The following is a 71,107-nucleotide window of genomic DNA, read 5'->3' on the forward strand; positions in this document are numbered from 1 at the left end:
TTTCTTCCCCTTTGGTCTTAAGTAAATGAGTTAAGATTATACCAAAGACGAAGTCCTTTTCTTTGATGCTCATTTCTCCCCCAAAGAATAGAGAGATGCTTGGAGTGATGGCGAAGGATGAGTAGTAGAGTATAGTGGAAGCCTTGTCTTTGCCGGAGACTCCAATTCCCTTTCAATACACCTATGACTTGGTTTGAAATAGACTTGAAAAACACATTAGTCATAGCATATGAAGGAGATATGATCAAAGGTATTCAAATGAGCTATGTGTGCAAGCTAGCAAAAGAAATTTCTAGAATCAAGAATATTGAGCTCATGCCTAAGTCTGGTAAAAGATTGTTCATCAAGTGGCTTGGTAAAGATATCGGCTAATTGATCTTTAGTGTTAATGTAAGAAATCTCGATATCCCCCTTTTGTTGGTGATCCCTAAGAAAATGATACCGAATGGCTATGTGCTTAGTGCGGCTATGCTCGACGGGATTGTCGGCCATTTTGATTGCACTCTCATTATCACATAGCAAAGGGACTTTGGTTAATTTGTAACCGTAGTCCCGCAGGGTTTGCCTCATCCAAAGTAATTGCGCGCAACAATGTCCTGCGGCAATGTACTCGGCTTCGGCGGTGGAAAGAGCGACCGAATTTTGCTTCTTTGAAGCCCAAGACACCAAGGATCTTCCTAAGAACTGGCAAGTCCCCGATGTGCTCTTCCTATTAATTTTGCACCCCGCCCAATCGGCATCCGAATAACCAATCAAATCAAACGTGGATCCCCGAGGGTACCAAAGCCCAAACTTAGGTGTATAAGCCAAATATCTCAAGATTCGTTTTACGGCCGTAAGGTGGGATTCCTTAGGGTCGGATTGGAATCTTGCACACATGCAAACGGAAAGCATAATGTCCGGTCGAGATGCACATAAATAAAGCAATGAACCAATCATCGACCGGTATACCTTTTGATCCACGGACTTACCTCCTGTGTCGAGGTCGAGATGCCCATTGGTTCCCATGGGAGTCTTGATGGGCTTGGCATCCTTCATTCCAAACTTGGTTAGAATGTCTTGAGTGTACTTTGTTTGGCTAATGAAGGTGCCCTCTTGGAGTTGCTTGACTTGGAATCCTAGAAAATACTTCAACTCCCCCATCATCGACATCTCGAATTTCTGTGTCATGATCCTACTAAACTCTTCACATGTAGACTCGTTAGTAGACCCAAATATAATATCATCAACATAAATTTGGCATACAAACAAGTCATTTTCAAGAGTTTTAGTAAAGAGTGTAGGATCAGCCTTGCCGACTTTGAAGCCATTAGCAATAAGGAAATCTCTTAGGCATTCATACCATGCTCTTGGGGCTTGCTTGAGCCCATAAAGCGCCTTAGAGAGCCTATAAACATGGTTAGGATACTCACTGTCTTCAAAGCCGGGAGGTTGCTCAACATAGACCTCTTCCTTGATTGGTCCGTTGAGGAAGGCACTTTTCACGTCCATTTGATAAAGCTTAAAGCCATGGTAAGTAGCATAGGCTAATAATATGCGAATTGACTCAAGCCTAGCTACGGGTGCATAGGTTTCACCGAAATCCAAACCTTCGACTTGTGAGTACCCTTTGGCCACGAGTCGAGCTTTGTTCCTTGTCACCACACCATGCTCATCTTGCTTGTTGCGGAAGACCCATTTGGTTCCTACAACATTTTGGTTAGGACGTGGAACTAAATGCCATACCTCGTTCCTTGTGAAATTGTTGAGCTCCTCTTGCATCGCCACCACCCAATCCGAATCTTGAAGTGCTTCCTCTACCCTGTGTGGCTCAATAGAGGAAACAAAAGAGTAATGTTCACAAAAATGTGCAACACGAGATCGAGTGGTTACCCCCTTATGAATGTCGCCGAGGATGGTGTCGACGGGGTGATCTCGTTGTATTGCTTGGTGGACTCTTGGGTGTGGCGGCCTTGGATCTTCTTCATCCTCTTGATCATTTGCATCTCCCCCTTGATCATTGCCATCATCTTGAGGTGGCTCATCTTCTTGATTTTGCCCTTCATCAACTTGAGCCTCATCCTCATTTTGAGTCGGTGGAGATGCTTGCATTGAGGAGGATGGTTGATCTTGTGCATTTGGAGGCTCTTCGGATTCCTTAGGACACACATCCCCAATGGACATGTTCCTTAGTGCTATGCATGGAGCCTCTTCATTACCTATCTCATCAAGATCAACATGCTCTACTTGAGAGCCGTTAGTTTCATCAAACACAACGTCACATGAGACTTCAACTAGTCCAGTGGACTTGTTAAAGACCCTATATGCCCTTGTGTTTGAGTCATAACCAAGTAAAAAGCCTTCTACAGTTTTAGGAGCAAATTTAGATTTTCTACCTCTTTTAACAAGAATAAAGCATTTGCTACCAAAAACTCTAAAGTATGAAATGTTGGGCTTTTTACCGGTTAGGAGTTCATATGATGTCTTCTTGAGGATTCGGTGAAGATATAACCGGTTGATGGCGTAGCAGGCGGTGTTGACCGCTTCGGCCCAAAACCGGTCCGGTGTCTTGTACTCATCAAGCATGGTTCTTGCCATGTCCAATAGAGTTCGATTCTTCCTCTCCACTACACCATTTTGTTGTGGCGTGTAGGGAGAGGAGAACTCATGCTTGATGCCCTCCTCCTCAAGGAAGCCTTCAATTTGAGAGTTCTTGAACTCTGTCCCGTTGTCGCTTCTTATTTTCTTGATCCTTAAGCCGAACTCATTTTGAGCCCGTCTCAAGAATCCCTTTAAGGTCTCTTGGTTTGAGATTTTTCCTGTAAAAAGAATACCCAAGTGAAGCGAGAATAATCATCCACTATTACAAGACAATACTTACTCCCGCCGATGCTTATGTAAGCAATCGGGCCGAAAAGATCCATGTGGAGTAGCTCAAGCGGCCTGTCGGTCGTCATGATGTTCTTGTGTGGATGATGGATGCCAACTTGCTTCCCGGCTTGGCATGCGCTACAAATCCTGTCTTTCTCAAAATGAACATTGGTTAATCCTAAAATGTGTTCCCCCTTTAGAAGCTTATGAAGATTCTTCATCCCAACATGGGCTAGTCGGCGATGCCAGAGCCAACCCATGTTAGTCTTAGCAATTAAGCATGTGTCGAGTTCAGCTCTATCAAAATCTACCAAATATAGCTGACCCTCTAACACACCCTTAAATGCTATTGCATCATCACTTCTTCTAAAGACAGTGACACCTACATCAGTAAATAGACAGTTGTAGCCCATTTGACATAATTGGGAAACAGAAAGCAAGTTGTAATCTAAAGAATCAACAAGAAAAACATTGGAAATAGAATGGTCAGGAGATATAGCAATTTTACCAAGTCCTTTGACCAAACCTTGATTTCCATCCCCGAATGTGATAGCTCGTTGGGGATCTTTGTTTTTCTCATATGAGGAGAACATCCTTTTCTCCCCGGTCATGTGGTTTGTGCACCCGCTGTCGAGTATCCAACTTGAGCCCCCGGATGCATAAACCTACAAAACAAATTTAGTTCTTGACTTTAGGTACCCAAACTGTTTTGGGTCCTTTGGCATTAGAAACAAGAACTTTGGGTACCCAAACACAAGTCTTGGAGCCCTTGTGTTTGCCCCCAACAAATTTGGCAACTACCTTGCCGGATTTGCTTGTAAGCACATAAGAAGCATCAAAGGTTTTAAATGAAATAACATGATCATTTGATGCAATAGGAGTTTTCTTTCTAGACAACTTGGCACGGGTTGGTTGCCTAGAGCTAGATGTCTCACCCTTATACATAAAAGCATGATTAGGGCCAGAGTGAGACTTCCTAGAATGAATTTTCCTAATTTTCTCCTCGGGATAGCCGACAGGGTATAAAATGTAACCCTCGTTATCCTGAGGCATGGGAGCCTTGCCCTTTACAAAATTTGACAATCTTTTAGGAGGGGCACTAAGTTTGACATTGTCTCCCCTTTGGTAGCCAATGCCATCCTTAATCCCAGGGCGTCTCCCATTATAAAGCATGCTACGAGCAAATTTAAATTTCTCATTTTCTAAGTTGTGCTCGGCAATTTTAGCATCTAGTTTAGCTATATGATCATTTTGTTGCTTAATTAAAATTATGTGATCATGAATAGCATCAACATTAATATCTCTACATCTAGTACAAATAGTAACATGCTCAATGGTAGATGTAGAGGGTTTGCAAGAATTAAGTTCAACGATCTTAGCATGAAGTATGTCATTCTTATCTCTAAGATCGGCAATTGTAACTTTGCAACCATCAAAATCTTTAGCCTTAGCAATCAAATTTTCATTCTCTAATCTAAGGCTAGCAAGAGAAATGTTTAATTCTTCAATCCTAGCAAGCAACTCATCATTATTATCTCTAGGATTGGGAATTGAAACAGTACAAACATGAGAATCAACCTTAGCATTTAAACTAGCATTTTCATTTCTAAGGTTGTCAATCATCTCACGGCAAGTGCTTAGCTCACTAGATAATTTTTCACATTTCTCAACTTCTAGAGCATAAGCCTTTTTCACCTTAACATGTTTCTTGTTTTCTTTAATTAGACAATCCTCTTGGGAATCCAAAAGGTCATCCTTTTCATGAATAGCACTAACTAATTCATTTAATTTTTCCTTTTGAGCTATGTTAAGGTTGGTAAAAAGGGAACGCAAGCTATCCTCCTCATCACTAACATTATCATCACTAGAAGATTCATATTTAGTGGAGGAGTTGGATTTAACCTTCTTTCGTTTGCCGTCCTTTGCCATGAGGCACTTGTGGCCGACGTTGGGGAAGAGGAGTCCCTTGGTGACGGCGATGTTGGCAGCGTCCTCGTCGTCGGAGGAGTCGCTTGAGCTTTCGTCGGAGTCCCACTCCCGACAAACATGGGCATCGCCGCCCTTCTTCTTGTGGTACCTCTTCTTCTCCTTTCTTCTCCCCTTCTTGTCGTCGCCTCGGTCACTGTCACTAGATATAGGACATTTAGCAATAAAATGACCGGGCTTACCACACTTGTAGCAAACCTTCTTGGAGCGGGATTTGTGGTCTTTCCCCCTCCTTTGTTTGAGGATTTGGCGGAAGCTCTTGATGACGAGCGCCATTTCCTCATTGTCAAGCTTGGAGGCGTCGATTGGTTGTCTACTTGGTGTAGACTCCTCCTTCTTCTCCTCCGTTGCCTTGAATGCAACGGGTTGGGCTTCGGATGTGGTGGCATCGTCAAGCTCGTTGATCTTCCTCGAGCCTTCGATCATGCACTCAAAACTTACAAAATTCCCGATAACTTCCTCGGGGGTCATTTTGGTATATCTAGGATTGCCACGGATTAATTGAACTTGAGTAGGGTTAAGGAAAATAAGTGATCTTAGAATAACCTTAACCACCTCGTGGTCATCCCATTTTACGCTCCCGAGGTTGCGCGCTTGGTTCACCAAGGTCTTGAGCCGATTGTACATGTGTTGTGGCTCCTCCCCTTTGCGAAGCCGGAACCGACCGAGCTCCCCCTCAATCGTTTCCCGCTTGGTGATCTTGGTGAGCTCATCACCTTCATGCGCGGTCTTGAGTAGATCCCAAATCTCCTTGGCGCTCTTCAACCCTTGTACTTTGTTATACTCCTCTCTACTTAGAGAAGCGAGGAGTATTGTTGTTGCTTGAGAATTGAAGTGCTCGATTTGGGCCACCTCATCCTCATCATAGTCCTCATCCCCTACGGATGGTACCTGCGCACCAAACTCAACAACATCCCATATGCTTTTGTGGAGCGAGGTTAGATGAAATCGCATTAGATCGCTCCACCTAGCGTAATCTTCACCATCAAAAGTTGGTGGTTTGCCTAATGGGACGGAAAGTAAAGGTGTATGTTTGGAAATGCGAGGGTAGCGTAGGGGGATCTTACTATACTTCTTGCGCTCTTGGCGCTTAGAAGTGACGGAGGGCGCATCGGAGTCGGAGGTAGATGTTGATGAAGTGTCGGTCTCGTAGTAGACCACCTTCCTCATCCTTTTGTGCTTGTCTCCTCTCCGATGCGGCTTGTGAGAAGAAGATTTTTCCTTCTTCTCTTTGTGGTGAGAAGAGGAAGACTTTTTTCTCCTTCCGTTTGGAGGAGTCCTTCTTCTTCTCCTTCCTCTTGGTGCGGGACTCTTCCGATGAAGTGCTCCCGTGGCTTGTAGTGGGCTTTTCGCCGGTCTCCATCTCCTTCTTGGCGTGATCTCCCGACATCACTTCGAGCGGTTAGGCTCTAATGAAGCACCGGGCTCTGATACCAATTGATAGTCGCCTAGAGGGGGGGGGGGGTGAATAGGGCGAAACTGAAATTTACAAATATAAACACAACTACAAGCCGGGTTAGCGTTAGAAATATAATCGAGTCCGAGAGAGGGCGTGAAAACAAATCGCAAGCAAATAATGAAGTGAGACACGCGGATTTGTTTTACCGAGGTTCGGTTCTCTCGAACCTACTCCCCGTTGAGGAGGCCATAAAGGCCGGGTCTCTTTCAACCCTTCCCTCTCTCAAACGGTCCCTCGGACCGAGTGAGCTTCTCTTCTCAAATCAAAGCCGGGAACAAAACTTCCCCGCAAGGGCCACCACACAATTGGTGCCTCTTGCCTTGATTACAATGGAGTTGTGATCTCAAGAACAAGTGAGAAAGAAAAGAAGCAATCCAAGCGCAAGAGCTCAAATGAACACGACAAATCACTCTCACTAGTCACTAGGGCTTTGTGTGGAATTGGAGAGGATTTGATCTCTTTAGTGTGTCTAGAATTGAATGCTAGAGCTCTTGTAGTAGTTGAGAAGTGGAAAACTTGGATGCAATGAATGATGGGGTGGTTGGGGTATTTATAGCCCCAACCACCAAATGTGGCCGTTGGGAGGCTGTCTGCTCGATGGCGCACTGGACAGTCCGGTGCACACCGGACAGTCCGGTGCCCCCTGCCACGTCATCACTGCCGTTGGATTCTGACCGTTGGAGCTTCTGACTTGTGGGCCCGCCTGGGTGTCCGGTGCACACCGGACAGGTACTGTTTGATGTCCGGTGTGCCAGCATGGGCGATTCTGACTTCTGCGCGCGCAGAGCGCGCATTAAATGCGCGGCAGAGAGCCGTTGGCGCGGAGATGACCGTTGCTTCGGAGTCGCACCGGACAGTCCGGTGCACACCGGACAGTCCGGTGAATTATAGCGGACTAGCCGTTGGAGTTTCCCGAAGCTGGCGAGTTCCTGAGGCCGACCTCCCTTGGCGCACCGGACACTGTCCGGTGTACACCGGACAGTCCGATGAATTATAGCCGAGTCGCCTCTGGGAATTCCCGAAGGTAGCGAGTTTGAGTCTGAGTCCCCTGGTGCACCGGACAGGTACTGTTCACTGTCCGGTGGCACACCGGACAGTCCGGTGCGCCAGACCAGGGGTGCCTTCGGTTGCCCCTTTGCTCCTTTGTTGAATCCAAAACTTGGTCTGTTTATTGGCTGAGTGTGAACCTTTTTACACCTGTATAAACTACATACTTGGGCAAACTAGTTAGTCCAAAGATTTGTGTTGGGCAATTCAACCACCAAAATTATATAGGAACTAGGTGTAAGCCTAATTCCCTTTCAATAACGACTCACGATTGGTTGCTAAATCTATCGTACAACAACTCACGGTTGGTCGCTAAATATATAATATTAGCAACAGACGGTCGGTCGCTAAAAAGATGTCGGTCGCTAAAGCCTTTAGCGACGGCACTTACAGCGACCATCCTTATAGGTCGCTAAAAGTTTTTAGCGACCAACCGTAGGTCGCTGAAGGTCGTTTTAGCAACCAACCGTAGGTCGCTGTAAGTGAACCGTCGTGTAGTGAATATTTTATGCAGGGTTGTTTTGTAAAACATTTTGTATTTTTCAAAGCGCATCCTCTCTCAAAGGAGCAGGAAGTTTTTCAATATAAGAACAAAATCCCCTGGACTAAACCATCCAGGTATCTCAGTAGTTTCCCACTGGTTTTCATTTTCAAAAATAACTACTGGACTTCCCGTCCACCATAGCTCACGGCTCAACCGCCGGACCTTTTAAAAAACACTTTTCTCAAACGCACCCTTTTTTGGAAACAAAACACTAATTTCCATACCACACCAGACTCGTCCATTCCTGTGGACACAGACTATTCGAATAGTTTTGTACTCTGCGCAGAGGGGTACACTTTACCCACTAGTCCGGCTCTACGATCCCATGGCCAATGAGATCCGAATCTGAATCTCTTTCTTCCCTCGCACGTCATAACCTTAACGGTTATACCGGAAGGAGTCAGGCCACTACCATGTCCAAACCGGACAAAACATTCCCCCTCCTTATCCTCCCGGTGCTCCCCAGCCTTCATAACCCTAGGGTTGGACCGTACGAGTTCAGATTGAGTGACTGCCCACACAGTCTCGAGTGGTTGTACTTATCATGAGTACAGGTAGTGAAAGATGATAAACCAGTCCTTATATGAGGGGATAATCCTTCTGCTCACGTCTAAACCAGCTGAGCCATCACCTTAGGCCCTCCCCTAAACCAGGGAGTCCCTGATCATCCCACTCACAAGGTGATAAGGGTGAAAACCCTTCATCATACACATTTTGAAAAGCATTTTCTTTTGAAAACTCACACCTTTTCTCAAATCATTTGTAACAAATATATCAAGGATTGATTGCGGCAAGCGGCTGGGTGCCCATAATAACTTGTCTCAAAATCATATCATGCATAAAATAACAGGCTGAGGGTTGTGGTTAAAAAATCATAGGTAATTTATGCATCAAAGGGATCCAGTGAGCTTGCCGTGCTTATCCGGCGAAGGGGAAGGAGAGCTCGCGGAACTGGCTTCTGGCTCCACCACCTGACGTAGACTTGCAGATCTGGCCTCCAAGAGTCGGCACGAACGCTCCGATAACTATGCAACATGAACCAACAAACATACAAACCAGCAAGTATACCAACACATATTTAGTATAGTGGTCAGAATAGCGATATATGGATGGGTAGAGTCTTGAGTAGAATCTGTGTCATGTGGTGTTGTGATATTACTGGTGGTGGAGTGGAGGTGCTTACCAGGAGGGTGGACTGGAGGCGAAGCGACACTATGCGTGTAGCCGGCAGAGCGGAGTAACTGAGTGGGTGGGGTGTTTGCCTTGGCTAAGGGTGTTGAGTGTGTGTGGAGAGGGAGAGGGTAGCTGGGTGTATTTATAGCTGAGTCCATGTGGTGTAGCACAGTGAAGTTCACTGTTGGTGAGAATAGTGACGAATGAATCGTCTGACTTAGTATGAACAGGAGAGTTATAGGCAAAATATGGGACAAGAGTATTTTGGGAGTTTTCTGGAATATGGACCATGCTTAAGGGATGACATGGTTGGATAGGGAATAGTTTGATAAGAATTTAGAAACAAGAATTATTGGAATCAGAGTTTAGAAGCCTGGTTCGAAGGAATCTCAAAGTTAAGCGTGCTCAACTTGGAGAAACCTGGGATGGGTGACCAGATGGGAAGTTCCCACTGGAAGGAAAATCACAGTCACTGGAGTTCGTATGACTGAAATATTGGTCTGGCTGGTCTTAGGTGGACTGGACAACATGACGGATGAGTAGTTGAAATTTGGGGTGATCGGATGATCGGTGAATAGTAATGATGAATAATGACGACGAAAAGGTTGCCACAGATATCATCGATGAATAGTAACGGTGAATATTAACGATGAATAGTAATGGTGAATAGTGATGGTGAATAGTTCGTATGAACGAACGATGAGTAGTGACGATGAACGAACGATGAACGATGAATAGGAACTATGAACGAACGGACGAACGATCGAATGATTGGACGAACGAACGATCGAAATTTCGGCAGCATAACGGCAGAACAAAGATTATCTGGAAGAACGATGAATAGGGACTATGAACGAACGATAAACAATGAATAGGAACTATGAACGAACGATGAATGATCGAACGAACGAACGATCGGAATTTCGGCAGCATAACGACAGGGAAAAGATTATTTGGACGAATGAACGGACGAACGATCGAATGCTCGGACGAACGAACGATCGGAATTTCGGCAGCATAACAGCAGGACAAAGATTATCTGGAAGAACGATGAATAGGGACTATGAACGAACGATGAACGATAAATAGGAACTATGAATAGGCTTGGCAATGGGGCGGGTTCGGGTCGGGTCCCCGCGGTTTTAGACCCGACGGTGTTCGGGGCGGGTTTAAATTTTTACCCGCGGGGCCACGGTTTCGGGGACCCGAATTAATTCGGTTTCGGGGCGGTTCTGTATTTTCACCCGTGGTTTTTTTGCGGGGACCCGAAACCCGTAATAAACCGAGTCAGCCCACTAATTGAAACTAGCGAGCCCAGCCCAATATTGAAAACCCTAGCACCCAGGCGTCTAGTGCGGTACTGCGGTAGTGCCCACCGCCAGCCGCCACCAACCCACGCTGCCGCAGTGCCGCCTGCCGCGCACAAGCACAAACGCTAAGACGCAGCCACGCAGGAGCAGGACGTAGCGCTCGCCTTCACCTCGCGGCCTCGCCGTCGCCGGCCGCCGCCCTCGCGTCACTCCGCGTGTCACCTGCTGCGCGTCACCGACTCACCGGCCCTGCGCGTCATCGGCGTTGCGCGTCACGCCGTCAGCCCGTCACTCGGTCACCGGCTCTGCAGGTCCTGAAGCTCCGGTCGTCTTCAACGTCGTAAGTATCTGACGAATCCCATTCCCATCCCTCAGCAAGCAAGCAAGCAATTTTCACTTGATCGACATGTGTGAATATGGAGCGTGTCTGACGATCCTTCCGGTGCGCGTCCGTCCGTTACGTACGTGGTGCCGAGCAGGTCGTGGAGATCACCAAGGAGAGCAAGGTGAAGTACGAGCTGGACAAGAAGACGGGGCTCATCAAGGTGGACCGGATCCTCTACTCGTGCGGTCGTGCCTCACCCAGTCACCTCTACTCGTGACAGGTAAGTATAGCAGTATAGATTAGTATGGATTAGTTCTCATGCTAGTAGTTCTTAGGGTCCCTTTAACGTTTTGCATTTTTCAGAATATTAGGGTGAAGTGAAATGTCGACTCCAAGTACTAGTAGTTCTCATGCTCCTACAACCGGAGCAGCTATTGGATCTCAAGTGGAAACAGAAGCAGCAGCGGGTCCTCGAACCCGTGCACGTGCAGCAGCAGCAGCGCCTCCATCTGATTTAGCAACTGCAGCAGGTGATGTGTTAGAATTAGATGATGATGTTGCTGTTGGTAGTAAGAGGAAACCAGGACCAAAATTAAAATCTAAAGTTTGGTTAGAGTTTGATAGAATTGAGTTAAATGGGGTTTGGAAAGCAAAATGCAAATGGTGTAAGAAGCATCTAGGAGGGGACACAAGAAATGGTACAAGTCACTTGAGTGGCCATCTTGAGATTTGTCCAGATAGGGCTGTTAGAAAAGGTATAAAATAGTCGTCTCTTAAATTGACTGCAAATCCACATGATGGGACTGTGATTTTGGAGAAATATGTTTTTGATCAAGAAATAGCTAGAAAAGAGCTTGCATTAATGACTATTATCCATGAGTACCCTTTGTCTATGGTGGACCATGTTGGATTTCGCAAGTTTTGTGCAGCATTGCAACCATTATTCAAAGTAGTGTCTAGGAATACACTTAGGAAGGATATCCTTGATATGTATGAAGTGCAAAAACAATCCATGTTGAAGTATTTTCGGAAGTTGAGTTCTCGAGTTGCTATTACTTCTGATTTATGGACAGCAAACCACCAAAAGAAAGGCTACATGGCCGTGACAGCACACTTTATAGATGATGATTGGAAGCTAAAGAGTTTTCTTATTAGGTAATAACCTTACTGTTCTTTATGCCCTAACTTCTTCAATTAATATCCTTATATTATATAATGTTGAACTTATTTTGTGTAGGTTCCTATATGTTCCAGCTCCACATACAGCTGAGGTTATTGCTGATCTTCTTCATGATGTTCTCCTTGACTGGCATATCGAGAGGAATTTGTCTACTATAACTCTTGATAATTGTAGCACAAATGATAGTGTTATGAGAAATATGGTTGGGACCTCCAATGAGAACCTCAGACAAATGATGGATGCTTGCACCGTAGTAAGCTTGCACCGTCAATGGTGGAAGCACTCATGTGTATGCAGGCTTGGTCCCGTGCTGACATGTTAGGTACGTGGTCAGAATTTTAACAACATTTATATGTTATTTGATTTCATGCACATTATAGGAAACAACCAATGATGGCTGCTTTGTTGCAATGTAGGGTCTCCAACTATGATGGGTGTTTTGATGACTTGTCTTGATGAACAAGATGAAGAGATGGTACTGTTTATTTGTTGCTTTAATGACTTGCATTGAAGAGCCTGACTCGAGCTGTTTTTATTATTTTGCAGGATGAACATGAATCAACAATTGTTGATTAACCATTTGAGATGAACCTGCTTGCTGGCTGCTGCTACAAACTGCTTGCTGTCTGTTGGGTGCTGCTAGCCTGCTACAAACTGTTTGCTAATTGCTATAGACTATCATGTACTCATGTTGTAAGAGACATATATGTATGTTGTATGAAGTATGCAAATGACTAAATGTAATATGTATGCTGCTACAAACTGTTTGATGCTACAAACTGTTTGCTATTGACTATCATGTTGGCCTTGTTTACTTGCTATTGACTAAATGTAATATGTATGATGTAGCCTTTCATCATTTCATGCCCTCTTTTTTTTGATGAAGTATGAATGTATGATCTTGTTTACTTGCTATTGGCCTTGTTTACCTGCTACAAACCGTGTTGCTGGTGCTGCCTGTCTGCTGGAAACCAGCACACCTGTTTCGGGTCTGTGGGTCCCCGACAGGTTGCGGGCCTCCACGGGTTCGGGTCCGGGTGCGTGTTTTCACCCGTATTACAATTCGGGTTCGGGTCGGGTCTGCAATTCGGGTTTCGGGCGCGGGTCCGCGGACATTGCACCCGACCCGAACCCGCCCCATTGCCAACCCTAACTATGAACGAACGATGAACGATCGAATGATCGAACGAACGATCGGAATTTCGGCAGCATAACGGCAGGAAAAAGATTATTTGGACATACGAACGGATGAACGATCGAATGATCGGACGAACGAACGATCGAACCATGAACGATCGGACGAACGAACGAACAAACTAAGAACAGGGGGACGAACGATCGAAGAACGACCGAACGATCCTTGTGCTAGTGTGTGCTTGTGTGGAACATGGAGTTGGTGTGTGGGGGGGAAGAGAGTTGCCATGAAATGGCTTGGGGTGGGATGAGAGGAGGCCCTTGCCCCTCTATTTATAGCCATGGTGGGGGATTAGGGGGAGGGATAAGAGGATTAGTGGGAGGATGAGAGGATTAGTGGGAAATTAGCATGTATTTGTCTTGTATAAGTGAGATTAACTTGTATAGCTCATCGTATGACACTAGAGGCATACGTATACGTATGAGCATGAGGAAAGTTATGAAGAAAATATTTATAGGGACTTGAAAAATGATTCTGAAGGTATTTCTCAAGAGGAAAATACTTGAAGATATATCGGTGGAATATTTGGACAGTATTTCTGGAAAGAACTTGAAGAGGATTACTCGGGAAATATCTAGGCGATATTTCTGGAAGAATTTGAGGGGGATCACTGGAGAAATATCTGGTCAGTATTTCTGAAAAGAATTTGATGGTGATCACTCGGGAAATATTTGTAGGATATTTTGAGGAGGATTTTGGAGAGAATATAGACCACTATATTTTATTTGCTGATATCAACTCGCAAACAAACATTTTGAAATGAAATTTGAAATTTATTTTGAATTTAGAGCGAGTTTGAGAAAATTTCAAGATTTGAATTTTTGGATGCTACAACTGAGCTGACATCCTAGCTCAGTTTGTTAACGAGCCAGCTCGATTTGTTAACGAGCTAGCTCGTGAGCTAAATGAGTTACCACCTTTCAGCAAAACGAAACTATCTACATATCATTTACGTAATAATTAATGAACATGTTATAAACATGTTATATGTATGTGTGGTGTTTATGGTATATGAGTTAAACTAATGATTGACAAACTATGTCTGTGTTAAATTTGTGTATACGAATATAACTATGGGTTAAATTGATGAATATATGTGTGAATTGTGAATTGATGAGTGATAAGTTGTGCTAATTTGGTGTTACATTAATGTGGTATATGGAATTATGAGTATGATTACTATTTTATATTGTTAAATTAATTTAAAATTAACTAGAAATTAATTATTATGTATATATTGTCTCGCGAGCTAAACGAGTCAGCTCGAGCTCATAAATGAGTCGATTCGAGAGTCTGTGACTCGTTAGCTTAACAAGCCGAACCGTCGAGCTGGTTCGATATCTAACCCTACTTATGAATCTTATCGAAAACTCTGAAAAAGGGTCTAGAATTTCCGAAAAATTTTGAAATTGTTTCTAGAAAATTTTAAGACCTAGATTCGGAAAATTCCAAGTAATTTCGATAACGGAGGAAAGTGAGTAGAACGCTACACCGGCTTTGATAGCGGTTCCGATATAAATTCAAATACCGATCCCGTTTCTCGACATTATCGTTGTCGAATGAATCCAATCGAAAAAATCGAAAATGGTTTCTGAAATTTCAAAACCGTCTTCATCCCTATCCGTTACCTTTGTCTCGGCGAAGTTCTCGCGACTCGCGGTAGCCTTTGGAGTCTTTGATATACTTGGTCGCTGTAATCGTGATCGGCCGTATGGACGAGTCTGTTTCCTGTATGGCGCAATCTTCATTGTAGTCTTCGAGTCCTTTGACGAATTCTACATTTACAGAAGTCCAATAACTGATTAAGGCATGTACAATGAGTGTCTTAAGTTGTGTCTTCGAGTGTATCCAGAGGGTAAATATAAAAAACTCAAGACATGTATCTTGACAAAGACACGGTGTCTTAGCTCTCTGTTCGAGACAGAAGACTAGTTGATTGGTCACTTTAATTTATTGAATGCTCTGATTGGTAAAATGAATATGGTAAGGCACATGTTTTAGACATGCCCACTGTATTATATTCTATTTTAGCTGTGTCTTATACTTGGAGTATCGTGCAACAGTGTCTAGGTTGTACATGCCCTTAGACGATATCGACCAGACTAACAATCGGGAATTCGGGATACTGTTGGACATTATCCCAACACCCATTTGAAAGGGTTGGTTTTGTTGGAAAATTAACAGTGACTAAGATTAATTTTATAATGCAGCATAAAATGAAAAACACAGATATACTGGCAGATAATATCCACGACATTAGAACAGAACAGATCTGAAATAACCCAACAAGTAACGCATAAAAGAAGAATCGACAATGGATCTAACTATAAGAACGTCATTGCAATAAACTAAAAATACAGATTTACAGTGATTTCCACGAGCGTTGAAGAACTCGAGCGGACGTGCGCGAAGCACTTTCCAGAAACATGATTCGCCGGCACCCGTGCAGGTCGTCAAAACACCGACGGTGGTTCGGAGACACCGCTCTCCCTTGATCTGTTGCACGGCAGACGGCAGGGCAGAGAAGCGACGATGCAGAGAATTGAGAAGAAGAGGACGAGTCGGTTGCTATTCACCTATTTTCTCCGAATGAAGGACGTCTACCCTTTATAGAAGGGTCGCCGCAACCGCTTGATTCGATCTGCTATATTACAGGAACCGCCCTGTAATATCTCTACGGAACAGCCCGGAGATCTCGCACGTAACGTGTGTGTCCATTACTCCTGGTTGACGTGACAATCTAGGTGGGATATTTGATAACCAAATAAATAAAAGACAAAAAATAAACTATAAACTCGTAACGACGCGATCACGCACAAGTCATGTGATAAATAATGCGAGCAAGCGTGCGTGTGGCAGCCTTAATAGCACTTTATTTATCTCATGTGAAGAGTAGTGAACACTCTCACATATAAGATGGTTCTCTCTTATCTAGATGGACGATATAAGACTAAAGTCTTGTACCATCTCTACACACCACCTTAGCTTGCTTATTAAATTAGGCCACACACAGATGGGTATAATTCCGTATCAGCTTGCCTATGCCTAGCTTGCCCATGCCTAGAAGCTACACTATTTGTTTTTCTGAAGGCAACGCACCAGATGAACTGACCACAAAAGATGCATAAAGCGAATTGATCATCAAAACGTGCTGCCCACCGACAAGACCCTTTGACAAAGCGATGATGCCAAAGGCAACTGGGGAAAAGGGACTCATGGTTCTTGGAGTCATGGGAACGGCCGCCGTCCATTTCAAGAGCAAATAAAAAAAAACGATAGTGCTTTGATGCTTTCTCAAAAGAACATTTTGAGTCTCGAGGAGTATGTTATTATACGCAACATGCGGTCTCTGTAAAAAAAATCACAAATAGTACCATGGAGGCATGGAGCTACAGCTATGCCGTTCTATTGCCGGCGTGTTATGATAGCTGCTGGCTGCTGCTCAAATCGTCGCCAAATCCCCCCGTTTTAGCTGGTACCGTGGAACGGTAAGTGAGACATATATCAAGTAAAGCACGTCCGAACTCCGAAACAAGTGGATCTGCGGAAAGATTAGTTGCATAAACCCTCTGCCTCCATGCGCTCCAATATCCGCCGCGCCTCTTCTTCGGTCGAGGGGACAACATTGCGAATCTTCAACCCGTTCTTCAGCGTGTCACTACAGACCGTGAAGGTGAAATGGAAGGTGTTGGAGACCTGTTCGTTGGGCAACATCGTCAGCGAATCAGCAAGCATTGAATCGGGAGAAGAAAAAGGAGAGACCAGGGTGGAGCTTATGCAAGGCAAACAGTGTAATCCACGGTAAAACTGAGTGGGATTCAGGGATTGTTACCTCACTTTTCCGGAGCTCAGGTCTTGTTACATGAGCAACAACTTCGACGTTGACCAGAGGCTGCTCTGGATTGTCAAGCTGGGTGTACAAGACACATGATTTGAATCGAAGGAAGTCCCCTACGTCCACCTGCGCAACCACAACGATCAGTGGCGGACCCAGCCCAAATATTGAGTGGGGCCCAAATGTGAGTGGGGGCCTAAATGAAGTGCTGTTAATAAATAAACCTTTGTAACTACAGTAAATAAGGTAAAAAAATCCACTACACCAAGAAAATTGAGTGGGGGCCTGTGCCCCCACTCAGCTCAACGTCGGTCCGCCCCTGACAACGACATGTTTATACCTATTGCAGATAGGAAAAATTGAATCGGTGCTTCCAAATATCACATAACGTGCTCATTTGAGGACACTACCAATACATAGGAAAATATGCTATTGCTGAAAAAATATATGCTATTCACTTACTGGTTTCAAGAAGTCAACATGATCGACTTCAAGGAAACAAGGTCTCTGCCCAACAAAAGCATACGCAGTCGAGAAGGCAAGCTCAAATGCTCGGTGCATCAGGAAACCACCGAAAATTCGACCATGCAAGTTCCGTTGTTGGGGCTGGCAGACAAGAGAATTCTCCAGGCGGGTATCCTTCAGCAAGATGCTATCTCTATCGGCCAAAGCAGGCAGGTCAGAGAAAACACGGCCCTCCGCGAGCAACACGTCCAGCCTCTCGGCCTCGGCACGGAGCCTATGTATCCCATTTTCGAGTCCTCCCTTCTGTTCTTCTCTCTTCCTTTTTCTCATCTTATCGCGTGCTTCACTTTCTCCAAATAGCTGCTTCTCTCTTTCGGTTTCAGGTGAAAGGCGGTTAACCGGAGCAGATTTTCCAGTCTTAGAATCGCGTGCGACAAAGGTGAAGTTAGCGGTCAATGCAATGGGATCAGACTGATTATCGCCATCTGCTGCAATATAACCACATTTGAAATGAGTCAGGTAAAGAAAAGCAGAAAACAAAATCTACCATAAGCATCATTTCTGTTCAAATCAATGAAGAGCTAGGTCGACCTTCAACTGAACCAATAATACCTTTATCAACCTGAGTCACTTCAATCTGTATGTCAATTGATGAACGCCCAACATAAGTAACAGCGCCAGCTATCTTCAAATCAGTGTCCACACGAATTGGCTTTTTCAGCTCCATTTTGTCAACGGAAGCAGTCACAACCAAAAGGGGTCTTGTTGTGCTGTCTTCATCTGAACAGTGCTGCATGTAAATCAAGTTTTGTCAAGAAAATCCGATCAAGATGCCAAAAGAGAAGACAAGGACAAAAATACAAAATACAAGTCTGCAATAAAGGATAACACAGAACTTGACGACTCAGTAAGCTAGTCAATGGAATAGTAACACCAGTGTAGCATCTGCTTCAACTACCGTACTGGCACCATTAATTCAACACCGTGACAACTTGTCGAGATCTCATATTGACAAAAAAATGTTTTATTATGGTACTAAAGAGCAAAGAACACAATCACAGCCTCACAGGTTCACATTTCATACTTCCAGTAGCCCATAACTAGGCACAATCAATTTCATCAAACCAATATCTCTTCACGAGAACAAAGCAACAACAAGCTCCCAAAAAATTCTGGCGGCAACTTATAGAGGCCCTTATAAACAATCTGGTGCTGTTGCTCAGTCAATAAGTGTAACACTTTAATGAACCTGCTCCATTTATATTGTTGAGAGAGTCAGGGAGACAATTCCATCTTTTTATCAGTGTCTTATCTATACCACTATATAATCCATCAGTTTAAACTTTGCAAAACCCACCCAACCAAATCACCCCCATAACCTACAGTAAATCCTCCAAACAAATTGCACCAAGACTTAACACACCATTAAACCAACGGTTCAGATCGCTGGATAACCCTCTCTCACTTACTTAATTCCAATGGACAATATTATTTGGACCATCCCTCCGCGATGGACTATATGCTAGTGTCACTAGTAATCGTTCCGGTCTGGTGCCAGAAACCATAAACCATTAACATCTCAACTCAACTCAACCAGCCTCAGAAAGGAAACAGTTAAACTGCGGGGTCTCTAGACTACATTTCTAAGATTTTCATAGGTGCATCTACTTCAAAAACAAGATTCTGTTGGCAATTCATAATCATGAAATTGGCACACGTGCTCCCTAGCATACGCTCATGGGCTTAATTTAACAAATTAAGGCATGGGGCCAGGTGGTGGGCACCAAGTCCTCTGATGATGTCCAATTAAACTTAAACATGACAAAACTATAAGGCTGGTGGCAGTGCGGGCGGCAGTGCGGGCGAGAAGAGGCCGCTGCCGCCCGCGCGCGGGCAAGAGGCGGGCGAGAGGCCGGCGCCGGGCGATGGCGCTCGCGCCCGGCGAGAGCGGGCGGTATCGCCTCGCTCTCGCCCGCGCTGGAGCGCCCGCCCGGGCGAGAGGCGGGCGAGAGGGAGGCGAGGCACTGGCGGGGCGAGAGCGCGGGCGAGAGCGACGTGGCGCGATCTGATTGGTCCACGTGTCGCGATCTGATTGGTCCACGTGTGCTAGTCGTTGCAACTAGCTGTTTTTGACCGTTTGGAGTCCAAAAAATTCGAAAAAAATTGCAAAAAATCACAAATTTCATCCCCAATCCCTCTATATATACCCCTACCCGGATGGAGCTCATTCCACACACCATTCCATCTCATTTTTCTCTTCCAAACTCCCCTTTCTTCGCACAATGTCGGGTTGGTCCCCATATTTGAACACCTTCACGGATCTCTTGCAGTCCGATGGGTCACCTACAACCCTTCCGTTAGATGAGTCTTCTTCACTACATCGTCGCTCCGATGTTTCAGCCTCACTCCCCCGTGCACTATTTCCGGCTGCGCGTCCACCACCATACCCTTATCCCTATCATTTGTATCAATATCCACCGTCTTCATATGGTCAACCTCCAACTTCCCAAGCCGGAATTCAAGCCTCATTCCCGGTACGTCCGTATGCCCCTCCCCCACCTGCTGCGGACGGAAGTCAAGCTTCTTTCCAGATACCTCCATACGCCCCTCCTCCATATGCTCCACCTCCGTATGGAGTACCTCCTTATGCTCCATATGCTCCACCTCCGTATGGAGCACCTCATCCATATGCTCCACCTACGTATGGAGCACCTCCTCCAGTTGCACCTTTATCTGTTGGATCTGAAAACCAAGCTGAGGAAAATCCCGTGCCGAAGGAAAAGCGTCCAAAGAGGCTAGAGTGGACGAAGGAAGACGGGGAAAATCTGGTGAGTGAATCGTTTCTCATTTATTTAATCTTGATTTTTTAGTTTACTTATATTATAGGTTTTATTGTAGGTTAATGCTTGGTTTATGCATTCTAATGATCCCATCTCCGGCAACAATAAGAGCGGATCAAGTTTCTGGGGCCAAATAGCGGCAACATATAACTCCACCTCCGACCCTATCCGTCATCGAACCGCCAAGCAACTTAAAGATCATTGGGTCACCTACAACCGGGAGGTGACCAAGTTCAATGGATTCTACCTCCAAGAAGAAAGGTTGCGTCAGAGCGGAGCTGACGATGCAATGATCAACAAGTGAAGCATTCAAAATGAAGAACTTGTGGGGTGGATTAGTGAAGGCCAAGCTTTTGAAGCAACGGAACATCCTAAAGGGCCGATCAACCAGAGATATGGACCCAGCTGAAAGGCGTACCCATGGCAGGGCCGTAAAGATGGTCGAAAAAGAACTTGGTCTGCTAGATGACGAAGAAGAGGAACCGGAAGCGGAACGTGAAGAGGAGGAAGATGAGGATGAGATCGAGGAGTCCGATTAGAGTTATGTAATTTTATTTTAATTATCATGTCATTTTATTATAATTATTATGTACTTTGTAATTTTTAATTCAATAAAAAATATTATGTTGTGTGTTTTCTGAGCGTTAAAATAAATCCGCGTGAATTACTTAATTTTGAAATAGAAAAGCTGACGTGGCTATAGCCTGAGGCTGTAGCCTGCTGCAGCCTACACTGGAGCAGCAGGGGCGAGAGTGGAGGTGAGAGCTGACGTGGCAGGGGCGAGAGGGAGGCTGTGCACTGGACTCAGTCTAAGAACGCACGGGGAATAGCTAAAGCTCTGAATACTTGCAGCAGTCACACATTTATCTCTCCCTCACCGGATCACACCTGTGCTACTAGAGGGCAGGCAACGGCGCAACGCCAAGAAAGAAGATCGAAATGGATATCGCACTAGGCATTACCTTGACGGCGATGGTGCCGGCGAGGGCGTCAAGATCCTCGAGCAGCTTGCCGATGCGCACCTCGTTCCAGGGGTCCCGGTACTGCTCCCTGAGGATGTCGTCGGTGGCGAACTTGTACACGATGCTGGTCCGGCTCTGCGCGGGCGTCTTGACGAGCAGCTCAGTCTGCGGCCGCTGCTCGGCAGAGGAAGCGCCGTTCCCAGCGTCCATCATCCGCTCGAAGATGCTGGACCGCGCCTCCCAGAGCGCGTTGGTCACCGGGGAGTGGTACATCCCGGGCCACAGGCTGAGCGGCCTCCGTGCCGACTTCCCCGCGTCGATCGCTGCGGCCCCTCCCTCTCCCTCTCCCTCTCCCTCTCCCCCTCCTCCTCCTCGTCCGCCCCCCAGGTGAGAAACCACCTTGATAGGCGAATCCATGGCCGGTGGCGGTTCCTGGCCCCGATCTCCCGAGGCGGTCGAGGAGGCGCGTCTGGACCAGGAGATGGGGATTCCTGCGGATGGTTCGAGACCGAAAGGGCCGAGGGGTGTCGGGGTTCGCGAGGTTACGCGGCGGACGAGGGTTCTGGAGAGCAACAACGTCGCTGTCAGCCTCGTCGTCATGGGTACTTGGCCGCGGATGCGGGGCTCACCTCCGGCCTTGTGGGAAGGTGTGGGTGTGCCGGTGTGGTAGAAAAAAGAGAGGCAGGTGGGCCACAGCTTCCTCGCAACATCGCGTTGAGACTTGAGACCTTGGCAGCGATCAGAGTCAGACTCACACAGTCACACGGTTGGGTCAGTGGGTTGTTGGGCAGGGGGACAGGAGACGGCCATCTCGAGGCACATCACGACCTACAGGCAGGCAGCACCGGCGAGACCCGGTTGGGTGCGTCGGTGGTTCGGCACCGGTATGGTCCATTTACAACGCAAAAATGAAAAGGGCCGCAACGGCCGATAGATTGAAGTGGGGCTGCTGCTGCTAGAGTGAATTTGGTCCACGAAGTTAAAAAGGCCTGGCCTATTATAGGGCCCATGTGGTTGCTAGCCGCTCAGATGCTGGCATGCTGCTGGCACATTGAGAAAAGAAACATCCACACCTCAATAAAGAATATACTAGTAGAATTTTCGAGCGCTGCAACGATATAATATATTAAACTGATAAAAATAAATATTTTAGTTTATCTGATACCTGCAAAAAAATAAATTCAATATCAAAATCAACATATAGTTCATATATATTAAATTGATAAGAATAAATATTACACTTTATTTTAGCCAAATCGCTAAAAAAGATATAAGTTAAAAATGAGTCCGATCTTTTTTTTAAAGATCACTCGGTTGCTCATCCTCCTTTAGCTAGTGAGGTGCTACTATGTGAGACCGCTGCACTGCGTATGATTTCATGTCGTTGTGTTGGGTTTTGATGTTTTCTCATGACCCATCTGTAGTATAACCGCCAATTAGGCCTCTTAAATGGGGGAGAGAAGCAAGACCTACATATTTCACAAGTAACGCACGACACGTGATGCATGGAGTTGGTGCTTTAAAGGAGTATAAAGAATTATGAGTCACATGCAAACTTATCTAATTTAATGCATTGCTAATAATTAAAATGTGTCTATATCTCATATTTTGTAAGAGTGTTGATTGTATTCATGGATGTCAGGATGTGATAAGAGAGAAAAAAAATTAGCACGAATTTATATAGTTTAACGTATCAATACTGGTATTTTAATTATAATCCCTCTTTTTTAAAGAACACTACTACTATGTGCAACTTGCATGCGATTTGGAAGCGAGACAGCCTGCAGATTGCATGCACACGGGTGAAAGGGGCCAAAGGGCTACCCGAACCCGACGCAGATAAAGATAAAGATTTTCAGGATATTTTTTTTTGAAAAAAGAGGGAATTGTGTTGTGATCGATTTTTTTCATGCCTTCGTCATATAGACTTGAAAAACAAGAACAAAGAACACGAATAAATATTGTAGATGCAACAAAGCTTGTAATAATGGCATATGTATGTGTATCTTACTCTCTTATGCATTTCGTTGGGTGAGATGGCTTCCAACTTTTCTGGCTGCAACGGCTGCAGCTCCAAAACTAATTTTTGTTGTTCCTTTGCCTGGTTGCGAATGCTTCTACGCTACTGCTACAGTGACCTTAGACAGAAAAAACTACAATTGCGGTTGTAGTAAAGGCAATCGAACAACTTGTATATTTTGGTGGACAATTCACACGTGTCGCATGCGAGCATTCTTCATCCTACATGACTATAAGTATAATTATTATTTTTATTGTTAAAATAATTTAAAATTCACTATAAATTGTTTATATATATATATATATATATATATATATATATATATATATATATATATATATATATATATATATATATAGAGGTAATGGAAGCCCTGAGCTTCCGTTAGTGGACGAAGCCCCAGCCAGGAGGCCGATCGGGTCGCGTTCGGCCCACTGGACGCCAGCTTGCGTCAGCCATGCATAGGATAGCAACATATCCCGGCTGAGACGCTGCAACCGATATACACACGTATAAAGGTATGTAGAAATGTGCATAACTCATGCATAAATGGAAAAGTTTCTGCCATGAATCACAGGAACGAATATTTGCATGTGCATGACGGTTTACGATTGCATAACGCTGTGAGACATGATAGCGTAAACCATGCAACATTTAAAATCTCCCACCGGTTTGAGATAAGAAAAGACGTGCTCTTCGTGCGCGTAAAATAAAGGCGCAGTTACAGGAGGAAACAAATACAAGGTTACAGCCGCTCGTCCACGTTCGCTCGTCCACGTCTTTATCTGAGGTATTGGCGGCGGTTAGCGGCGGCGGAAGTGACAGGTACGGCCGACGGCGAGAAAATGTCCAGCACCGGAGCTGGCGATGACATGCCACCTGTATCATCTATGCATACGCCAGCAGGTACGTCTATTTCAATGGACATGCATCCTGTAGCGTCTGCGATCGCCCCATACACAGAGGGTGTCTCCGTTACTCCCCCGGCAGCATTGAGGGCACCTGGACATATCGATGAGCACACAAAAACGGCAGATGTGGTCGGCGCAGAGAAGCACATCCCCATGAGACATATTGGGCCGCATGAATAGGACACACCTCATATTCTTCAAAGCCATGTAAGTTCTCCCAAATATGATACTCTTATTTTCTTACATACTTCTTTGTAATGTTGTACATATACCATGTTAAATTTAGACGCTATTGAGTAGTAAATGTTAAATTTCTGTGCGCAGCCAGACAATATTGATATAAGATTGATATCTAAAGTCGGTATGACATTTAGTAACGTGGATGAGGCGTATAATTTTTATAGTCAATATGCATACGAGGTTGGATTTCCGTTGAAGAAATATAGGGAGCGGAAGAATTGTAAATGGTTGAATTGTTCAATGGAAGGAAAGAATGTTGAAAGGGTAGCTGGAAATCCAAGGATACGTAACACATGTTCGAAACGAACACAGTGCAAGGCTGGGATGAAACTTAAAAAAATCTACGATGATGCTAAAGAGAATGTTATTTCGGTTCGGATTGATCTGGTAAACTATGAGCATAATCATGAATTTTTGAAGAAAGATACAGAAAAGGGCAATTGCAATGCAACAAAACACATGATCGTGAATATATGGAGTTCCTTAGTACGATGCAAGAAAGCAGGATTCCACAATATTGCATTATGGATTTTGTTACAGAAATGCATGGTGGCCCAGAAAACGTTCCAATAACCGTGCAGGACATGAGTAACCTGTAAGTGTATTATGCATTGACAATAATTGTATTTTATATTACAGAAACAATCGTAATGTGTTGAGTTAGATATAGTGCATAATCATTACATTTTTTGACAGGAAAAAAGCATGGCAAAGGGAAAGAAATACAAATGATGTGTCAAAGCTGTTATCTTTTTTTTCATTATGCAAGAAAGATAATCCACAATTTTTTTCAGACTTTCAACTGGACAAAAAAGGGGAAATTTTAAGCATATTTTGGTCCCATGCTAGCCAGCAAGCCGAGTACATTGATTTTGGTGATGCAGTTACATTTGATACTACACATAAGACTAATATGTACGACAAGCCATTAGGCATGTTTGTTGGCTCGAACCACCACCTACAATGCACAATATTTGGGTTTGCTTTACTAGGAGACGAGACAGTTGATACATTCGAGTGGGTCTTCAATACGTTCAAAACATGCATGGGATGTGACAGACCACGAGTGATGTTGACAGGTATGTTGCAATAGATGACTCATATTAATTATGGCACGTACTATATGATATCATATTGGCTTGCATAATGTTATGTAAATTTATCTATTTCAGATCAAGACCCTGCTATGCCAATCGCACTAGGCAGAGTATTCCCAAACACAATTCATCGATTGTGTTTGTGGCATGTGCAAATCAGGTATATGCCCCACTTGAATGAATTGTATGCAAGATTTGAGGAGATGGATTTCAAAACAAGGTTCCAATCTATAATACATCATCCATTGAATGAAATGGAGTTCGAGGTTGCCTGGCAAATGATGGTAAATGATTTCCAGCTACACGAGAACAACACCCTTGCCAGATTATATGAAATACGCAAAGATTGGGTACCTGCATTTTTCAAATGAGACTATTGTGGTCTTATGGTCTCCACACAACGAAGCGAGAGCATGAACAAGTTGGTGAAGAGTGCCCACATGGATGCAAACACACTGCTTCATCAATTTACAAAGCAAATGATGAAGCTCCTGCATAGTAGGAAGACGAAAGAGGCCAAAGAGGCACTAGGATGCATGGTAATTGAAAAAAATAATAAACATATGTTTTATGCTATTAAAAACAAAACGGTATTAATACTATATTGTGTAATTTGCAGGGTCAAAAGGATACAACTACATTGTATATGTTTGAAATAAGAGTTGCAAGGGCATACACTAGAGCTGTGATGACAAGGTTCCAGGAGACAGTAAAATATGCAACTGCATACCGAATAGACCGTGATACAGAGGGTGATGAACATGATTGGGTGGTGAGACATACTACAAGATCAAATAAAATTGTTTGGGGTCAACACCAATTCAAAATAAGGGCTGATGTGGATGCCGGAAAGTATTCATGTGAGTGCAAGCATTGGGAGCATACATGTATGTTATACTAAACGATTATTTCTATATAAAATTCTAAATTATTACGAATACATAGCTGTTTGCAATTAATATATGACATAATGTATGTTTAATCAATTATAGGTCTATTTTGTGTTCATCTTGTACGCGCTTTCATGCATCTACAAATTGAAAGGATCCCGAGTGAGTATATTTTGCAACAATACACATACTCTGCGCATCAAGATGTGGCTTTTTCAAGAGACGATAGGAATCTGAAAGGAAAAGATGGAGAAACTAGATCATATAGACAGAAGATGTTGCTTAAAAAAGCAATGAAAGTAGTACACCATGCGAGTCTGTCTAAAGCTGGGAATGATAAAGCCCTAGAGATGATGGACGGATTATTAGGGTTATTGATGCGTGTGGAGCCTGATATAGGTACTGGTGAGAGTTGTGGCACAAGTGCTTGCGATGACATCCAGGTACGCACATCGTGTTGTTATGAATTTTGCATAATTACTTGTCGATAATGATCCATGATTGTAATGATGATATAGGTCGAAGCGTATGAAATAGACGAAATGGCTATAGACAACTTACGCAAATTAGATGATGGGAACGAGGTATGGAACAAATCTTTATAATGTATTACATATGCTGCTCTATAACATTTGTGTCTTCACTGGACTTTGCTTTATTTCACAGGAAATTTTAATGGGGTCTAATACAAATGAATGCAATACTAAGGATGATCAATGTAATATGCCGATATTAACATTGGAACATAACACTGACATTCAGCTGGTTGATAGTAGTTCTACGGATGTGGAAGCTAGAAAGGTAATAACATTGCTACAATATATGATGAAATACGTGAATACAAAAACTGACTTAATATCTTTGTTTTGTAGAAACTGGAATTTCATATGGAAGGTGTAAACTTAGCAAGACCAGATAAGGCCAAGCCTAAGGGAAGAACAATCAAAAGTAGTGAGCAACAAGTTTTTAAATTGGGTGCGAAAGGAGCTAAGAAGATGAGCAGGAAGTGCCAGAAATGTGGCATAGCTGATGGTCACAACAGCCGTACGTGTTTAACTGTCGAGGATAATAGGGTTCGATTGGCTAACCTATCTGGACGTAAGCGAGGACGGCCTCCTAGTTCAAGGAACAAAATCATAGCTGCAGCCCCACAATGGAATGAGACATCAACGTCGAAAAAACGAACGGTGGATGTCGGAGATGATGATTCATCTGGTAGAGAGTAGAAGACCATAAGATAAAAATATATCTGGATGTAAATGTGATTCCTGTGTTTATTTCACAAAGTCCAGAAAGTATCATAAATATACTTGCAAACTGGCATAAACGTATGTGACATTTGTCATAAGCTATTAACAGGTCTGTAGCAAACTGAGTGTACATAGACTTAGCATACATGTATGTGAAAAAAATGCATAACCCTGCGTTGTGTAATGCATAAGATGGTTAGACTATGAACCATGACTGTACAAAAAATGAGCCTGTTTCCAGTATATAACGCTGATATTTGTATCATACACTTGAGACAAAACTAGAATAATGTATGAGCATAGAATGATGACTATTGTATCATAAGTGTATGGGCAAACATGCATAAGACCGGCAATAAGTATATCGTAAACTTCGGACAAAACAGGCATACTTCGAGGTTATTGACAGCACAAAATTGTACAAGAATTTGGCAGAATCAAATGCAAGAAACACACATTACTATCAAACACATTTGGTACAATATTCCAGTTTAGAGGTTAGCTGATCCCCAAAGTTGTCATTGACATAAACTAAGAAACGTCTACGGTCTTTGCCCATATTATACACACATGACTGATCTGAAGTTTAGGGAACCATTGTATACAAAATTTATTACATGTCCAAACTAAACTACATCCATTAGACCTTGAATCTTTGGATGTCTTCGAGCAGCGATAATGCTTTGTTCTTCGGGTGGAATGTGATATAATGCAGCGCAAGAGACTGTATCTCACTAGTGTTGCCTTGAAATACAATAACATTGAGTTAGTTATACCTCTGTTCCATATGTTGCCTTGTGCCAACTATAGAATTAACTGGTAAATTTGTACGTACTGCTTCTATGTCTGACCGCAAAGATCCTTCGTCGCATTGATAAAAGAGAATGTAACCCATAACATAAAACCCACAGTCATTGGATCCTGCTGCCATGTTAGGACAATTTGGGCACAAGTCAATTGTGAAGTTACCAAATTTGGGAAAGCATGTCCTGGGCCGTACATGTTGTGTTGCTTTGTTTAATCTACTCATAATAACCTTAGCCCATGGTAACTTTCTGCCACCTGAGCCCAAATGTGCAAAATGATAGTCCTTCCATGTAGTACCACCAAGTGTTGCCCCATATGGATTGGAATCTAAAATATGAATGCACTTCTTGACCTTATTGACAACATACAATGTCCAATGCCCCCTACTTACCATGGGAACCATGATCTGACCGTGTAAAAAAAACATAAAATGAACAGTGTAAATTACAAAAGCATAACAATGTGATATGTTCCATTTAAAAGAAATTATGTTTGGATTATGAAATACGATTGTTACCGCTTTGCATTGGTCCAATTCATCTGTCTCAGGCAATGAATTGTCTAGAAGTGTGTGGAGTACAGATTCATCAAAAGGTTGAAGGTTGTGACTGTGTCGTTTCTGTTCCTCAAAGTTGAGTAGTGACTGCAACAAACGATATAAATGGAGTGAGTATACTTGGGTTCATCCAATTTGTATATGAATATGGTGTATGTATGTGTTGGGGGCCTTCGGCTTCCGAAGGTCCTCAAAAACATGATTTAACAATGTTTTCCAAGTGAAATGTGTGAGCAGGTATCTTCGGAATTGGATTACGAGTATATAAGATTATGGTCAAGACGAAGCTTGAGTGGGACGGAAGGCGATTGTGACGAAGGAAAAGATCATTACGAAGCTATGCGTAGATAAGCTTCGGCATGACAGTAGAAAAGAGGAACCGACTTAAAGATGAAAAGCCGAATCAGACCCTGAAGAATTACTGTAGAGTTGTTGATAAATATAAAGGGCACTAATGTAATTTTACACGGGCTGCGTCCCGTGCCTATAAATAGATGAACAGTACTCCCGTACTGTTCACGCTGACTTGGCATTCGCTTTTGGCGTCACACTTGTATTTTCACTCCTTCAAGCCCAAGGTACATTTGTAATCTAATATTGTTTGTACAAATAAGATAAATGGAAATAGATTAATAATAATGTTTACAAAAGATTATATTACCTTCTGTACTTTGTACGAATGTTCTTCATCTCTCATCATGGTCATGAAGGCATGTCTTTCATAACCTTCGTCCTAGATTCATTATATCCGAAGGGAAATAATGACCCGAAGGACGAAGGGCTTTGACATTTAACATTTTATGTTGCCTTGTTCTTGATTCATAGCATTTGAGAACAAGTCCCCAACATTGGCGCCCACCTCCGGTGAACTCACTTCCATTTCTTGAGCTTTGAATATCTTCGGCAAGCATCACCTTCGTCATGCCGCCGAAAAAAGTTTCAGCAACAGGGGCTGCCACTCTACAGCCGCTGGACCCCAATCAGGACGTCCTTTCCCTCAGGGAGGCCCGAAGCCAGAAGAGGAAGGCCGCTAGTCCAACGCCTCCGGAGGACGACTTGGACCAGGAGATCCAAAACCTGGAGATCCTTCAGCAGCAGGTGCAGCGAAAAAAGGAGAAGATGGCTCGTCTAGCTGATCTTCAGAGACAGATAGACGAAGCTTCGGAAGAGGTTCGTCATCTTGTTCAAGATGATCAGAACCGAAGGCCTCCGCGCAGAGAGCTTCATCAAGAAGGCTTTTACAATGAGGACGACTGGTATGAAGATTTCCATCATGGAAATTTTGCTTTCGATGATGCTTCTCCTCTCTCAACAGAATTGCAGGCTACACCATGGCCCCAGTCTTATAAGCCACCTCAGCTCCCCATGTACGACGGTCATACAGACCCGAAGCAATTTCTGATGAGCTATGAAGCAACCATATCTTCGTATGGTGGTAATACTGCAGTCATGGCAAAGTCTTTTGTCATGGCCGTCAAGAGTGTCGCTCAGACCTGGTACTCCTCTCTCCAGCCAGGGACAATCACCTCTTGGCAGAAGCTGAAGGATATGTTGATAACTAGCTTCCAAGGATTTCAGACAAAGCCAGTCACCGCTCAGGCTCTCTTCCAGTGTACCCAGGACCATGAAGAATACCTTCAGGCGTATGTCCGAAGGTTTCTGCGCCTGAGGGCACAAGCGCCAACAGTGCCCAATGAAATTGTCATTGAGGCCATGATTAAGGGACTTCGGCCGGGACCCTCAGCACAATACTTTGCCAGGAAGCCACCACAAACTTTGGAGAAGCTACTCCAAAAAATGGACGAGTACATCCGAGCTGACAATGATTTCCGCCAGAGAAGGGAGGAGGCATTCAGGTTCTCTGAGATGACCAGGGGCTTCGGAGGAAGATTTCATCCGAGGCATGTCAGGTCAATTCATAACTCCACTCAAAGTGATGATCGAGGGAGCCAGCAGCAAAGGCCACAATACTCTTCACCAGCTTCGGGGCAGCAGCAAAGTTCTTTTCGGCCGTCAGCGCCAAGGGGCAGAGGCGCCAAGGGCTTCGGGGGAAGGTTTGGAGATCAGCCAAGAAAAATTTACTGCCTATTCTGTGGTGAAGACAAGGGCCATACCACTAGGATGTGCCATGTTACCATCCAGAAGCAGAAGGAGATAGCAGAAGCAGCAGCGCAACAAAGTCAGCCGAAGCAGGTCATGCATACTGCTTCGTATCATTCGCCTTATATTCCAGAATATGTAGGCAACCACCCTGCAGCTTCTGTTGCTTCGGCAAGCCAACCCCAAGCATCTTGGCAGCAGCCTCCACCACCACCGCCGACGCAGCGAGGATAGCAGCCAGAAGGGAGTCAGCACAATAATCTTCAGAGAGACTTCAGAGAGGAGTCCGAAGCTCGCACAGTCAACAGCACTGTGCCAGAGTCAAAGCACATTTATTGATAAATATCCTACCTCAACTGCAGTTTTTTCGCATTTTTACATTCAGTATTACCTTTTTGTTAATAAGGAACAATTATGAGAAGTTTAAGTGTCTTTTATCGTTTTTCAATTTCTTGTAACACTTTCGTCTTTTACCATAATAAAAATATGTCCTTTCCATAGGCTTGAGTTGCCGAAGCATACGAGTTTATGGTGGCATGAAGGACCTTTGTATTATCAAAAATTTGTTTTAACGGACACAGTGCAAATTGTTCAAAACAGTGAAAAGTCGTTCCTAAGGGAGCGCAGTGTAAGTTTTCTGAACCTACAACGAAAAATAAACGCTGGTTCCGCTGAAAGTAAAAGGCGAAGAAGCTCCTAAGGGAGGCTTACAGCGAAAAATAAACGCTGATTCCGCTGAAAGTAAAATGCGAAGAAGCTCCTAAGGGAGGCTTACAACGAAAAATAAACGTTGATTCCGCTGAAAGTAAAAGGCGAAGAAGCTCCTAAGGGAGGCTTACAGCGAAAAGTCAGCGCTGATATAAAAAGTATGTGTGCTCTATTACAGGGACATGTATCTGCGGCACAAATATCATTTTGCATAACATAACATCATCACATCATTTTTGTATAACATAAGCATCATACAACATATTGCATGTGGAACAAGAAGGGGATACAGTGTTGATCTTCGGAGAATATTTTGAAAAAGAGAAAATCGTGCTAAGGCACAAGATAAATCGAGACGAAGTGTAGCTTCATTGGAGAGGCAACACAAAACTTTTTTATAACTTTGGAGAATATTTCATGAAGCTTGGATAGTCTTCATCAGAGAAGTATGCAAAATTTTGTGATATAGAAAAGATTTTCTTCACGAAGCATGAAAAGAAGGGAAGGTGTTTTTTCGCCGAAGGCTCAAAAAATGGTATGTATGCACAATTTCATGCATCGTAAAGAATTAAATTATAAATAGATTATATATTACATTCAAAGTTACAATATATTACACATGTTATGTTCCAAATGTTTCTACAATAGTGTTTAATCCTCCTTGAGAACTATCTCTGCAGCTTCGTTCAGTAGCTGGTCGACAACCTTGTCCATAATGGCTTCGGCCATTTTTCTAATTTCATCGTCCCTCTTCGGGTGGGGGCCCGGAGATGCCTCAGCAGGTTCTGAGGTAAGAGAAGATACAACTATATTACTATTACAAACCGCGAACAAAGTCTGGAATTAAAAATTACAACACAATAAAAACCACTAATTAATACCTATTTGCCCTTCGGGCTATGTACTTTTCTCGGCAGCTTCTGTCACCTTCCTAGCATTGTGGATGCCTTTTCACTCTTTTGAATAATTTCTTGCGCCATTTCTCGGTCGCCGTTGTCCCAGATATCAGTGAAGAATTTTCCGCCAACCATGCTTGCTTTGGCCGAGGGGTCTTTGATGTCTTCGGAGGACAAGGCAGCTTCGGACTGCGCTAAGGATTTCACATGCTCGCAACCTCTCCTCTCCAAAACAGTAGCAATTCCTCTAGCACCCGAAAAAGCGCATATGTCACCACGGCTATTCAGGATTTCCTCGAAGGCCTCTGCTTCGTGACTGATCCATTCCATCGGACCTTCGGGATTGCCCCTTGAGAAATTCTCTTCGCTAGAGAATGCGCCAACGTTGGCGAAGCTGGATTTTATCTTTTTAACGCATTCTATGGATTTAACATAGCATCTTCTCTGGGATGCACGAAGCTCTTTAACATTTATTTCTAAATGATTGGCCCATTGATCACTAAGCTCTCGTTTTGTCTCTTCAAGTATACGTTCCTCTTTAGCTCTAGCTAGCTGCTTCTGAAGATCCTTTATCTCGCGTTTTTGGGCTTCAGCCTGGGCCTTTGAGGCAGCTTCGTCCTCTTTTATCTTGTCCACCAATGTAAGCAGAATTTTATCCTTTTCCAGAGCTTCGTTTCTCAGCTTAATGACCTCTGATCGTAGGTTGTTGAAAGCAATATCATAGCTCTCGTCTTCAGCATTCTTTTGCGCTCTTAACGCGTTGCTTAGTATTAAACCCTATATGTAAAAGAGTTGGTATAAGAATAAAAGAATGATTTACAAATTATAAAATTTCCAAGCACGCAGTTCTCATACCTTCAGGCTATTGTATACAAGGCTATCTGCAAGATCCTCCTTCGTCATAGCGCATAATCCAGCTTCAAGCTTCGGAAACCCCATACTCCTAGCCATCTCCCGGCAGACGGATAATTCTTTGTTGTCAGGAAGGCAGTATAGGAAGTCATCTTCGTCTGTCCCATTGAACACTAGTGCCCCCTTCGGGTATTTCAATTCTCTAGCATAGTGACTAGCTTCATAAATCTCTTCTTCAGATAGTTTTTTCCCCGAAGCATGACGCACAATGTAATCTTGTATATTGGAAGGTGCTTCGGGGGCAGCAGTATCAATTTCTTCAACCGAAATTGGCTCTGACATTTTTATTTTTTCGGCTTCCAATGCTGCCTTTGTAACTTTTGTTTCTCCGGTTTCCAAAGGTTGTTCCTTGGAGGGCTCTGAAGGCCCAGCTTCAGCTTCAAGTTGTTGCTTCGAAGTTTCAGCAACAAAGGCTTCGGTAGACACTTCAGAAGTTCCAATGGTTTTCTTTGGTGTTATGCTTGAAGATTTAATTGTCTCCAAAACATCTAACACATTAACCATCCTTTTTCTTTTTGGGGTCACTGTTGGACCCCTCTGGCTTTTTTCTGACTCAATCTTTGCTAAAGGATTTAAAATTTCTAATATTTCCGCTTCTTCAGTCTTCGCTTTTTCTATTTTTTCTGTTGCTGGCTCTTCGGCCAACTGTTTGATTTCTGGCAGCAGCGTTGATTTTTTAGCTTCGGTGGCCGAAGAGGTCTCACCGGCAAACTCAGGCACTGTGGCCAGTTCAATATAACGTGGCCGGTGTGTGAGAACTTTTACCCTTTTCCTCTTCGGCGCCGGCTCACTAGGAGCGGCTGAAGTAGTTTCCTTCGCAGAGGAAGTATTCTTTCTTTTTTGACCACGCACTGGATAGTGGTAGTCGGGGTACACGAACCCAATGACGTCAAACACTCGGTTCAGTCTCTTCTTTTTTCGGCCTCCGAAGGCTGCTGACAATGCAGTATCTTCGGCCTTTGAATATACCCCAAGTAGTTCATCACTTACAGTTTCAATGCTTTTTAGCTAGTCATCATCTGGCTCAACGAATTTATCTCCGAACTTAAAAGTGTACTTCAGCCTGACTAGTCCACCTTCGTCAGCCTCTTTAATGGTCTCCTGCGGCATTTCCCATTTTTCCACAAGCGGCCATACTCTGAAGGCAATATGTTCCTGGACCAAGTCCCTCGTCCCAATAAAAGAGCAAACAACTCCGAAGGCTCTCTGGCATTCTTCGACTAATTCATTCATTTCCACCTTCGGCCTCCGCAGGCCGAAGCGTTGCCAGATAGGACGCATAATGATCTTCTTTATATCTTCTCATGATATCAAGTCATTCTTCACGTAAAACCATTCCGTCATCCAGTCGCCAGGCCACCTCTTTCGAAAGGTCGGCACTGGGCAGCTTGACCCAGACCGGGAGCCAAAGCTGTAGCACCCAAAATTGTTGTGATACTGTTCCTTACCCCAGGGTTTTGTCTCGTATATCAATTCGTGTATGTTGCAGAAACTTTTCGCATCAGGTTCTAGGCCTTGGCTTCTAACGGCCCACACGAAGATATTCATCCTTATGATTGCTTCGGGGGTAAGTTGGTGAAGGTAGATTTCAAATATCTTCAGCACCTCTACAACAAAGCTGCTCAGGGGAAATCGTAGTCCAGCTTTCAAGAAGCTTCGAAATATTACGACTTCATTTTTCCTCAGGAGTTGGACAAGTCTTCTCTCCTTCGTCGGCCCTCACAACGGACAAGTCCCGGAAATATCTTCCCCTCATGTTGACAAGATGATTTTCTTTAATACTTGATTTGCCAAAAACCGCATGGCTTGGTCGCCAGGGTCGATCTTCGGAGTCTTCACCTCCACTATCCACATCATAGCTGTCACTGTCGCTAGTATCTTCAGATAAACCCTCCAAGATTTCTTTAGTAATCTTCTCTGTATTAGTCTTCGACATTGATTGAAGAAAACCTAGATGCATCTCCTCAGAAAGACTTAGCTTTGAATCACCCGAATCACCAACAACTTTTTTACCTTCAGACATCTTTGCAAACGCTGAAAAGCGCTCTCTAAACCGAAGCTTTAAAATCTAAAAGGCCAAGCAAGGGTTGTTGCGCGTAGGCTAAAGGTTGGGTGAATAAAAACGGTTCGCAAGAGAGCGTACCAAATAACTCGGGATGAGCTCTTATTTATACGCCCAGGGCGTTGAAAACTGGAGGGTCCCGCTTGTCAAAGACTGATTGCTATTCTAGCAAAGGGAAGGTGTTTTTTCGGACCTTCGGCTTAAGGCCTTCGTCCATATCGCAATATGAATTTATCAGTACAGCAAATTAATATTGCGAGGGGCTACTGTTGGGGGCCTTCGGCTTCCGAAGGTCCTCAAAAACATGATTTAACAATGTTTTCCAAGTGAAATGTGTGAGCAGGTATCTTCGGAATTGGATTACGAGTATATAAGATTATGGTCAAGACGAAGCTTGAGTGGGACAGAAGGCGATTGTGATGAAGGAAAAGATCATTACGAAGCTATGCGCAGATAAGCTTCGGCATGACAGTAGAAAAGAGGAACCGACTTAAAGATGAAAAGCCGAATCAGACCCTGAAGAATTACTGTAGAGTTGTTGATAAATATAAAGGGCACTAATGTAATTTTACATGGGCTGCGTCCCGTGCCTATAAATAGATGAACAGTACTCCCGTACTGTTCACGCTGACTTGGCATTCGCTTTTGGCGTCACACTTGTATTTTCACTCCTTCAAGCCCAAGGTACATTTGTAATCTAATATTGTTTGTACAAATAAGATAAATGGAAATAGATTAATAATAATGTTTACAAAAGATTATATTACCTTCTGTACTTTGTACGAATGTTCTTCATCTCTCATCATGGTCATGAAGGCATGTCTTTCATAACCTTCGTCCTAGATTCATTATATCCGAAGGGAAATAATAACCCGAAGGACGAAGGGCTTTGACATTTAACATTTTATGTTGCCTTGTTCTTGATTCATAGCATTTGAGAACAAGTCCCCAACAGTATGTTACGATAATTTACCCCAACATTAACATCAAGAATCAAACTGTTCGAACTCATGGAAGTCTGCTGATTTTTTGCATCATCAAAAACACATTGGATGAAACACTGCATGAATACATTGTTGAGACACTTCCCATCGGCAAAAGATTCATATATATCAGAACATGTCGCTGAATATTCACCATAATCTATTATGGTCCTGGGGAATTTTTGATATCAATTAGAGAGGTCGCGTAAAACTACCAGCATATAAACAGATGTTGGTTTAGTATGTACTTCATACCTGCTGGTGTCAGATTGCAGACCACACAAATATTCGCGTAGAGCTAACACAGTTTGCATCTCCGAATCAAGAGAAGGCTGGCCAACCTGTGGAGTGTTTGTAGCTGGATCGGTTTGAACAGAAACCTAAAAATATATATGAAAATATACATAAAAATCTGTAAACAATTTTGACAACTATAATGAAAATGAAAATTACTGAGCTGACATAAAGTGGAATAAACGTATGTGGAATCAAGTGTCATAAATTGGCATAAAATTAATGAGCTGACATTACTGATACAAATGAAGAGTCATAAATATGCTTGCAAACTGACATAAATGTATGTGTAATTTATCATAAGCAGCTAACAGTTATGTAAAAACTGAATGCACATCTACTTAGCATACATGTATGTGCAAATATGCATAACACTGATTTGTATGATGCATAAACTAGTTAGACTGTGAAGCATGACTATACAAAATCTGCGAACAGTTTTGACAACTACAATGAAAATGAAAATTACTGAGCTGACATGTTCAGATGGAGTCTGATCAAAGCATGGACCACTGTCGGGCAGGTCTGTTTCTGCCGCTTGTTGGACGCCGCCAGTAGACTAACAATCATGGTATAAATGGATTAGAAATTTAGTAAACTACTAATAATAATATAGAAAAACCACGAGGGGGGTGTACTCATACCTTGATTTGCGGAGTCGCATCAAATATCGGCGCGTCAGGTTCCATATGTGGTGTTGCTTTAGGAGTGACGTTTGTGTTGGTCGGCATGTTCTTGCCACCGTCACCATGTTTACCCTGAAAAAATTGTAATGGTTATATGCTATTTAAAGAAAACGATGAATACAACCCTATAATGAAAAATACAATTAATAAGAAAAACATTACCACTGGGGTTGTAGGTGTTTTGTTCTGTTTCGTTATATTTGTATGAACCAGTGGATCAATATCAGCTTCATCGGGGCAACTTTCTAATAGTACACGAATATGCTGTTGCCTTAACAGTAATTCATGTATCTGTGTGTCTGTAAACTGCGTATCCTGCTGGGAAACTGGAGTAGACATATCGGGTACAGTTGGGGGGCCGGACACGTACATCCTTCTGTACGTGTCATGTAAACAAAAAAACATTGTTTAAAATAATGGCATCAAAACGATATCGACAAATGATTGCATAACTTTTTTATATTGACGTAAAGACATTAAACTGACTAACCTGCTGTCTGGGGAAGAATATCATCTGATTTTGAAGTTGTTTTCTGCACATCATAACCATCTTCATTGTCCCCCGACTCAGCACGGAGGACCTCATCAATTAACTCGCCAAAAACATCAGATAGATTGTATTGTTTCTCAACAATCTGCTGAAGAGTCTGTTTAATAACTGAACACGCCTTACCAACCTCCGTATCGAAATGTGACAACTTCTCTATCAAATCCCTGATGAGCGGGAGTTCGATGTGAATTGTGTGCTGTCCAGATGGGTCAGGACGAGGTACATCAAAAGTGTTTGTCCTGGTCTTATGCTGTTGTAAATTGAAAATTATTAAGTAAATATATAGCATATCACTGAATATTATGTTGAAATTCTATGACAAAATATATATAAATAGAATCATGCCTTGAATTGTGCTTCAACGGGTGGTACAGCTGTGTAGCAGGTCTCTGTGGAGCTTCGGAACTAAAAAAAGGCGTGAAAGATGGAGTAAAACTTATACACACATATTAAATTGATAAATGTGATTCATATGTTTAATGGACAATGCAAAAAAGCATCATAAATATGCTTACAAACTGGCATAAAGGTATGTGAACGTTATCATATGCATGTAAAAAATGATTGACACATAAAAAAATACCGAACAATGTCCAAATGGTTCTTCTCCTTTGCGTATCTTGCCATTGTCAGCTCTTGTCAGTGCTTGAATAATATTCCTATCAAAATATTTGATTCGTGGTGTTCCACGTTTGTTCTGAGGTGCCGCTGAGTCATGAAGATGATCCAAATAATACAGCTGCAAAAATCATAACATGAGTCATTGTGAGACATAACAAAAGCATAATCTACGTGTATATGGATTTTGCATACAAGATTATGGCTACATATAACAGACAAAAAAAGGATATGCTTACAAGAATGACGATGGAACATCCGTAAATGGTTGTAGAAACGTTCGTAACGCTCCTAGTATGCCACTTCTTGTCAGCTTGGCATAAATCATTGAAAATAAGCTGGCACCAGTCCATTTGGTGGAAACGATCCATCTCCTCAGTTAAAAGAACCTCATGGTTGGTTATTCCCCAGCTGGCAGTAGGGAACAACAACCTATTGAGCATTATCAGGAAAAAGGATCTGATGCTTAAATCATCGTCAGACCCTTTCCTCAGACGATCTTGAAGAGCTGCAACCCCAAAATCTTCTTTCGATAAACCAAGTTTAGCCCTTAAATTGTTGGCAGCAACAGCTTCATCGACGCCCAATGCCGTTCCTCCACCAGCATTTGGTAACCCCAAAATAAGGTGCACCGTATCCTTTGTAATTTTCAGCTCCTTCCCTGGGCCGGCTCGAATTGTCATGTCATTATGGTCGAGCTTTTCCATCAGCCAAGCTAAATGTGATCTGCTGCCGAGTGCGTCAAGTCCCATATCAAGAATACTGGAAAATCCCCTCCGTGCAATTGCTTGGCGCTGTCTGTCATTTAATATCTGGATGCTTACTAATACATCTTGGGGGTTGCATCTCACGTTAAGCCTCTGCTGAAAAAAAGTATACAATGATTATCGTAAACATTTACATCTGCATAATCGCAACTCAATGTTTAACTCAAACCTCAACACAACATGATTTCACGCATAAAATGATATATTGTCATAGACCATAAATTCTAACCTGTCGGGGGGGTCCACTACTTTCCTCCGCTTTGTGACTATCTTCTTCAAGACTTTCCCAGGACTGTCGTCGAAGTTACGCTTCTTGGATAATGGCATAAAGTCATCGTCCTCATCAGCAGCCTGCCTTGTTTCGTGTCTAACAGTCTTCGCTGGAACACGGGGTATGTCAACACTAAAGCACTCTTGAGTAGACTGAATTATAATCCGTTTTGGATTAGAAGGAGGTCGGTCTACGTTCTTCATGTCTGATGTTCCTGCCAAATCAAACAACACATATACATAAAATACATAAAGGATCAATAAAAAGATAAGCGCAAGTCAATTCAGTTCAGTTCATGACCATGCATTCCATTAGATCCCAAAAAATCATGCAGCAGCACTACTAAATTGTAAATTGCATAATTCTGTCAACAAAGCAGCATAACACAGTATTGTAAATTGCATAAACGTGTGAGACTTAATGCGACATCCAATTAATGTATAACCTGGTTATTTCGTGCGTGCTGACCCAAATTGAACAGCGATATGTTTATGGCATAACATATTGATGTATGTATCATACTTCTGTCAACAAAGCAGCATAACACAGTAATGTAAATTGCATAAACGTGTGAGACATTGAATAGTATAAATTTGTGTCTCCGTTTAACAATAAATTGGCAAAGTATAAATCAAGCAATTGGCAAAATAATAAGGTGAAACCTATTTACAATTCAGATTGTGTAAATATGCAAATGTAAGAGTTAAAGGTTGAGGACTTACCGGAGTGTGGATGTGCCTAGAGGCCAGCCGATTTCGGGAACCCTCTGCAGGGGACAACCCAAGGCGACGTGCGGCTCGGTCAAATGCGTAGGGGACTCGACGTTGGGGACGGAGCTCGCGACGGCGTAGGGGACTCGGCGTTCGGCTGCCGTGGTGGAGAAGATCGAGGTCTCGGTCTCTGCGGAGGAGAAGAACGAAGGGGCGGCACAACCGCCTCCTCGATTCCGGGTCCCTTCCCGGAGAGGAAGAATAAGGCGACAGCGTCTCTGCGGCGGAGAAGGCGAGTCCGGGTCTCTGCGGTGGAGAAGGAGAATGCGATGGCGGTGGAACGATGGGGGGAGAATCTCTATGTATTCGGCGGCCACGGTAGAGAAGAAGCTCACGACGACAATTAGTCTAGGGTTCGACGGGCGCGGAGGAGAAGAAGCAGACGGCGGCGATTTAGCTAGGGTTCGGCCGCCGCGAGCGTTACGGGAGAGGTGAGCTGAAAAAATGAGTGCTTGGTTGCTGGATTCGTGGGCCCGATAGACGTAAGCTGCCCAAATTGCGGGGACACGATCTTTTCGTGGGCCCGGATGCTGCGAAACATGCGCACACCAAAAGTGTGTAAAACGTAACAAGATTGAGCATAACACGTAGTTATAATTGACGTAACTAGGTGGTACAGTGAGCCAAAAAAGCCTGCGCGCCTGGTCGGTACGGTGCGGTCAGCGCACCTGGTCGGTTTCTGGTCGGGGCTTCCATTAGTTAGAGAGAGCCCAGGGCTCTAAATACTATATATATATTAGGTAAGTGCCCGTGCGTTGCAACGGAAACTTAAAATACCATAATAACTTATGTATAAATATGTGTTATACTAATAAAAGATTTTGTAATGATACAAGTACTTCGCTGTCCCTCAGCTCCTCAGCTGGGAATGCAAAAACAAAAGGTCTTCTTAGAGTAACGAAGTTTTAGCAGTAGCAATTCCAAATGCCAAACTGTTGTAAAACACTGGTGGTACACCATCCAAACACAACAGTATGAAAAAGGGGTCATCAGCATCAGGCATGAACAACATCTGCAACAGATACTTGCAAGCACATCAACCTGCCCCCTTGTCTCTAATTATCTTAGTAACCACCAGTGTTTACATATCCAGCAATGTTCAAGGAGTCCTCGTGACAGTGGAAGCTTAAGATCAGGACTCCAAAGCCATAGACGTCAGACTTGACGGAGAAAATACCTTCCATTGCGTATTCAATAGACATGTAGCCACTGCAAAAATAAAGTTCAGTGTATCATAACCAAGTTGCAGTAGTGTGGTTCATGTATGGCCCATTGAGTTTGTGCATACAATATACCGACGACCCGATTCAGTGTATCTTCTCTTCCCTCTGTATGCAGCACCCTAGTAATCTTACAAGATTGCGGTGCTGGAACTTTGCAATAAGTATGACCTCATTCTTGAATTCTTCAAGGCCTTGACCTGAATTCCTACAAAGCCTCTTCACAGCTACTTCTTCTCCCCCAGGTAAAGTTCCCTGCAGTGGTTCATGATTTTCATTATCATTAAGCCAAATATTAACATAAAATCATGTGTACATCAAACACCATTCACAGTAGTGAAAGTTAGTATACCATATAGACAGGACCAAATCCTCCTTCTCCAAGCTTGTTAGAGTCACTAAAATTAATTGTAGCAGCTCTTATACGGTCCAGAGAGTACACTTTGAGTTCATGACTTTTTCCATCCTCCACATCACCATCAAAACGAATTGACTGCGAGATGTCCAGCATAGCACTATAATACCATCAAACACAACAGTATGCTGTGGTACGTTACAGGCATGAACAACATCTGCAACAGATACTTGCAAGCACAACAACCTGCCCCCCTTGTCTCATGAGATAGAGCATGCTGATAAGAATAAAATGAAACTAATTAATAAACTGGTCTTGAGAAATAAATAATCCCAAAACCACATAATCCTGTGGTACGTTACAGCTGAAAAATAATGCAAGGAATCGCGTTGAACACCTGGTGTGCGCGCCCAAGCTGCCTCCGTCAGTACGAGACAAGGCGAGGAGAGAAAAGGTTGTCTGCGGAGAGAGAGAGAGAGAGAGGAGGAGAGGAGCGGTTACCGTGGAACACCGGCGCTGCGCCCGGATGCGGAGTGGCGGCACACCGGCGGGCGGGAGCGGGGGCACGGTGAAGCTGTGGTGGACGCCCACGTTAGAGACTTATGAAGTAGTAGAGATTATGATAGTCGGAATACTGAAATAAACAAAGAATTGAACCATTAAGAAAAAAATACATTCTCCGGCTGCAATAAGGGACAAAGCATGTGCAGGAGACAAGACGACTTCTTTTATGCCATCGACCAATGTTCCCTGGTAATAAACAACCATTGTACTGTCAAAACCATCATATGCTAGTTACATTTAGAAATTTCAGCTTATGTGTTAGTTCCCATTAAATCAGTTTGAGATTCTATTTAAATTCATATTTGAGACACTCTCACAATTTAAGGTTGTTGCATGTATATACTTCAGATACTAATAAAAAAATATTCCAAACCTGAAGATCCTCCTTATTCTGTAAGTTCTGACCTGAAGGATTAAGATCATTTACAACCTATAAAACAGAAGAATCATATGCAATTCAGTTGATAATTTGATGAACGACAGTTATAATAGTCAGTGAGTGCAATTCAGGATGTTATTGCGATGTGCCTCCTGCATGACCAGATCACGAGCAACCTTCATGGAGTTCTTGCCCACCATCCCGGCGAGGAGGTGCTAAGCGCCAAGGTTCGATGTCATGATGACCATGGTGTTCCTGAAGTCCACCGTCCTGTCTTGCCCATCCATCAGCCTGCCGTCGTTGAGGACCTAGAGTAGGGTGTTGAACATGGCGACATGGGCCTTCTCTACCTCATCAAAGAGGATCACGTTGTACGGCCTCCTCACTTGTTCAGTCAGCTACCCACCCTCTTCACGGCTGATGTAGCTTTAGTCATAGGTACAAAAATTCCAGCCCATGTCAGAACACGAGTCCATCTGATAACACAGTTAAAATACAACATATAGCAAGTGTTTAAGGAGAACTGTATATGGGACAAAGACGGTATAATTTTCTCTCGTGTTTGATTGTCGTAGAGTGTTGTAGGACAAGCACAAAATCTGTAGCATATAGCGAGTGTTTAAGGAGAACTGTAGTTGGGACAAAGACGGTATAATTTTCTCTCGTGTTTGATTGTCGTAGAGTGTTGTAGGACAAGCACAAAATCTGTAGAATTTTACAGCATACCCAGAGCTATGATCTTGAGAAGATAGCCACTGCCCCGGAAGCATCAATCACACAGTCACCTTTGTGAGTGGTGTTGCTGGTATGTAATCTAATATGAAATTGGCTAACACACTATAGAGCATGACATGTCCGAATATAGAGCATTAACACAATAACACACCATGAAATTGTCTAGCAAGATCTGTGACATTATATGAACTTAGGAACTAACATAGTCATCTTTGTGCCATATAAAAGTTTGGACCATAACTACAAGATCACATAGTCACCGATTAAGTAACCAAACGTAGGATATAGACAGAGCAAGGGTACCTCTACTTTAATGGCCTTGGTCCTCCGGAAGATAGATTTTAGAGGGTAAATAGAAACTAAAACACTAACATTAAAAGTTAGGCTATAGGTCTACCAAGGGAAACACTAACAGGCTAATTACAAGTGGTGTCTGCACCTAAGGGGCGGTAAGGATAAATAGAAACTAAAACGTACTACAAGCATGTTTATCAATTTATGATTATGATTTGCCTATCAATAGTGTATGGAGATAGGTAACAAATATATAGAACACACATAAATAAATTATGATCCTTGTTGTGTACTTAGCAATAGATTACCTTGTTGTGTCTCTTCTGTTCAATTGCTACTCGATCAATAGGTATAAATCCCCATCGCACCATGTTGATGTGGTAGGTATGCGACAGCTCGGGCGCGCCCATGCCACGGTCGACGAGTTCGCAGATCCACAATATATGAGTTATTTTAAATATTTTCATGCATTGGATTATTCTTGGTGGACCCTTGTAACAATTTGACATGGTGCAAAATCATGATCCTCTACTGATATGGTACAAATTGGGTCCAAATTTCATACCTTCTAGGGCAGCAAGGTCGATCCTGTCAGATCGATTGGTACGATCCAAATTTTGTGGTATGAGGTCCCTGAAGAAACTTGGGTAGTTCCATAGTTCAAGTGCACCACAAGCTTGATATCCCATTGATAATATTTTCTTTTCAAACCCTATTTTTGATAGTTGTTCTTTCCCCTTGAGACCAACCAACTCTCCAATATTGATGCTATGTTTCGACACAAGAAAGAATTTGAGTCAGTGTTTATGTTAGTTATACTAAAAATGTGCTAATCGAGCAGAAAACTTAAACATTCTAGCTACATTTTTAAGAGTAGCTATTTGTTGTGTCAAGTTCAGTGTCTAAAGTCTGGTTCAGTAATGCATTATGTAAGAGTCGATATCTAATAGAAGAATGTCTTAACTTTTTTTGTTCAATTCTTTATAATCTGTATCACTCTAATCTGTCTGATTTAATTCTACATAAAAATTAGTGGAATGGATGCCAAACATATATAAATTGTCTACTCACTCTTTCAGGTACGGTGGGGAATTATTTGCATCGGGTTGGCCGATCGGATCCCTGAGCTTAAGAGTGCATTCTGTAAACACTGGTAAATTCTTCAGTCAAAGAATAAGGTACGCCATGGTTGATCGGCTTCTTCAATCCCACAAGCCCACCTAATGTCGGTCCTCTTATGTGACCAAATATATCTTTTATTTTCTTACCCAATAAACCATACCTTCACAAAAGAATTAGAATGAGGTAAATTTGTACACAATCTCACTAATTAATTAATTTGAATTTGCAGATGTAAATAAGTAGTATAGATATAGATAACCATTGCCATCAAAGCTAGCGATGGATCCACCCCAAGTCTCTATTCAATATAGATTAGTAAATTTCAAAGGAATAGCTAAATAATATTGACATTTAAGCAAACAATTATTTAGTGTTGAAAAGGAAAAAGTAACATGGTGAATACCTCGAGATGGTGGACAACGATTCATAAATTCTGGCTCCGGTGAGTACCTCAAGGTGGTGGAGAATGATTCATAAATCCTAGCTCCTTCAGGCACTATTATAAACTACTAAATTCCATGTCGATTATCTTTGACGCCCCACAACTCCTGGGTCCCTTAGCCACCTGCATATCAAATTTTCAAGTATTAATTAATACCCAACATTGTAGTGGCGAGAAAAATAAAATATTTTTTTGTAGAATATGCAATTACAAATGGTGTTGTTAATGGCAGTGAAGCTATGTCCAAAGAATCCCATGAAAATTTGACATCTAAAGAACCAGAGGACAGTGGAATAAAGAATATGTTACCATGGGACCTTGATATACCCATTCAATCTTCAGAATATACTCCCTATTGTCCTTCTCATGAATCATTTGCTATCAGTGACTATGAGTCTGTTGTTCCCACTATTGTTGAAGGTGATAAAGAAACAAGTAGAGAACAATTTGATATACAATCAAGGTTTTATAAGCCAAACTGATTTGGTATAGCAGAGGTTGGATGAGGTATGTTAACTCCTGTTCTTTTTTTAATGCTTGCTTGAGATCAAAATCTTCACTATAATTTTCATTCTCAATTGGTGTAAATTATGAAGAAAGAACACATCCATCTATCAGAGAAGTATAATTAAAAAAGAAAAATAACCAAATATGGTAATAGCTAGCATTAACATAAAAAATCATGCAAGCGCAAAAGCTCCAAGTAGGTTATGTTGATAGTACTCAAATTTCAGGTAATTAGTTCGTTTGGGAGAGTTCATTAGGAGTAGAGCCTCACACGCATGGTGATTAGAGCGCGGCACAATGGGCACGTTGATAGTGTTGGGCCACATTCCTTACATGTCTTGCATAAAAAAGAAGAAAAAAGGGAAGTTTGTCAATAACTCATCCAAACAAAGGAATCGATTGATTTTCCTCAACTTTAAAGCTTAAAGGTTAATCATAGTACTCAAATTTCAGGTAATTAGTTCGTTTGGGAGAGTTCATTAACAATAGATATTATCATATTAGGCGATCATTTACCATTTCACACTTTCAAACTTTGGAAAAAACTCAGTGTATGGAGATCTTATGCGTGTAGGAAAACTTTCAGATGACCACACTGAAAAGCCATGTCCTTTGGATTGGTTAGACATATGGGGCATACCTGTAGGTGGCAAAGATACAGTTTAATACTTGAATGTGCCATCACCCTTGAGAAATGTAATGAAGAGTAACTGGCCCAAAGTACCTGCTCGTCAGCAGCACTTTTGCCAATACCAGTTGATTTCGAGCTTGCAGTTTGAGGAGGGTGCGAAGCAGCGACGGCGGCATTATCATTTTCAAGAACTTTATTTGGAGGAGGAAGAATCCTAGGAGAGCCAATCCTTTGTGCTTGCTTTCTGGGAGATTAGTTCAGATAAGACAATACATACAAGATCAGCAAATGGAAAAAAGAAATGGCAGCAATGCCAAGAAACTAATTCAGGACCACAAATAACTGAGTAAGAACTGGTACTCTGGAGGTCGGAGGCCTTGCGTTGCTTTATACTGAGAAGGTATTTCCATAAGAGCTGCAAGGGCAAATGCAACCTCCTTCTTTGACATATCCTTACTTGTTGACATAATACCAGTGAAGTTCACAAACTGCAATAGTTCATCAATGAGATTCTCAGAAGGCCAATAGGCCAGAAACTGAAAGCACATCATCATGAAGTCTATTCTACTAAAAAAGGCAACGGTAGAAAATAAGTTTAATTCAGGTTAGTATAATTTTTCTTACTGGAATAATCAATATGTTTACAACTTTATGTAAAACAATGACTGGTACAAGTACGATAGCAAGAACAGGGTACTGCTATAAGTGGAGGAACATCAAGGCTTTGGAATTTCAACATCATAGAGCAGTATTATAATCACCTGAAAATTGTCAAAAGATCTTTCAGGGATACAGTCCTCAAAATGTTGCATCGCATCCCATGGTCCATCACCCACCCCAACCATTACTATTGAAAGAGGATAGTAGCTGACAACCAAATAGGCTTCAGTAATACCACAAGACCAAAGTTCTAAGGAATGATGAACTGAATTTTACCTAGCATCGACAATTGCTTGTATAGTTGCTTGTTCCTGTGGACTTAATCTTCCATCATTTATATTCGCGGCAGTCACCTACAACTTTTTATCAGGTCAAATATGTTCATAATTCTAGTGAAGTATTTTGATGCTATTATGAACATGTTACCTGTCCATCAGCTATGATCACGAGGACATGGTACTGCCAATTACTGTTTTCAACAACAGAAATCGCTGCATAAATAAGAGGTGCAAAAGAAGTTGGTCCTGCACACAGTTGAACCAAAGAATAAGCAACACATAACCACAGACCAGTACTGCCAGTGATGCTACTGGCCACTAATATTTCGCTACGAGTTTAAAGACTGCACAAATAGGCTATGGTACAGTAGTTTTTTCAGGAGCTTAGGACTTGTTTCTCTACAGAAACTTGAAACAATAACAAAGCATACCAAAACATTGCCTATTCTACACCATACTCCATCCCAGAGTTTGGGCTCTCTTTAGAAGTTACTGAAATATTTTGCTCTTCTGCAGTCCTGCTCATTACAGCAGCTTGGACATAATATCATGTCTATGTTGTGTTGGATTTGTAGCCATACAAGAAGGGATCAAGTCTGGAAAGATGATATATGTGATAGGCTAGTGGTAGCACCAATTGAAGAAAAGCTTGTCCAACACCAATTGAAATGGTTTGAATATGTTCAACAGAAAACTTTAAAGGCACCCTTGTGTAGTGGGATCCTAAGGTGCGAGCGATAGCAATGGAAAGAGAGACCGAGAAAGACCGAAGTTGGCATGAAAAGAGGCAATAAAAGAAGACTTGAAATGATGAATATATCCAAAGATTTAGCCTTGAATAGGAGCGAACGAAAAAATAACTCTCCATGTGACCGAACCTTGATTCGTGGCTTTTGTTGGGTTTCTAACTTTAGACTACTCTAACTTGATTGGGACTAAAAGGTTTTACTGTTGTTATTGCTCCTGCTGCTTATTACAGCAGCTACTGTACAGAGGGAGCGGGGAGGAGGATGGGGCGCTTGTTACCTGAAAGGTTCAAATGTGGTACAATCTGTCGATACCTTACAAGAACCTCCTCAAAGCCACGACAGGGTCGGTTCTCTGGGTAGAAACTGAACACAGAATGATCATATGTCGAGACTACATATGAAATGTGGCCTCCTTTGTTAACTAAAAACAACCTTATCTATTCACATATATTCAATAAACTACTCAACAAGAGTATCATACCAGCAAAGTAAACATTGATCTTCTAAAGGTGATTGAACTCACTGCCTTTATTGTTTATCCATTTGAACTTCTTATATAGGAGGATAAAACCCTAGTAACAGTATAATATTATTATTACATAGTTTATTCTAAATTTTGCAAAGCACCATTTCTTACAGTACAAACAATCATCAATAAATTAGAATTAAGGTTATTGAAGAACACATGTAGAACCCTGTAAAACGTGTATTGCACAGTTGCATCCTACCATGACTGTAGAGTTGATTAAAAATACTAACAGAAATCTAATGTGCAAGCAATAGGATAATTTCAATCTGATCCTATTCAAAATAAATGTAGGAGTGTAAATAAGCACAAAACATGATGTTACCTCTTCGAAAGATTATTGAACAGCCATCGGGTTGAACTCAGTGTCTTTCTTCTTTAGCTCTAGGGTGATATTCTTCTCTATCTTTAGGAAATCTGACTGTATAGATGATTAAAATACTAACAAAAATCTAATGTGCAAGCAATAGGATAATTTCAATCTGATCCTATTCAAAATAAATGTAGGAGTGTAAATATGCACAAAACAGGGAGTTACCTCTTCAAAAGATTATTGAACAGCCATCGGGCTTAACTCAGTGTCTTTCTTCTTTAGCTCTAGGGTGATATTCTTCTCTATCTTCAGGAAATCCGTGATTTTGACCTTCTTGGGTGAAGTAGCCCGATTCTTCTCCTCTGTTTGGGAAGCCTGGCATTTAGCCTTGGTCGGTGAGGGTGACCCCTTCTTCCCATCGGTGTGCCAGACAACACCTTCAGCAGGAGGCTAGGTGTCAGATTTAACAGCTAGGGTTTAGGACCTCTTTGGCGATAGGGAATTTGTCGACGTTTCGAGACCGGGGGGTCCCTGGGCCGACGAGTGAATGTCGCCGCGTGCCCCAGCCCAGATGGGTCGACGCGAGGCCGAGCGCGAAGGGGGGGGGGAGAGTGAGGTGGCCGGAGACCGGCGTGAGAGAGGTGGAAATCCCGCGGCCTTCGTGTTCGTCCCGCGCCCAGGTCGGGTGCGCTTGCAGTAGGGGATTACAAGCGTCCACGCGGGAGAGGGAGCGAGCGGCTTCAAGCGAGCGCCTGTCTCGTCCTCGTCCCCGCGCGACCAACCCTCTCTAAGAGGGCCCTGGTCCTTCCTTTTATAGGCGTAAGGAGAGGATCCAGGTGTACAATGGGTGTAGCAGAGTGCTACGTGTCTAGCGGAGGAGAGCTAGCGCCCTAAGTACACGCCATCGTGGCGGCTGGAGAGGTTTTGGCGCCCGGTTCGTGTGATGTCGTGGCCGTCGGAGGAGCGCTGGAGCTTGGCGGAGGGACAGCTGTCGGAGCTGTCGAGTCCTTGCTGACGTCCTCTTGCTTCCGTAGGGGGGCTGAGAGCCGCCGTCGTCAGGGAGCGTGCAGGGAGCCATCATTGCCTCTCTGGCGGAGCGAGCCAGATGGGACGCCGGTCTTGTTTCCCGTAGCCTGAGTCAGCTTGGGGTAGGGTAATGATGGCGCCTCCCGTCGACGTGGCTGGTCTGCGCCCTAGGTTGGGCGATGTGGAGGCTCTTCTGAGGTCGAGGTCGAGTCTGTCTTCCGTGGCCGGGGTCGAGTCCGAGCCCCCGGGTCGGGCGAGGCGGAGACCGTCGGCTGAGGCCAGGGCTGAGTCCGAGCCCTGGGGTCGGGCGAAGCGGAGTTCGTCGTCTTCTGGGGCTGAGCCTAAGTCCGAGCCCTGGGTCGGGCGGAGCGGAGTTCGTCGTCTTCTGGGGCTGAGCCCGAGTCCGAGCCCTGGGTCGGGCGGAGCGGAGTTTCCTATGGCGCCTGAGGTCGGGCCTGACTGCCTGTCAGCCTCACTCTGTCAAGTGGCACCGCAGTCGGTGCGGCGCAGGCGGCGCTGTCCTTCTGTCAGGTCGGTCAGTGGAGCGGCAAAGTGACTGCGGTCACTTCGGCTCTGTCGACTGAAGAGCGCGCGTCAGGATAAAGGTGTCAGGTCACCTTTGCATTAAATGCTCCTGCGATTTGGTCGGTCGGCGCGGCGATTCGGTCAGGGTTGCTTCTTGGCGAAGACAGGGCCTCGGGCGAGCCGGAAATGTATTCGTTGCTGGAGGGGGGCCTCGGGCGAGACGGAGATCCTCCGGGGTTGGCTGCCCTTTCCCGAGGCTAGGCTCGGGCGAGGCGTGATCGAGTCCCTCGAATGGACCGATCCCTGACTTAATCGCACCCATCAGGCCTTTGCAGCTTTGTGCTGATGGGGGTTACCAGCTGAGAATTAGGAGCCTTGAGGGTACCCCTAATTATGGTCCCTGATAGTAGCCCCCGAGCCTCGAAGGGAGTGTTAACACTCGCTTGGAGGCTTTTGCCGCATTTTTTTGCAAGGGGACCAGCCTTTCTCGGTTGCGTTTTGTTCCAGTGGGTGCGCGCGAGCGCACCCGCCGGGTGTAGCCCCCGAGGCCTCGGAGGAGTGGTTTGACTCCTCCGAGGTCTTAATGCCTCGCGCAATGCTTTGGCTGGTCTGGTCGTTCCCTCATGCGAGCTGGCCGTAGCTCGGGTGCACGGTCGGGTCCCAAGTTCTCGGGCTGGTATGTTGACGCTGTCAACGGTTTGGCCAGAGCTGGGTTTTGCGAGAGCAGCCCCCGAGCCTCTGCACAGGGCGAGAGGACGATCAGGGACAGACTCGACTTTTTTACATACGCCCCTGCGTCGCCTTTCCGCAAGGAGGGGGGGGGGAAAGCGCCATGTTGCCCTCGGTGGGCGCCGAACATGGTGTCTCCGGTGAGCTGCTGGCGGGTAATCCGAGCGGACGTCCGTGCCACATTTGCTAGGGGTCGGCTAGAGGCCCAGAGGCACGCCCAAAAGTACCTGCGGGTGATCTGCCGGACCCGGTCCCCTGTCGACGGGGTCCGAGGGCTCGATGCCTCCCTCTGATGGGATTCCGTTACAAGATCGTTCCCGCTGGTCTCGAAAATGTCCTAGGGTACCTCGGGAGCGCAACCCGAGCCTTGGTTATGTATTGAACGTACCCATGGTCATCCCTCGCTCTGTGTCTGAGGCGACTGTGAACCCTTCGAGGGCCAGCCTACGAACCCTGATCTGTAGTGGGCACGGAGCCCGAGTAGCCTGAGGCGGTCGTTGAACCCTTCCGAGGGGCCGGCCTTCGAACCTCTGACCAGTAGTGGGTGTGGAGCCCACGTGCTCTGAGGCGGCTGTTGAACCCCTCCGAGGGGGCAGCCTTCGAACCTCTGATCAGTAGGGAGGCTCGGAGCCTGGTTCCTTCACGGGGAAGGATCCTTTTCGGGGTATCCCCCTTTCCCAGTCCCTGTTGTAAGAGAGAGAAAGAGGAAAAGGAAAAGGATATGGAATTTGAACAACGTGGCGTACCTTTTTCGACGCGGTCATTATGGCGAAGGCGAAGCGTCGCTCGCTTCCCCTGCCAGAGGCGCCGCCTGTCCCGCCGCGGAGTTAATGCGACGGGGCGAGTGGTTCGCGGGGCGGCCGTTGCGCGTGCGTGGGTCGTTCGAGGAACGGAACACGGGCGCGTCGTCTTCACGCCGTGAGAGAGGATTCTCTCGCTGCCCCCGGATGGGACGTAAGCTTGGCTGACGACGTGACCGCTGCTCCTGCCCGCCTGCCACCGCCATTACTGTCGGCCCATTTTTGGCCGCATTGACCGCCGCGCCAGGCTGGCGCTGCTGGGTCGTGCGCTGGATCGCCTCGAGTCGCGGTATTGGTTCCATAGTCGAGGAGGCGCGGTAGAGGCGCGGGCGGCGGTGCAGTTGCTCGCACGCAGCATCCGACGCGCCGGTTGCATGACGCGTGGGCCTGGGCCTCCATGCTGGGCGTGTTGGAAGTCGGAGAAGTGCGCCCACTTGGCGTGGTTGCATGCCGCCTACATGGCTACCCGCCCTTTCGCCCGCTGGTCTGGGCAAAAGTGGAGGGCCGCTTGTAACCGCTGGGCGGTTGCATGCACCGCGCGCGGCGGTTTGGCTTCTTCTGCTCTGGGCCGCCTTGCATGACGTGTGGGACCCAGCCCCCTCGCCGTAGGGGGAGGACCTTGGAGCGTGTTGGAGAAGACTCAGCCCACGACGGCTGGGGACGCAAGTAGGGAGAGTCGCCTTTAAAAGGAGGGTGACCCCCTTGAAAGGCGATCATGCCTTCGCGCTCCCTTATGCATCATGTCTTTCCACCTTCCGAGCCCTCGGATGGGGGATGTCTGCAGTCCTTCCGCCTTGTCGTTGGGGGGAACGCAACTCCGTGGGAGTTGGTACCTTTCAGCCATCGTTCGGCTTCAAGGATTTTCATCATGCAGCCCGGCTGCACCCCTCCGCCGGCGGTCACCCAAGACGGCGACCTCCAGCCCCTAGATGGGGAGAGGCAAGCCGGGCTGTGATCTTGGTCCCGCCCTCAACTTCAAGGATGTTCATCATCCTTGCTGGGGCGGAGAGCGAGGCGAGCCGGGGCTCTACCTCCCGCGCGGGCCGGCTAGCCACCTCTTCTTCCAGCTTCTGGTGGTGGCAACCATCCTCCAGCTCTGCGGAGGAGGCGTCCTCCAGCCATGCCGGGGAAGGCGAACTGTTGCTGCCCAGCTAGGATGCAACATTCCGCCCTCTTCCTCGCTTTCGTAGCGAGGACGGGAACGAGGACCTGCCGGTGCGCTTCGGAGCGGCCCGCTCTTTAGCTTTGATGGCTGGTTCGCGTCCCTTGAGCGGGAACACGAACGAGAGCCTTCCGGCGGCCGCGTCCGTCCTAGGACCATGGCTGCTGCTGCAGAGGTCGCTGGCGAGTCACCCGGAACTCGTCGCCCTGCAGGCTCCTCGGAGTGGAGGTAGTTCATACCCGCGGGGACGGAACCGGAATTCCGTTTGTAATGGCACTGTGAATGCCAGTGTTTTTGTTCATTGTGGCTGTCGAGGCCTGAACATGTATGTAATTTTGGGCACAGAGCCGTGTTTTTCCTCATTTTCGAGCACTAAGACTCGCTTGTTGGTTGTCTGAACCGCTTCACCAAGCGTGAGTTGCCCCGTGTAAAGGTGACGAGTGAGGTATCCGTATCCCGGAGGCGTAGGAGTCCCTCGGCTCGGTCAGCCTTGTCGTCCGAGGCCTCTCTTGCTTAGTTAAAGGAACCCCTCGGCCGCTCTTCGATGAGCCGAGGCCAGGGGTAGCGGTGTCAGCACAAACAGAGGCAGAGTTGGCTCGAAAAGAAGACCTGGTCGGTCGGAGCCTGGCCGGGTCGTCCGTTAGCGGGACCGACGCCGGAGTTGATCTTCCGAGGCCTCGGGCCGGGCTGATGTCTTCGGGGGACAGCTGGCCGAGGCCTCAGGGTGATCAGCCGAGCCGCCTGCTCGGGCCGGATTCTCGGAGAAGACCCTGGCGGCGATGGCCCGGGCGTGGTGATGACGTCGTCCTTCAGAGTGGAGATCCTCGGACCGCGTCGCCGTCCGAGACCAGGTCCGACCTCGCCGAAGGTGTAGTTGACGCTGAGGGTGCTGCTGCTCCCTTCAACCGTCAAGATCTGAGCCTGCAGAATCGGATTATCTTGTAGTGTGTGTTTTCTGCGGCCGCCGAGGCCCAAACACACCCTCGCCGTGTTTTAAAGCTGCGTTTGTTTTCCTCTTGTTTCGAGTATCCGGACTTTTTCGTCGGTAACAGAATTGTTCGTGTGAGCGAGAGTTGCTTCTCGCGGAAGGTGATGAGTGAGGTATCCGTATCCCGAAGGCGTAGGAGTCCCTCGGCTCGGTCGGCCTTGCCGCTTACGCGCACTCTTACCCGTCCATAGGGTTCTGTCACCGACGCAGTTGAGAAGGCTCAAAGAATCGCTTCGGCAGAGGAGCTTTCGAACATGAAGACTTGTTTGGTCCGCGGAATCACTTATCCGAACGTGAGTTACTTATCGCAGAAGGTGATGAGTGAGGTATCCGTATCCCGGAGGCGTAGGAGTCCCTCGGCTCGGTCAGCCTTGGCTGCTTACGTGTACTCCGTTGTTTTCGGGATCCACTTTCGAAGTAGTCGAAAGTCACGAAAGACATTCTGGCAGAAAGGATCTTCTTTTTTTTCGAGGAAAAAATTCGACGCAGAGGTGGTTCCCCCCTTTTAGCCCCCGAGGGAGGGTCGGGCTTTGCCGAGGCAAGGCTGACCCTTCCTTGATGACTAAACTTTGCGTGGGAGCGAGGTATATGAACAACTTGAAAACATCTTAAGGGTAGAAGCGACGTAGCTGTTGGATGTTCCAAGCGTTGCTGTAGACCTCGCCTTGGCTGTTGGCCAGCTTGTACGTTCCGGGCTTCAGAACTTTGGCGATGACGAACGACCCCTCCCAGGGGGGCGTGAGCTTGTGCCGCCCTCGGGCGTCTTGTCGCAGCCAAAGCACTAGGTCGCCCACCTGGAGGTCTCGGGACCGGACCCCTCGGGCGTGGTAGCGTCGCAGGGACTGCTGGTACCGCGCCGAGTGCAGCAAGGCCTTGTCCTGAGCCTCTTCCAGCTGGTCCAGCGAGTCTTCTCGATCAACTTGGTTGCTTTGGTCAGCATAGGCCCTCGTCCTCGGGGAACCGTATTCTAAGTCTGTGGGCAAGATGGCCTCGGCCCCATAGACTAGAAAGAACGGCGTGAAGCCCGTGGCTCGGCTCGGCGTTGTCCTCAGGCTCCAGACCATCGAGGGGAGTTCCTTCATCCATCGCTTGCCGAACTTGTTGAGGTCGTTGTAGATCCGAGGCTTGAGTCCTTGTAGAATCATGCCGTTAGCACGCTCTACTTGCCCATTCGTCATGGGGTGAGCCACGGCGGCCCAGTCCACCCGGATGTGGTGATCCTCGCAGAAGTCCAGGAACTTTCTACCGGTGAACTGGGTGCCGTTGTCGGTGATGATGGAGTTCGGGACCCCGAATCGATGGATGATGTTGGTGAAGAACGCCACCGCCTGCTCGGACCTGATGCTGTTTAGGGGTCGGACCTCGATCCACTTGGAGAATTTGTCGATGGCGACCAACAGGTGCGTGTAGCCCCCGGGTGCCTTCTGCAAAGGGCCGACGAGGTCCAGACCCCACACGGCAAAAGGCCAAGTGATGGGTATCGTCTGTAGAGCCTGGGCAGGCAGGTGGGTCTGCCTTGCGTAGAATTGACACCCTTCGCAGGTGCGGACAATTCTAGTGGCGTCGGCCACCATCGTCGGCCAGTAGAATCCTTGCCGGAAAGCGTTTCCGACAAAGGCTCGAGGCGCTGCGTGATGGCCGCAAGCCCCCGAGTGTATCTCTCGTAGGAGTTCCTGACCTTCGGCGATGGAGATGCATCGCTGGAAGATGCCTGAGGGGCTGCGGTGGTAGAGCTCCTTCCCATCTCCCAGCAAGACGAACGACTTGGCGCGCCGCGCCAACCGCTGAGCTTCGGCTCGGTCGGGGGGTAGCTCTCCTTGGTGGAGATATTGCAGGTACGGGGTCTGCCAGTTTTGATCAGGCATGACCCCGCTTCGCTCCCCCCCCCCCCCGACGTGCAGTGTCTCGCCCTCGGGGGCCAGGGGTACCTCGGGCTGAACCGAGGGTGCCTCGGGCCGAGCCGAGGGTGCCTCGGACTGAGCCGAGGGTGCCTCGGGCTCGGTCGTGTCGTCGATCTTGACGGAGGGTTGATGCAGGTCTCGGGAGAAGACATCCGGGGGAACCGTTGTTCGCCCTGAGGCTATTTTAGCCAGCTCATCCGCAGTCTCGTTGTAGCGCCGGGCGACGTGGTTGAGCTCGAGCCCGTAGAACTTGTCCTCTAGGCGCCGAACCTCATCGCAGTAGGCCTCCATCTTCGGGTCGCGGCAGTGGGAGTTCTTCATGACTTGGTCGATGACGAGCTGCGAGTCACCGCGAGTGTCGAGGCGTTGGACCCCTAGCTCGATGGCGATCCGCAACCCGTTGACCAGAGCCTCGTACTCAGCCACATTGTTGGACACCGGGAAATGGAGGCGTAGCACGTAGTGTAGGTGCTTCCCAAGGGGCGAGATGAAGAGTAGGCCTGCGCCGGCTCCTGTCTTCATCAACGACCCGTCGAAGAACATGGTCCAGAGCTCCGGTTGGATCAGAGTTGTTGAGAGCTGGGTGTCGACCCATTCAGCCACGAAGTCCGCCAAGACCTGGGACTTGATGGCCTTCCGAGGGGCGAACGAGATTGCTTCGCCCATAATTTCCACCGCCCACTTTGCAACCCTGCCTGAGGCCTCTCGGCACTGGATGATTTCCCCCAGGGGGAAGGATGACACCACAGTTACCGGATGAGACTCAAAGTAGTGCCGCAGCTTCCGCCGTGTCAGGATCACCGCGTACAGCAGCTTCTGAACTTGTGGGTAGCAGATCTTGGTTTCGGACAGTACCTCGCTGACGAAGTAGACTGGCCTCTGAACGGGCAATGCATGCCCCTCTTCTTGCCTCTCGACCACAATTGCGGCGCTAACCACCTGGGTGGTTGCGGCGACGTAGATCAGGAGGGCTTCTCCGGCAGCTGGGGGCACCAAGATAGGCGCATTCGTGAGGAGCGCCTTCAGGTTCCCGAGGGCTTCCTCGGCCTCAGGGGTCCAAGTGAAGCACTCAGCCTTCCTTAAGAGGCGGTACAGAGGCGGACCTCTTTCGCCGAGGCGTGAGATGAAGCGGCTTAGAGCCGCGAGACATCCCATGACCCTCAGTAAGCCCTTCAAGTCCTTGATGGGCCCCATGCTGGTGATGGCTGCGATCTTCTCCGGGTTGGCTTCGATGCCCCGCTCAGAGACAATGAACCCCAAGAGCATGCCTCGGGGCACCCCGAAGACACACTTTTCGGGATTGAGCTTCACGCCTTTCGCCTTGAGACATCGGAATGTCACTTCAAGGTCGGAAAGGAGGTCGGAGGCTTTCCTCGTCTTGACTACGATGTCATCGACGTAGGCCTCGACCGTCCGGCCAATGTGTTCGCCGAACACATGGTTCATGCACCGCCGGTACGTCGCGCCCGCATTCCTCAAGCCGAACGGCATGGTGACATAGCAGTACATGCCGAAGGGTGTGATGAAAGAGGTCGCGAGCTGGTCGGACTCCTTCATCCTGATTTGGTGATACCCAAAGTAGGCATCGAGGAAAGACAGGGTTTCGCACCCAGCAGTGGAATCCACGATTTGATCGATGCGAGGCAGACGGTAGGGAACCTTCGGACATGCTTTGTTTAGACCAGTGTAGTCTACACACATCCGCCATTTCCCTCCTTTCTTTCTCACAAGCACAGGGTTGGCAAGCCATTCGGGATGGAATACCTCTTTGATGAACCCTGCTGCCATTAGCTTGTGGATCTCCTCGCCTATGGCTCTGCGCTTCTCTTCGTCGAATCGGCGCAGAGGCTGCTTGACGGGTCGGGCTCCGGCTCGGATGTCCAGCGAGTGCTTGGCGACATCCCTCGGTATGCCGGGCATGTCCGAGGGACTCCACGCAAAGACGTCGGCGTTCGCGCGGAGAAAGTCGACGAGCACTGCTTCCTATTTGGGATCGAGCTCGGAGCCGATCCGGACTTGCTTGGAGGCGTCGCTGCTGGGGTCGAGGGGGACGGACTTAACCGTCTCCGCTGGCTCGAAGTTGTCGGCATGACGCTTCACGTCTGGCACCTCCTTAGAGAGGCTCTCCAGGTCGGCGATGAGGGCCTCGCACTCGGCGAGGGCCTCGGCGTACTCCACACACTCCATGTCGCATTCGAACGCGTGTTTGTACGTGGGGCCGACGGTGATGACCCCGTTGGGGCCCGACATCTTGAGCTTGAGGTAGGTGTAGTTGGGGACGGCCATGAACTTCGCGTAGCATGGCCTTCCCAGTACCGCGTGGTAGGTTTCCTCGGAACCCGACCACCTCGAACGTCAGGGTCTCCCTTCGGAAGTTGGAGGGCGTTCCGAAGCAGACGGGGAGGTCGAGTTGTCCGAGGGGCTGGACGCGCTTCCCGGGGATGATCCCATGGAAAGGCGCAGCGCCTGCCTGGACCGAGGACAGATCGACATGCAGGAGCCCGAGGGTCTCGGCGTAGATGATGTTGAGGCTGCTGCCTCCGTCCATGAGGACCTTGGTGAGCCTTACGTCGCCGATGACGGGGTCGACAACGAGCGGGTATTTTCCCGGGCTCGGCACGTGGTCGGGGTGGTCAGCTTGGTCGAAGGTGATGGGCTTGTCGGACCAGTCTAGGTAGACTGGCGCCGCCACCTTCACCGAACAGACCTCCCGACGCTCTTGCTTGCGGTGCTGAGCCGAGGCGTTCGCCGCTTGCCCACCGTAGATCATGAAGCAGTCGCGGACCTCGGGGAACTCTCCTGCCTGGTGATCTTCCTTCTTGTCATCGTCGCGAGCCCTGCCACCCTCCGCGGGTGGCCCGGCCCTGTGGAAGTTACGCCGAAGCATGGCGCACTCCTCAAGGGTGTGCTTGACGGGCCCCTGGTGATAGGGGAACGACCCCTTGAGCATCTTGTCGAAGAGGTTGGCACCTCCGGGGGGTTTCCGAGGGTTCTTGTACTCGGCGGCGGCGACAAGGTCCGCGTCGGCGGCGTCGCGTTTCGCTTGCGACTTCTTCTTGCCCTTCTTCTTGGCGCCGCGCTGAGTTGACGCCTCGGGGGCATCTTCCGGTGGGCGGCCCTGGGGCTGCTTATCCTTCCGGAAGATAGCCTCGACCGCCTCCTGGCCAGAGGCGAACTTGGTGGCGATGTCCATCAGCTCGCTCGCCCTGGCGGGGGTCTTGCGACCCAGCTTGCTCACCAGGTCGCGGCAGGTGGTGTCGGCAAGGAACGCGCCGATGACATCCGAGTCGGTGATGTTGGGCAGCTCGGTGCACTGCTTCGAGAATCGCCGGATGTAGTCCCGGAGAGACTCTCCTGGCTGCTGTCGGCAGCTTCGGAGGTCCCAGGAATTCCCAGGACGCACGTACGTGCCCTGGAAATTGCCGGCGAAGGCTTGGACCAGGTCGTCCCAGTTGGAGATCTGCCCCGGAGGTAGGTGCTCCAACCAGGCGCGAGCGGTGTCGAAGAGGAACAGGGGAGGTTGCGGATGATGAGGTTGTCATCGTCCGTTCCACCTAGTTGGCAGGCCAGCCGGTAGTCCACGAGCCACAGCTCCGGTCTCGTCTCCCCCGAGTACTTCGTGATGGTAGTCGGGGGTCGGAACCGGGTCGGGAACGGCGCCCGTCATATGGCCCGGTTGAAAGCCTGCGGATCGGGTGGTTCGGGCGAGGGACTCCGATCCTCCCCGCTGTCGTAGCGTCCCCCACGCCTGGGGTGGTAGCCTCGGCGCACCCTCTCGTCGAGGTGGGCCCGACGGTCACGGTGATGGTGCTCGTTGCCGAGGCGTCCCGGGGCCGCAGGCGCTGTGTTGCGCGTGCGCCCGGTGTGGACCGAGGCTTCCCGCATGAATCGGGAAGTCGCGGCATGATGTTCCGAGGGGTACCCCTGCCTTCGGGAGGCGGAGCTCTCGGCCCGTCGGACCATGGCGCCTTCCAGGAGATTCTTGAGCTCTCCCTGGATTCGCCGCCCCTCGGTGGTTGATGGCTCTAGCATCGCACGGAGGAGCATTGCTGCTGCAGCTAGGTTCTGGCCGACCCCACTGGAAGCGGGTGGCGGCCTCATCCTGACATCGTCGGCGATGCAGTGCTGGAAGCCCTGGGGTAGATGACGCATTTCTCCGGTCGGAGGTTGGCCCGCCCATTCCTGCCCGACGTCCCGGCAGATCGGCTCAAGCGCTCCTGCTCCCTCGTCGAGCCTGGCCTGCACCCCGCGGATTTGCTCGAGCTGTGGGTCATGGCCCCCCGCCTGAACGGGGACCACAGCTAGCTCCCGTGGGATGTCAACGCGAGGCACCGGCCTAGGGAGATCACCGTCCTCCGGCATGCCGAGATGGTTGCCTTCGGAGGGACCCCCTAGATCGACGTGGAAACATTCGCGGCTTGGGCCGTAGTCCTCGTCGCCGAGGCTGCGGCTACCGTCGGAACAGTCGGAAAGGCAGTAGTCGCATGAGGTCATGAAGTCCCGCATGGCACTGGGGTTGCCAAGTCCAGAGAAATCCCAACAGAAGTCGGGCACGTCGTCTTCCTCGGACCCAGAGGGCCCGTAGGTCGAGACGTCCGTCAGCCGGTCCCAAGGTGACCGCATACGAAACCCTAGAGGGTTTTGACTCGCCTCTACGAGAGCATCCGCCAAAGCGAAGCCGCTTGGCGGGTCGAGGCTGAATCCAAGTGTCGGGGACCATAATTAGGGGTACCCTCAAGACGCCTAATTCTCAGCTGGTAACCCCCATCAGCATAAAGCTGCAGAGGCCTGATGTGTGCGATTAAGTCAGGGATCAGTCCATACGAGCGACTCGATCACGCCTCGCCCGAGCCTAGCCTCGGGCAAGGGCAGCCGACCCCGAGGGGTTTCCGTCTCGCCCGAGGCCCCCCCTTTTAACGGCGGACACATCTCCGGCTCGCCCGAGGCCTTGCCTTCGCTAAGAAGCAGCCCTGACTAAATCGCCGCGCCAACCGACCGAGTCGCAGGAGCATTTAACGCAAAGGTAGCCTGACACCTTTATCCTGACGCGCGCCCCCCGGCAGAGCCGAAGTGACCGCCGTCACTTCGCCGCTCCACTGACCGGTCTGACAGAAGGACAGCGCCGCCTGTGCCACTCCGACTGCAGTGCCACTTGACAGAGTGAGACTGACAGGCAGTCAGGCCTTGCCAAAGGCGCCATAGGAAACTCCGCTCCGCCCGACCCAGGGCTCGGACTCGGGCTAAAGCCCCGGAAGATGGCGAACTCCGCTCCGCCCGACCCAGGGCTCGGACTCGGGCTAAGGCCCCGGAAGGCGGCGAACTCCGCTCCGCCCGACCCAGGGCTCGGACTCAGGCTAAGGCCCCGGAAGACGGCGAACTCCGCTCCGCCTGACCCAGGGCTCGGACTCGGGCTAAGGCCCCGGAAGACGGCGAACTCCGCTCCGCCCGACCCAGGGCTCGGACTCGGGCTAAAGCCCCAGAAGACGGCGAACTCCGCTCCGCCCGACCCAGGGCTCGGACTCGGGCTAAGGCCCCGGAAGACGGCGAACTCCGCTCCGCCCGACCCAGGGCTCGGACACGGGCTAAGGCCCCGGAAGACGGCGAACTCTGCTCCGCCCGACCCAGGGCTCGGACTCAGGCTAAGGCCCCGGAAGACGGCGAACTCCGCTCCGCCCGACCCAGGGCTCGGACTCGGGCTCAGCCCCAGAAGACGACGAACTCCGCTTCGCCCGACCCCAGGGCTCGGACTCCGCCCTAGCCTCTGCCGAACAACCTCCGCCTCGCCCGACCCAGGAGCTCGGGCTCGGCCTCGGCCATGGAAGACAGATTCAACCCCGGCTTCGGAGGAGCCTCCACGTCGCCCGACCTAGGGCACAGGCCCGCCACGTCAACAGGAAGCACCATCATCACTCTACCCCGAGCCGACTCGGGCCACAGAGAACGAGACCGGTGTCCCATCTGGCTAACTCCGCCAGATAGGCAATGATGGCGCCCCGCTAGCCCTGTGACGACGGCGGCTCTCAGCTCCCTTACGGAAGCAGGGGGACGTCAGCAAGGACCCAACCGCTCCGACAGCTGTCCCTCCGCCAGGCTCCGTTGCTCCTCCGACAGCCATGACACCACACCAGCAGGGTGCCAAGATCTCTCCGGCTGCCACATTGGCATGTACTTAGGGCGCTAGCTCTCCCCCCGCTAGACACGTAGCACTCTGCTACACCCCATTTGTACACCTGGATCCTCTCCTTACGCCTATAAAAGGAAGGACCAGGGCCTTCTTAGAGAAGGTTGGCTGCGCAGGGATGAGGACGGGGCAGGCGCTCTCTTGGGGCCGCTCGCTTCCCTCACCCGCGTGGACGCTTGTAACCCCCTACTGCAAGCGCACCCGACCTGGGCGCGGGACGAACACGAAGGCCGCGGGATTTCCACCTCTCTCACGCCCGTCTCCGGCCACCTCGCTTCCCCCCTTCGCGCTCGCCCACGCGCTCGACCCATCTGGGCTGGGGCACGTGGCACACTCACTCGTCGGCTTAGGGACCCCCCGGTCTCGAGACGCCGACAGTTGGCGCGCCAGGTAGGGGCCTGCTGCGTGTTGACGAGGAGTTTCCCGTCAAGCTCCAGATGGGCAGTCTCCAACAACCTCTCCAACCCGGGACGGTGCTCCGTTTCGGGAGTCTTGAGTTCATGTCCCTCGACGGCAGCTACGACATGATACTCCTTCCACCGCCGCGCGACAACGACAATGGCGGCCGACAACCCGCCCGCCGGCGGCGGAATCGACGACATCTTCCCCGCGTGGTGGAAGAACGACATTCGAGCTCGCCCCGTCCTCTCCCCCGCCAACGGAGGAGGAGGCGGGGCAACCAAGGCCAAGCGGGAGGCCGCGCTTCGTCGGCTGTCGAGCGAATCGACGTCCCCAGCGCCCCAACGGGGGGCGCGTCGGGCGTCGACCTCGCGTTTGAGACGAAGGCGAGCGCCGTCCCCCCGCGACACGCCAATCCCGAGCAAGTGGACGACGCCAGCGCGCTCGCGGAGGGCCTGCAGGACGTCGCCCTCGTACCTAAGACGACGGCGCAATCAGTCCCCGACGTGACTATGTCGCTCCTCGTCGACCAAAAGGTACTGACTGATTCCCATCCTACATCATTTTGACTCGGCCTCAACCCGCCTAGCGACCTCGCTTTGGCGGGCGCTCTCGTTGAGGCGAGTGCAACCCCTCTGGGGTTTCGTATGCGGTCGCCTTGGGACCGGTTGACGGACGTCTCGACCTACGGACCCTCTGGGTCCGAGGAAGATGACGATCCCAGCATCTGCTGGGATTTCTCTGGATTTGGCAACCCCAGTGCCATGCGGGACTTTGTGACCGCATGTGACTACTGCCTCTCCGACTATTCCGACGGTAGCCGCAGCCTTGACGACAAGGACTGCGGCCCAAGCCGCGAATGTTTCCACGTCGAGCTAGGGGATCCCTCCGAAGGCAACCATCTCGGCATGCCGGAGGACGGTGATCTCCCTAGGCCGGTGCCTCGCGCCGACATCCCGCGGGAGCTAGCTGTGGTCCCCGTTCCGGCGGGGGGTCACGACCCACAGCTCGAGCAAGTCCGCGGGGCGCAGGCCAGGCTCAACGAGGGAGCAGGAGCGCTCGAGTCGATCCGCCGGGACGTCGGGCAGGTATGGGTGGGCCAACCCTCGGCCAGAGAAATACGTCACCTGCCCCAGGGTTTCCAGCACCGCATCGCCAACGACGTCAGGGTCAGGCCGCCACCCGCATCCAGCGAGGTCGGTCAGAACCTGGCAGCCGCAGCGATGCTCCTCCGCGCGATGCCGGAGCCATCAACCACCAAGGGTCGGCGAATCCAGGGAGAGCTCAAGAATCTTCTGGAAGGCGCTGCGGCCTGACGGGCCGAGAGCTCTGCCTCCCGAAGGCAGGGATACCCCTCGGAACCTCATGTCGCGACTTCCCGATTCATGCGGGAAGCCTCGGTCTACACCGGGCGCACGCGCAACACCGCGCCTGTGGCCCCGGGCCACCTCGGCAACGAGCACCATCGTCGCGACCGTCGGGCTCACCTCGACGAAAGGGTGCGCCGAGGCTACCACCCCAGGCGTGGGGGACGCTACGACAGCGGGGAGGATCGAAGTCCCTCGCCCGAACCACCCGGTCCGCAGGCCTTCAGTCGGGCCATCCGACGGGCGCCGTTCCCGGCCCGGTTCCGACCCCCGACTACTATCACAAAGTACTCGGGGGAAATGAGACCGGAACTGTGGCTCGCAGACTATCGCCTGGCCTGCCAACTGGGTGGAACGGACGACGACAACCTCATCATCCGCAACCTCCCCCTGTTCCTCTCCGACACTGCTCGCGCCTGGTTGGAGCACCTGCCTCCGGGGCAGATCTCCAACTGGGATGATTTGGTCCAAGCCTTCGCCGGCAATTTCCAGGGCACGTACGTGCGCCCCGGGAATTCCTGGGACCTCCGAAGCTGCCGGCAACAGCCGGGAGAGTCTCTTAGGGACTACATCCGGCGATTCTCGAAGCAGCGCACCGAGCTGCCCAACATCACCGACTCAGATGTCATCGGCGCGTTCCTTGCCGGCACCGCCTGCCGCGACCTGGTGAGCAAGTTGGGTCGCAAGACCCCCACCAGGGCGAGCGAGCTGATGGACATCGCCACCAAGTTCGCCTCTGGCCAGGAGGCGGTCGAGGCCATCTTTCGAAAGGACAAGCAGCCCCAGGGCCGCCCGTCGGAAGAGGCTCCCGAGGCGTCTACTCCGCGCGGCGCCAAGAAGAAAGGCAAGAAGAAGTCGCAAGCGAAACGCGACGCCGCCGACGCGGACCTTGTCGCCGCCGCCGAGTACAAGAACCCTCGGAAGCCCCCCCGGAGGTGCTAACCTCTTCGACAAGATGCTCAAGGAGTCGTGCCCCTACCATCAGGGGCCCGTCAAGCACACCCTCGAGGAGTGCGTCATGCTTCGGCGCCACTTCCACAAGGCCGGGCCACCTGCAGAGGGTGGCAGGGCCCGCGACGACGACAAAAGGGAAGATCACCAAGCAGGAGAGTTCCCTGAGGTCCGCGACTGCTTCATGATCTACGGAGGGCATGCGGCGAAAGCCTCGGCTCGGCATCGCAAGCAAGAGCGCCGGGAGGTCTGCTCAGCGAAGGTGGCGGCGCCAGTCTACCTAGACTGGTCCGACAAGCCCATCACCTTCGACCAAGCTGACCACTCCGACCACGTGCCGAGCCCGGGGAAATACCCGCTCGTCGTCGACCCCATCGTCGGCGACGTCAGGCTCACCAAGGTCCTGATGGATGGGGGCAGCTGCCTCAACATCATCTACGCCGAGACCCTCAGGCTCCTGCGCGTCGATCTGTCCTCCGTCCGAGCAGGCGCTGCGCCCTTCCACGGGATCATTCCTGGGAAGCGCGTCCAGCCCCTCGGACAGCTCGACCTTCTCGTCTGCTTCGGAACGCCCTCCAACTTCTGAAGGGAGATTTTGACGTTCGAGGTGGTCGGGTTCCGAGGAACCTACCACGCGGTGCTGGGGAGGCCATGCTACGCGAAGTTCATGACCATCCCCAACTACACCTACCTGAAGCTCAAGATGCCGGGCCCCAACGGGGTCATCACCGTCGGCCCCACGTACAAACACGCATTCGAATGCGACGTGGAGTGCGTGGAGTACGCCGAGGCCCTCGCCGAGTCCGAGGCCCTCATCGCCGACCTGGAGAACCTCTCCAAAGAGGTGCCAGACGTGAAGCGACATGCCGGCAACTTCGAGCCAGCGGAGACGGTTAAGGCCGTCCCCCTCGACCCCGGTGGCGACGCCTCTAAGCAGATCCGGAACGGTTCCGAGCTCGACCCCAAGTAAGAAGCAGTGCTCGGCAACTTTCTCCGCGCGAACGCCGACGTTTTCGCGAGGAGTCCCTCTGGCATGCCCGGCTTACCAAGGGATGTTGCCGAGCACTCGCCGGATATTCGGGCAGGAGCCTGATCCGTCAAATGGCCTCTGCGCGGATGACACCCGGGGGCTGCGCACACCCCCGGGAAAGGCCGCTTGTCATCGTCGACGTTCTGGAGCCCGGAACGCACAAGTTGGCCGGCGGTCAAGGCGAGGTCTACAGCAACGCTCGGAACGTCTGACAGCTACGTCGCTTCTACCCTTAAGACGTTTTCAAGCTGTTCGTACACCTCGCTCCCGCGCAAGTCTCAGTCATCAAGGAAGGGCCGGCCTCGCCTCGGCAGAGCCCGACCCTCCCTCGGGGGCTAAAAAGGGGGAACCTCCCTGCGTCAAGACTGGGTGTACCTCTCCACGTCCAAAATTTTTGATCAAAAAAGGCTTTTTGCGTTCTCCCGGCTATATCAGAAGCAGGGCCCCAAGGAGCAAACGTGGGTGCATGTAAGTGGCAAGGCCGACTGGGCCGAGGGATTCCTATACCTCCGGGTTAAGGACACCCTCACTCGTCACCCGCCACGAAGAATGACCCCTGCTCGGGGAGCCACCCTGTTATTGACGAACAAAGTCGGACACGCAAAATAAAAGGAAGAGTACGACTTCATGCAATAGAAGCAAAGTGTTCAGGCCTCGGCGGCCACAGGAGGACGCGCGCACATCCAACAGAAACTGGTCCAACAAGAGTTAGGCGTCGCCTTGGGAAGGAGCCGCGCCTTCAGCTCCGTCTCCGCCTTCGGTGAGGTCCATCTCGGCTTCCGGCGACGGCGCAGGGGGGAGGATTTCCGCCTCAAAGGTGGTCGCCAGCACTACGCTCGGACCCGCGGCGACCGCGTCGAGTCGCTGGATTTCCGCCAGGGCAGCTTCATCTTTGTCAAGAAGACAATACCCCTCGCTAACCTGCTCCAGGTCCACAATGTAGTGGGAAGCGAGCACGGCGAAGGCCCGCCTGACGCCGTGGTGTAGCGCCTCGTGGAGCCTGCCGCGCGCGTGATCGCCTAAGGCTTGAAGGCGGCTTTGAGGGGAGCTTCCTGAGGGGACGTCGCCGGAGCCAAGGACCCGATAAACATCCGAGATGGCTTCGGACATGGCCGTGAAGTCGGCTTCCCTCTGCTCGGCCGCCCCGGCAAGCGCCTCGGCAAGCGCCTTGGCGGACTCCTCGAGGGCGGACTCGAGCTCTGCGAACAACCAGAAGAAAAACCTCAAACACAAGCAGAGGAAACAAACAAGAGCAAGAACCAAGGATGGTCAAGGCTTACCCTCGGCCCGGGCGCGCTGCTCCGAGGTCGCGGCCTGGGCCGCGGCTAAGTCGGCCGCGAGGGCGTCGGCCCGGCTTTCGGCCTCGGCAGCCCGGCCCCGAGATCGGTCCCGCTCCTCGACGACCTGGACGAGCTCCGACCGCTGCCGTTGCACCTCTGCGCGCGCCGCGGTCGCCTCCGTGCGCGCCGCTGCCGCCTCGGCTCTCAGGTCAGCGCAGAGCAACTGGAGGTCCGCTACCTCGGCACCCTGCTGGGAAAGGCGCGCAGTGGCCCTGGCAAGCGAGGTCCTCAGGGACCGCAGCGAGCCCCAGACATCGACTTCGCGGCGGATGAACGACGACTTGGCGGCGCTCCGACCCAACGGATCCTGAGGGAAGGAAGCGGGGCGTCACGAAAAACGCCTCGGTCACAGAAGAAAAACAAAGGTATGCCCGAAACCGTTACCTGGAGGAGTTTGGGGACGTCCCCGCAGAAAACCTCCAGCAACGACCGGAGCGACCCCACCGTTGCTTCGGCACGCTCGCGGAGCTCGTCCCAGGACTGGTCCTCCCGTTCATCATCGAGAACGAAGACGGGGTCCGAGGCCTCACGGGTCCGGAACCGGAGCAACTAGCGCCGGACCTCGGGGCTCCGCCGCACAGCGACGAGGCCGTCGCCCGGCAGGGCGAATCGAGCCTCCCCACCCGCCTCTTCCGAGACACCAGGCGCCGACACATCAACCGACTCGGCGTCGACAGCCACCGGACGCTCCTCAACCGGGACGGCGGCGACTTCGGTAGCGACAGGCGCCGGCATGGCCGGCACCACCGGTGGGCTCAGGACCACGTCGGCGTCAGCTGCCTCTCCTATCGCAATGGCCGCCTCGGTAGAGGAGCCGGCCTCGGGAACCTGCTCCACGGCGACCGGCACCGTCTGAGCCCCCTGAGGTGGAACGCCGTGCGAGAGGGTCGGTTGAATGGCAAGGCCCGAAGCGGCGCTGGCCGCACAAGCCGGCGTCTTCTTAAGTGCCTTCCGGGGTGCCAGGTCGGTCAGCCCATGGCTTCGCTTGATGAGGAGAAAAGAAAAATCACGGCCGAGACCTATGAATGGGAAGCCAAGACGAAGACATTCCGAGATACTTACCCACTTCGGGACATGATCCACCGCGCCTGGGGGGAGGTTTCTTGGATCCCGGCTCCCGAAACAGCCACCGAGGTCCGCTTCGCCGGCAACTTCGGCGCCACCTTTGCTTTGGACGCCCGGGGAGCAGATGGCCCGGGCACGGTCGCGATGACTCGAGGGTCACCCCCATGCGCTGCCGGTACGAGCGGCGGCCCCTGGGGAGCAGACGCCCTGACCTGGCCCTCCGCGGTAGGGATGGCAATGGGTACCCGAAACCCGAAACCCGATGGGTTTTTACTCCATTAGGGTACGGGTTTGAGTCAATTTTCATACCCATGGGTTTGTTAATGGGCATAAATGTATACCCGACGGGTTCATGGGTACGGGTTTGTTCCTATAGTACCCAAACCCGTGAACCCGTGGGTTTTTAAACCCGACCAAACCTAGTGCATATTGTCATTTTATTTTATAAATGAATAACAAACTTGTTATCTACCTATTTACTTCCTAATTTTTATCAAATAGTGAATGTATAAGTAGTTGGTGATAGTGTTGCTTGCTTGCTATTATAATTATTACTAGCGTTATATATGTGGTGGATGTATAACTTAGTGCAAGGTAACTTGATTATACAACTTATTATTTGTATTTAATTCTCTCTACTAATATTTTTTGTACCAAATCATGAACTCGTTGTTAATTACATAAATTTTGGACCATGATCTCATTAATCATTACGATACTTATTGATTATAAAAAGAATAAGCATATTGGAGATAAAAACCCGCGGGTAACCCGTGGGTACCCGCAAACCCGATGGGTACGGGTTTGGGCAAAATTTCAAACCCGTCATGGGTACGGGTTTTTTAATGGGTGTAAATATTTTTCACGGGTACGGGTTTGGGATAGCAAAACCCGGCAGGTTTATACCCGTTGCCATCTCTACTCCGCGGCCACCTCAGCTCCTCCAGCCGAGGGGTCAGGTGACCTCTCGGGTCGTCCCCGTGCCTCGGGCCGGGACCCCGACGCCCCAACTCCGGGGACTGACGGTGTCGGCCTGCTCGGGGGCTGGCTCGACAGCTCCTGGCCACACCCCAAGCCGGGGCTGAGGCCAAGACGGGCGGCCATGTCGTCCTCCTCCTCATCATCGTCGTCATCATCGTCGTCGGGTGTCTCCGGCGACGGCTCCCTTGGGAGTCCTTCCCTCTCCTGCTGGCGACGGCGCTTCTCCAAGGCGTCCCGAGCCCGCCTCCGCTCGCGGGCCCGGGCCTTCTCCGCGTCCTTCTTCTTCTTCTTCTCCTCCACGGCGACCCGCCGCGCTGCTCGGTCCACCGCGTCCTCCGGGACCCGTGGCAGGGAGGGCTTGTGCCACCCCACCTCCTAAAGAAGGGGGGAAAGAAACCCAATCGTAAGAGCCAGGAGCAACCCGATGTATGAAGAAGGAAGGAGCGAACACTCACCAGAGTTACGCACCCCTGGTCGGGGCGCATCCGAAGCTGGGAGAAGGCGTGGGAGTCCGGCTTCCCCATCGCAGCCGACACCCGCCATTGGAGGGCGTCGAAGGGAAGAGGATCAGGGGACATCCGCGAGCCCTCCCAGTCGGCCTCCGGGGTCATCTCCCAAAGCGACAGCCGCCGCTCCGCCAAGGGAAGCACCCTCCGACGGTGGATGGCGGCAATCACTCCCGCAGCGGTGAGTCCCCCTTCCTGCAACGCCTCCAGGGCCTAGAGGAGTGGCTCGAGGTTCTTCTGCCCCTCGTGCGGGGTCCCGTGGCGCCAGGCGTCGGTGGCAGCGGAGATTACTCGCTGGGAGAACGGCGGGAGCAACTCGCCGTCGTTCCAGAGGTAGAACCACCGGCGCTGCCACCCCTTATTCGAGGACGCAAGGATGGCAGGAATATACAGCGACGCCCGCAACTGCCTCAGCAGAAGGGTACAGCCGCCAGCCCGCACCGCTGCACGGACTTTCCTCTCCCCCGTCGGCGAGGCGAAAAGCTCCGCGCAAAAGAAATGGGTCCACAAATCCCAATGGGGGGCGATCCACAAGTACCCCTCACACACCGCAACGAAGATGGCGGCCTGCGAGATGGAGTTGGGGGTGAGGTTATGCAACTCCACCCCATAGTGGTACAGGATCGCCCGCATGAAGCGGCCCGCCGGCACGCCGAATCCCCGCTCGTGGAAGGAGACAAAGCTCACGATGTACCCCGGCGGTGGGGACGGAGCGGCTTCACCCGCGGGAGGAATCCATTCCGGTCGCTGCTTATCGGTGAGGGGACGGAGCAAACCCTCGCCGACCAGATCTTCCAGGTCGCTCGCCGTCACCGTGGAAAG

The 71,107-nt window shown here is 48.7% G+C and overlaps 3 protein-coding genes and 1 long non-coding RNA gene across 5 annotated transcripts; 2 read left to right on the forward strand and 2 right to left on the reverse strand.

Annotated features, from left to right (window-relative positions):
- Window positions 1-10,669: 10,669 nt before the first annotated feature.
- LOC103647588 (uncharacterized) lies at window positions 10,670-12,730 on the forward strand. The gene is made up of 5 exons (XR_002267696.1): window positions 10,670-10,709; window positions 10,849-11,849; window positions 11,932-12,196; window positions 12,291-12,349; window positions 12,421-12,730. It is a non-coding gene; the product is annotated as an uncharacterized lncRNA (long non-coding RNA).
- A 3,602-nt stretch (window positions 12,731-16,332) lies between these two features.
- Window positions 16,333-22,037, reverse strand: LOC103647590 (acyl-coenzyme A thioesterase 9, mitochondrial). Of its 2 annotated transcripts, none has more exons than XM_035965434.1 (5): window positions 21,172-22,037; window positions 17,982-18,159; window positions 17,367-17,857; window positions 16,902-17,030; window positions 16,333-16,765 (listed from the first exon to the last, which is right to left on the reverse strand). In XM_035965434.1, exons 1-5 carry the CDS (start codon window positions 21,769-21,771, stop codon window positions 16,622-16,624), a joined length of 1,542 nt encoding a protein of 513 aa, XP_035821327.1. In that variant the 5' UTR covers window positions 21,772-22,037; the 3' UTR covers window positions 16,333-16,621. The 2 variants fall into 2 exon arrangements, with proteins under 2 accessions (XP_035821327.1, XP_008670323.1); XM_008672101.4 differs by having other exon boundaries at window positions 17,367-17,854; window positions 21,172-21,879.
- Window positions 19,421-20,875, forward strand: LOC103647589 (extensin). The gene is made up of 2 exons (XM_020548526.3): window positions 19,421-20,197; window positions 20,268-20,875. The coding sequence occupies exons 1-2, from the start codon at window positions 19,652-19,654 to the stop codon at window positions 20,511-20,513; spliced, it is 792 nt and encodes a 263-aa protein (XP_020404115.1). The 5' UTR covers window positions 19,421-19,651; the 3' UTR covers window positions 20,514-20,875.
- Window positions 22,038-41,866: 19,829 nt separating the features above from the next.
- Window positions 41,867-42,305, reverse strand: LOC109944370 (G-type lectin S-receptor-like serine/threonine-protein kinase RKS1). The gene is made up of 2 exons (XM_020549108.1): window positions 42,132-42,305; window positions 41,867-42,034 (listed from the first exon to the last, which is right to left on the reverse strand). The coding sequence occupies exons 1-2, from the start codon at window positions 42,288-42,290 to the stop codon at window positions 41,867-41,869; spliced, it is 327 nt and encodes a 108-aa protein (XP_020404697.1). The 5' UTR covers window positions 42,291-42,305.
- Window positions 42,306-71,107: the final 28,802 nt, after the last annotated feature.

The sequence above is a fragment of the Zea mays genome, chromosome 2 (genome assembly GCF_902167145.1).
Source record: "Zea mays cultivar B73 chromosome 2, Zm-B73-REFERENCE-NAM-5.0, whole genome shotgun sequence".
Lineage (NCBI taxonomy): Eukaryota > Viridiplantae > Streptophyta > Magnoliopsida > Poales > Poaceae > Zea > Zea mays.

Excerpts from the sequence above, each read along its gene's own strand:
- LOC103647589 (XM_020548526.3), top strand. The coding sequence starts at position 19,652 with ATGTCGGGTTGGTCCCCATATTTGAACACCTTCACGGATCTCTTGCAG. Across the intron at positions 20,198-20,267 it reads AGGAAGACGGGGAAAATCTG|GTTAATGCTTGGTTTATGCA; the intron begins GTGAGTGAATCG and ends GTTTTATTGTAG.
- LOC103647590 (XM_035965434.1), bottom strand. The coding sequence starts at position 21,771 with ATGACGACGAGGCTGACAGCGACGTTGTTGCTCTCCAGAACCCTCGTC. Across the intron at positions 18,160-21,171 it reads CCGGCACCATCGCCGTCAAG|CACTGTTCAGATGAAGACAG; the intron begins GTAATGCCTAGT and ends ATTTACATGCAG. Across the intron at positions 16,766-16,901 it reads CTGAGCTCCGGAAAAGTGAG|GTCTCCAACACCTTCCATTT; the intron begins GTAACAATCCCT and ends CCCAACGAACAG.
- LOC109944370 (XM_020549108.1), bottom strand. The coding sequence starts at position 42,290 with ATGCTGGACATCTCGCAGTCAATTCGTTTTGATGGTGATGTGGAGGAT. Across the intron at positions 42,035-42,131 it reads GATTTGGTCCTGTCTATATG|GGAACTTTACCTGGGGGAGA; the intron begins GTATACTAACTT and ends GAACCACTGCAG.